The following is a 72089-nucleotide window of genomic DNA, read 5'->3' as shown; positions in this document are numbered from 1 at the left end:
GCCCTCGGGCTTTCATACTGGAGTGCAAGAGGAGGCTCTTTCAGAGCGCTTTACAGGTGCTATTTTTCTCGCTATAGCACCTGCAAAGCGCCTCAGTGTGAAATTAGCCTAAAGCCGCGTACACACGACCATTTTTAATGTCCTAGAAAAAATGACGTTTTTTTCGATGTGATTCTTGTCAAGCCTGCCTTGCATACACACGATCCTGAAAAAAAAAATGCTCGAGCTATTTTTTGGGTTCTAAAAAACGGCCACATTTTTTTTCGAACATGCTCTATTTTTTCACTACGTTTTTAACGTTGTAGTTTTTAAGGTTGTAAAAAATGGTCGTGTGTGGGCATTAACGACGTGAAAAAACGCGCATGTCCAGAAGCAAGTTATGAGACGGGAGCGCTCGTTCTGGTAAAACTACCGTTCATAATGGAGTAAGCACATTCATCATGCTGTAACAGGCAGAAAAGCGCGAATCATCTTTTACTAACACAAAATCAGCTAAAGCAGCCCAAAGGGTGGCGTCATCCGAATGGAACTTCCCCTTTATAGTGCCGTCGTACGTCACCACGTTTTGCTAGAGCATTTTTTTTTCACGATCGTGTGTAGGCAAGGCTGTTTTAATGATCGGGTTGACAAAAACGACCCTTAAAACGTCATTTTTTAGGACCTGAAAAACGGTCGTGTGTACGCGGCATTAGGCTAAGTTCATACTGACATTAAAAGGAGGCACTTGAGATCTGTTAAAAACACCCCTCAAACACCTATGCATACAATATAAAGTGCTGTTCACACTATCAAAACATGAAGCATTAGCATCGCATTGCTTCAAAATTGGACCTTTGTAAATGGTGTTTGTAACTCACACCAGGAACGTTATAGCAAGAGCAATAATTCTAGCTGTAGACCTCCTTTGTAACTCTAAACTGGTGAATTTTAAAAATTGCGTTTGAAAAAACAACTGCGCATACTGTGTGATATAGAAAATTGCAACGACTGCCATTCTAGGGTCTCTGCTAAAAAAAACTAAAACAATTATCGAATGCCGATCGACAGACCTTTTTTGATCATGCCCCTTTAACAGAAAGTGGACATTCAGACGGCTTCTGTGGGACCGCCTGTCGTACACACGGGCCGAATGTCAGGCGGTATCAGCCAGTTCAATAGAAAAGCAACACATCAAAGCACTCTTTACAGCAGTAGAAAGTTAACATCAATTCTTGAGGAAGGAAGTCTTAGGCCCCGTACACACGACCAAGTTTCTCGGCAGAATTCAACCAGAAACTCGATGGGAGACGTATTCTGCAGAGAAAACCGGTCGTGTGTACACTTTTCGCCGGGGAAACCGACGAGGATCTCGTCGGGCCAAAAAGTTGGCTCGCCGAGATCCTTGGCGGCTTCACAAGGAACTCGACGAGCAAAACAATGTGTTTTGCCCATCGAGTTTCTCGGACGTGTGTACGGTGCCTCAGAAAAAATCCTTAGAAAGAAAAAAGATGCCGCTGACCCTATTGAGTTGATCAGATATGCAATTGTTGTACTCCAGGCCCAAGTCCTTTGTTATATGAACACAATGACTTAAAACTCACAACCTGTTCTACCTACCTCCTTCTTGTTAATATATAATCCAACATGATTTATTGTCCTATTCTTTTGAAGATAATTATAATTTCTTTTGTTTTCTTTGTATTAAGATAGAACTTATTAACTAAACGCGACTCAGTCAGTCCTGTCTATACAATGCTTAAAGCGGTCCAAAGAAAAGCTTTGATTGGGGGAGGAGCCCAACCCCAGACAGCCTGACACCTACACAGGAATACATGGAACAGAGACCATTGTGACCAGCTCTTTCAACACACATGTAGTATAGTTCCAAATAAATGTAATAAACCAGAAATAGTCTTTAGGGCAAAAACAAGGAAACAGCCCTTCAAAAATGTAACATAAGGGGAAATATAACAAATAACAGGGTGAATGTGGACAGAAGGTCCATGCAGACCCTAATACAGTTGTAGTAATCCACCCTTGCAGAAGGACCACATTTTTTTTTTCTATTTTCATTCGATGGCTGGGTCTGTTCCTACCTGCCCCACAAATAACTCAGACACATTTTGAGATCGTATCACTTATGGCCCGTACACACGATCCAAAAATTGGACGACAGATCGTCCGACTTTTTTTGCTTAATAGTCGCAAGTAGAAATTGAATAGGTTACTAAAGTCACGAAAATTCTCTTACAACAGAAAAAAAAAATCGGAAGTGATGTCATGTGTTGTAATGTATTTGTATTGTATTTTTAGATGACAACTATACTGGCTAAATGTAAATCATACGATCTGGTATTGTATGAGGATAGGAAAAATATAAATCTCGCTACCTCAACCACCCTTCTTGCCGGACACAAGCATATGCAAGTGGGTGAACTATAGTGATATAAATATAAAGCTGGCTGCTATGTCAGGAGCGACCTAGATTGGCCACTAGGGTGCAGCATGCAGCCACCTCAGAATCCCACACCAATGATGGTGATGGTGATTTACAAGTAAAAACCAAAAACAAACGAAAAACACTTAAATCAAAAAGACATTAGCTAGATATGAACTTTGGCTATAAATGAGTTAATAGTCCAAAATATTAACAGCAGAAAGTCCATTAGATAGCAGATAGTATGTCAAACACCCTTGCATCTGTGCCACATTACAGATTGGTTGTGAACGTGTCCAAAGGAAAACGTGATATCTCCTCCACCAAACGTATAAATTGGCCTCTTACCGAATTCCCACGATCCCTTATTACTGGGGATCAAAAACAGCATGTAATAGGTCCCAATCTCGCAGTTTCGGATATGCAGTCCTGTTGGATCTCGTTCTTCAGGAAATTTCAGCAGTATCAATGCCCACCATGTAAAAACAGTGACAGCTCCGCATTAAATGTGTAGAATTTTTTAAAAAAAAAGTTAAAATTGCACTTACAATTATGCAGTTTAAAATTTGCCTTGAATCTAATGTGCCGGCCGGTACACAAAACTCTCAGGCACCCGTCCACTGGGGGAACGTCAGGAGATTTTTGGGTGACGACAGCGCGCCGCTCGCCCTACGTTCGTTTCGTAATATACGTACTTCTTCCAGGGGAAAATTTTCATGCTTGTCCGATATAATAATATCGGATGAATTGTCGTGATCCGCTCTCAAAAGCCCTGTTCTAACAATCCGATTATCGTACGATTCTTCCTCGGACGACAGTTTTCATACGATATTCCAATCGTGTGTATGGGCCATTAGCAAGTGCTTATCTCCACCAGCCTCTTCATGTTACTACTCTGCATTTTACTTAGATTCTGTCCTTGGGCATGCAAAAAAGCCACTATACTTCATTTTGAAAGGCCTTGCACATCATCATGACCCCTGGCTTGGCCTCAAAGCAGTACTACAGGCCACAGCAAGCTCCAATATGGAAAGTCATTCACTAAGTTGGGAACATGAAGTTCTAAGCTGTTCTCTCACTACCAGGACCCCCATCACCTGCCACCATCAACGCTTCCTCTGCCGGCTGGCTGGTTCTCCTTCTGACACACTTGCACTGCATAGGTGCATAATCTTATGAGTTGACTAGGTTACAGTCCATCACACTCTTCTCGTCACCCAGAGGGTTAAATGCATTTTCACGATCAATGCCAGTTCTTTGTTATAAAACATTACTACATATTGTTAAGCACATGGATTTTATATTTTTCAGCAAATAACACAGACACCTTATTCTTTGAACAAATTTTCTGTTTACTGAAACATTAGGTGATTTACAGTTGAGGTAGGGTAATTCAGTGCATAATAAAATTTTCATACACATGGCTGACAAAGCCTTGCGATTGGCTGTGCACAACATAGCGAAACATAGATTGGTATAAGTGTCTGCAATGGTGCAGCCCATACCTTTAACAGAAAGAAGTCTTTGCATCAAGTCCATATAAGTAGAGACCCTAAAGTACGGGTCCCATTGAAGAGGCGCACTGTAGAAAAAGCCAATTACACAACACACTAGTCCACACACTGAAGTTCCCACACAGGACACCATCACCACAAGACTTCTTTCCCTGTATATATGCCCTCTAGAGGTGGAAGTTACACACATACAGGGGAAATCATGTCACAGAACACATTAACCCCCTGCATGCATCAGCCAATATTAAAGGTACATAATACATTGTTACATAATTACAATTTAAAGTAGACCTCTTCCTATAGCCTGTGTAGTGTACATCTACACAATCACTTATACATGTGTGTGAATAGGTAATTGCCCACTGACACCCCCCCCCACCCACCCCTCATGTGGACCCAAACGATGCATCTTGGCCACCAGGCCCCAGGCTTTCCAAGCTCCTCCGTGAGCTTGGCACTGCTGGAGATCTGATCCAGATGGAATATGCGTTGGAGGAGATCAGTAATGTCCATTCCAAACCTCTTTTTGCTGAGGCTAAACCTGGAAATGCTCAGCTCTGTGCACAGTCGAGATCAGAGCTGCAAATCTGCTAAAACAGAGGCCAGGTGTTGAAGAAAATTGGTGCTCTCTGTCCTTGGTCTATTTCAGGTAGTCATAGGCGAGAGACCTGGGGGTCTAATAGATTTCACCACTCATACCAGAGGTAGAATAATAGTTTTAGGGCTGTCAGATTGGTTTAAATTTGAATTGATGCCCTGTAACATTTGTATATCCTTATTTCTTGTCGATTCTCATATACACACAATTTTTAGCCTTGCAAAATCTCTTATTTGTTCACTAGCCCAACTAAAGCCCTGTACACACGATCGGTTTGTCTGATAAAAATGGACCGATGGACCATTTTCATCGGACAAACCGATCGTGTGTGGGCCCCATCGGTTTGTTTTCCATCGGCGAAAAAAAATAGAACATATTTTAAAATTTTCCTATGGAAAAAAAAACGATAGAAAAAAAAAACGATCGTCTGTGTGGAAGTCCATCAGTCAAAAATCCGTGCATGCTCAGAATCAAGTCGACACATGCTCGGAAGCATTGAACTTAATTTTTCTCAGCACATCGTAGTGTTTTACGTCACCGCGTTGGACATGGTTGGATTTTTGACCGATGGTGTGTAGGCAAGACTGCCCATCGGATATCTGACGAAAAAATCCATCGGATTAGATTCCATCAGATATCCGATCGTGTGTACAGGGCTAATGTCTTCTCTTTTTTTAAAACACATTTCCAATGGCTCTGCTGTACATTACCTACATTCCAGGCCAGTCATTGAATTACAGCCAACGTACTGGAAAATGCTTATATCTAATAATCTAAAATATATGCACTACCGTGTTTCTCCAAAAATAAGCCTGGGTCTTATATTAATTTTGTCAACAAAAGACACAGTAGGGCTTATTTTTGGGGTAGGTCTTACAATGTAATGTGCCGTCTTCTCTCCCCCCACTCTCTCCTTGCCTGACAGGAATCCCCTGTGTGAACTGAGTTAAAATGCTTGTAAAATCCTATAATCCACTCTATTACAGTAGTATATAATGTACAATGTGTGTGTTTCTGTAATATAATTGTGCCAAATACCTGCGTTATAATGCCGCTCTGTGCTTCTGTGACCCGCCGGAGCTCTCTTGCCCGCAATTATATTACAGAAACACACACATTGTACATTATATACTACTGTAATAGAGTGTATTATAGGATTTTACAAGCATTTTAAACTAGGGCTTAATTTCAGGGGGGGGCATATATTGCAGCCCTCCTGGAAAATAACGCTAGGTATTATTTTCGGGGTAGGTCTTACTTTCGGCGAAACACGGTAGTTTAATGACCATACAACACTATTGTATACATCAAAACCTATTCATATTTGGCATCCTCATACTTGGGATAAATAGGAGAAAATTATTTAAAGAAAACATTTAGAGTAGTATTATCTATTTATACTCATAAATATTTGTCCATTTGTCTGTTTACTATAAAAAAAACTAAGTCAGGGTATTTTAAAAACAAAAACCAGTAAATGAAGACCCCATATGTGCTTCAAAACAGTTTGAAAATCATTTTGGTATACAGAGCAGAAGTTATTGAGAAAATTCCTGCTTATCAAAACTTTTAAAATTTGGTCTGATCATGAAGAATTTGATGTTCCCTGGGCATGACATGAACAGGGGCACAAGAATATTCCAAAACTTTAGAGTTTAGCATCATGCTTATTTTTTTTTGCTGGATTTCCACTTTTACTATTCACCAATTGAGTCATAGACTTTCAGCAATAGCAGGCTACATATTTTTTCAGTTCAAATTTCCTTTCATATAATTTGGCATTGGCAGGGATTACAGATATTAAGGGCCAGATTCACAAAAGAGATACGACGGCGTATCTCCTGATACGCCGTCGTATCTCCTGATACGCCGTCGTATCTCTGTTTTAGGGTCGTCCTAACTATGCGACTGATTCATAGAATCAGTTACGCATAGATAGCCCTAAGATCCGACAGGTGTAATTGAATTACACCGTCGGATCTTAGGATGCAATACTTCGGCCGCCGCTGGGGGGAGTTCGCGTCGTAAACCAGCGTCGGGTATGCAAATTAGTACTTTTTTTTTTTTGCGTTCATTACGTCGTTGCTAGTCTAGTTTCCCGTCGCAAAGTTAGTCGTCGTTTTACCTGCCCTATCTTTACACAGCCCATGTTAAAGTATGGCCGTAATTCCCGCGTCGAATTTCCAAAAAATTTTACTTGCATAAGACATCCGGGAATACGAAAGTACGCTACGCACGTCGCCGTTCGAAAAAATGACGTCACTTCGTGCAAAGCACGGCGGCAATTTCAAAACGGACCATGCGCAGTCGGTCAGGCGCGGGAGTGCGCCTAATTTAAATGGCACACGCCCCTTTGAATTACGCGGGCTTACGCCGGAGGCCGCCGGCGTAAGTTTTCACGCAAGTGCTTTGTGAATCAGGCACTTGCGATGAAAACTTGCGGCGGTGTAACGTATCTACGATACGTTACGCCGCCCCGATTCTACGTGAATCTGGCCCAAAATGCATTGAAATACATGAACATTATAGGACAATAAAAAGGCAAAAATATAATGAAAGGGTACGAAAAATTGAGCGAATAGCAGTATGAATGCTGCAAACTCCTGTAGTTTCTATTTCCTTAAAGCTATGACATACAAGATGTTTTCATTTTAAAAACATATCTATTCATTTCAATCTGAATTTATAAATGCTTAGCAAATATTGATAAAACGTTGTCACTATGCCATAGTAGTTTTTTCCTTTAAGTTTCAAGGTTAAATGCCCTGAACAAGTTGACCTATGAAAATTTTGTTCAGACAGAATGTCTGGTGCAGCTGTCCACAGCAAATTTATGTGTAGTGCGTAGGACAGAAAAGGATACATTCATTTAAAGGGGTTGTAAAGGAAAAAAAAAAATTCATAATAAGCATCATTTACCTGCAGACATTCCTCTTTTTACTTCCTCATTGTTCGTTTTTGCTCAGAAGTCGCTCTATTTCTTCTCTGTTCTGTTCACTTCCTGCTTGTCTGATTTTACCCACCACCGTGATGGGAGGATTTACTGCAGCGGTCAGTGACGTGCTCGCCCCCTCCTGGGAACTACATCTGTGTGGCAGGACGCTCTCTACGTGTTAGAGACTTCAAGGAAGAGTGAATTACTGGGTGTGCCGCAATTCATACTGGGAAATGTTGTTCTTACATGAACAAACGATGCAAACCAGGAAGTGAATGAGAGAACAGAAACTAGAATGCCGGAGGTGATATAGATGAAGGAATTTAATAGGTATTTACTTGTTTTTTAACAGAATCAATACACTATTCTGTCTGTCTACCTTGCAGACATTAATTTTAGGCAAAATTTTTTTTCCTTTATTGACCCTTTAATTTCTTTAATCCAATAACTTCTTTATTGATTTTACATACATACATACACAGAAACTACATTACTGTTCCGCTAACTCAACAAACAATCAAGATACAGATACCGACAAATAAAACCATCCACAAAAAAAGATAATACAAATTCCACCCCTCCACCCAACTCAAAAAATAAACCTCTCTCCCCTCTAAACCAACACTAGCTATAAACTCCCCTTCATATCCGGGCTAAAATCAACCAGCCAACTCCTCCAAATACTCTCGAACTTCCCTAGACAGTTTCGATGCATAAACACATAGGCCCGGATTCAGAAAGAATCGTGTATCTTTCTGCGGGCGTAGCGCATCTCATACGCGCTACGCCGCCGTAACTAAATCAGGCGAGTACCGTATTCAGAAACAATTTGCGTCCTTTGTTACGGCGGCGTAGCGTATATGGGCCGGCGTAAGCCCGCGTAATTCAAAGTAGGTTGGCAGTGGGCGTGTTTTATTAAAATGAACCGTGACCCCATGCAAATGAGGGGCCGAACAAACGGCGCATGCTCACAGTCACGTCGCAAATACTCCCCAAGATACGTCGGCTCAATGCTTAGTCGACGTGAACGTAATTTACGCCCAGCCCCATTCACGTACGAGTTACGCAAACAACGTAAAATACGACGCTGTTCCGACCTCTATACCTTAACATGACTTACCCCTGCTTTATGAGGGGTAAAGTTACGCCGGACCGACGCCTTTCGTAAACGCCGCCTTAAAGCCTTAAATCCTGTCTGAATCCGGGCCCTACTGTATTTCTCTTATTTATCTTAATAAGATTTGCTCTACCTACCACCGTGAGTGGGAGATTACACCAGTTCTGAAATGTTTCCCTCTTTTAACACATTTTGCCTAATTTGTATTCCCCACTCCTCCACTTTTGGGGTGTGTACTGATATCCATTTTTGAGCTATTAACTTACGCGCCTGAAACAGAATTCTCAATATTGTAATATAGTCACCATTCGAGATCCCATATTTAATAAACACAAACCTGGATCTAGTGGTAACAACGTTCTTAACAAGCTGTTAATAGTATCTATTACCCCCGTGCCAGTATCGGTGAAGTTTGGGACATTTCCATAACATTTGAATAAGGTTCGCTGGCTGACCTCTGCATCGAGCACAGAGTGGGGAGTCCCTTCATTTCCATTTGAATCGTCTCTCAGGAGTGTGATACACCCTGTGTAAAATAAATAGTTTTGTTATATAATAATAGTTTGTGTGGTAGATAAAGATACATCGGGAACTGTGGATAAGGCCTTTGACCATTGGTCATCTGATATTGGACCCAATTTACATACTCATTGAGCCCTTGATGGTATAACTACTGAATCTTGAAATTTAAGATATAGTACCCCATAAAATTGTGATATAAGTCCTTTCTTGTATACCTTAAGCCTCATACACACGACTGAGGAACTCGACGGGCGAAACACATCGTTTTCCTCGTCGAGTTCCTTGTTAGGCTGTCCAGGAACTCGACAAGCCAATTTTCTCCATTCCCGTCAAGGAAATAGAGAACATGCTCTCTTTTTGGCTCGTCGAGTTTCTCGACAGTTTCCTCGACGAAAATATACACACGACCGGTTTCTTGCTGGTTTTTGCAGAGAAACTCGGTCGTGTGTACGAGGCTTCAGAGTCTAATAGAGACAGGGCCGATCCGCCCTATAGGCTCACTTTGCAAGCCGCTTTGGGCCCCACAAAGCTGCGGAGGGCCCCCCCCCAATACCATTGATTATAACTGTTATATTATAATGATATTTTATTATTGAGGACAATACCATTGTATAATCTATTTATGTTTTTCACATGTAAATGATTTGGATACATGATTTGTTATATTATGTGCCATTATTGCATGTACTGTCTGCCATGTACCTACTCAATCATGGCAAACAAATAAATACTTGTTTATGTTTCATATTGACATCTTCAATTAGCCACAATATACACACCTCATTTAAATTCCCAAGTCCCGACCTTCTTTCTTTATGTACCTGAACAGGGATGGAGATGCATGTTATCATGCGTCTCATTTAAAGTCCCAAAAAAAACTTTTACTGTCTCCCAGATCATAGCTCTATAACCATTGATAGATAGCAGCCCTGAAACTCTTTGTAAAAATCACATTTACCAGAAAACTGCCCAAATATAATGACATTATTCTTTATTCATGATCCAGCCAAGAGTGAGTAGGCCTACATCATATTTCATTAACATTTGGGAAAATCACAGTACAGGCCACTCATGATCAAATCAGGGCAGAAATAATTAGGCATCTACCATATATACTCGAGTATAAGCCGACCCGAATATAAGCCAAGGCACCTAATTTTACCACAAAAAAATAGGAAAACTTATTGACTCGAGTATAAGCCTAGGGTGAGAATGTAGCAGCTACTGTAAGCGGAAAAGAGGGTCAACAATGCCAATTTTCAGCCTCACTGTGCCCATTGCATGCCTCACTGCGCCCATTGCACGCCTCACTGCGCCCGTTGCCCGCCTCACTGCGCCCGTTGCACGCCTCACTGCGCCCGTTGCACGCCTCACTGTGCCATACCTGATGAGAGCCATGTCATGCTTTGCCAAGACTCACTGTGCCATACCTGATGAGAGCCGTGTCATGCTTTGCCAAGACTCACTGTGCCATACCTGATGAGAGCCGTGTCATGTTTGCCAAGCCTCACCGTGCCATATCTGATGAGAGTCGTGTCATGCTTTGCCAAGTCTCACTGTGCCATACCCGATGAGAGCTGTGTCATGCTTTGCTGTCAGAAGAAGGCGGTCATCCAGTGTACAAAAACCGCACCTCCTCTTCGTCCGTGATAGGCGGAACACTAAGTTTCCCAGCAGCCAGCAGTGAGTCATTATTCCACCTATCACGGACATCCTCTCATCCTCGTCCGGACGAGGACGAGAGGATGTCCGTGATAGGCGGAACACTGAACACTGACTCACTGCTGGGAAACTGAGTGTTCCCCTATCACAGACGAGAATGAGGAGGAGGCGCGGCTTTTGTACACTGGATAGCCGCCGTCTGAAGGCAATGCATTAAACGGCTCCCATCGGTTATGCAGACAAAGACGAGTATAAGCCAAGGTGGGCATTTTCAGCACAAAAAAATGCGCTGAAAAACTTGGCTTATACTCGAGTATATACGGTACATAAGGTTTAAAGATTGTGTCCAAGGGAGGCCAAATGTATGTGTTTACCTCTAGGCAGGGCCGTCTTTAATATGGTTTGGGCCCTGGGCAAACATTTTTTTTGGGCCCCCCTCTAGCTTATTTTGGGCCTGGCTGGTTCACATGTATGTTTTGGCGGCCCTCATTTGTGCAGGTACAGCAGACCATTGATTTGAATGGGCTGCCATGCCTTTGTTTCCTGCAGAAAAAAGGTGCATTCAGCATTTTAAAAATACAGTTGCCTTTAAATCCATTCTGCTTTTGCACCATGCTACTTACCTGCAGTTCTTGCACACACAAACGCACTGTGTTTTTAAAAGCGTGACCTAAACGTCTAAAAATGCAGCAAGTTTGACAGTTCGGGAACTGCAGATAAGTCACAGCAGACAGCAGAATGGACAGACAGTGCAGTATTTCAGTGCTTCATGGGCATAGGGGTGCCGTGTGAGCAGCCTATTACATGAGGCATGCTCTTTTCTTTGCAGGAAACGCAGGCATGGCGGCCCATTCAAATGAATGGGCTGCTGTGCCTGCGCAAATGTGGGCCGCCAAAACACATACATGTGAACCAGCCAGGCCTAAAATAAGCCCATCAAGCAGTTAAATACAGGTCTGGTCTGTGATTTAAAGAGTTCCTCTATTTTACACATGGCATGGCATGGGGTCCCATGGTGCTAAAGCAGAATGGACAGACGGTGCTGTGACCCCATGTCATGCCATGTGTAAAATAGAGTAACTTTTAAAAACACTGACCAGACCTGCAGTGAATCATCAAATATTATAAAGACTTTGGGCACACTCTACAGAAAACTTCTATTTACAATATAGATTAGCAAACAGTGACATACCTTGAGGAGCAGGACATGAAGAAGTCAGCCTCGGGAAGAGCAAACTGGGGATGTTATAAAATCACATTCTAATTCACTTTTATATACAAGCAGCACCCAGTGGCAGGAAGGGAGAAGTGCATGTCTAAAGGGAAGCCAGGGGTGCTGTACATTTTAAAACACTGGGAAAGAGAAGCAGTACTGTCACTGGCTGCGTGCCACTGATGATTTTCAGCCTGATTTGTGGGCAGCACAGGGGCTTTAGGAATTATGGGGCCACTTACACAGCTTCAGGCATGGGCCCCCTGGAGCAGAGAACCGGGGGGGGGGGTGCTGCCACCTGAAATTGAGAAGCAGGGGGGGGCTGCCGAGATTTTTAGAATTTAGAATTTAGATTTTTAAATTACAAAAAAAAGGGGGTTGCCATCCGGGACCTCTGGGCCCTTTAATAAAAAATAAAAAAAAAATATATAAAAAATAAACATTTATTAAAAAAAAGGGGGGGTTGCCATCCAGGGCCCTGGGGACCTCTGGGCCCTTTAATAAAAAATAAAAATAAAAAAAATATAAACAAAAATAAAAAAAATAAACATTTATAAAAAAAATAAAAAAGGGTGTTTGCCACATGGGGCCCTGGGGACCTCTGAGCTCTTTAATAAAAATAAATATATATATATATATATATATATATATATATATATATATATATATATATATATATATATAAAAAAAGAAATAAAAAGAAAAAAAAGAAATAAAATAATAATAAAAAAAAGGGGGGTTGCCATCCGGGGCCCTGGGACCTTTAATAAAAAAAATATATATTAAAAAAATTTTTTTTTATTTAAAAATAAATAAAAAAAAGGAGGTTTGCCATCTGGGGCCCTGGGGACCTCCGGACCCCTAAAAAAAAAAAAAAAAAAAAAAAAATTTTTCAAAGGAGGTTGCTTTGGGCCCCCAACAGTGACAGGGCCCTGGGCAGCTTCCCCATTTGCCCTGCGGTAAAGACGGCCCTGCCTCTAGGGTTTGTTTGGATCTGTATTCAAATTGCACAAGCCATACTGTATTAATGTTCTCTGAAACAAATGTTTGTATTTGAATTCTTCAAAGATTTAGAAAAGCCATGAACTCCCATACCGTACAATTACTACATTTTACAAAAGTCTGGTTGTGCAGAGACCAAATGTTAGACTCTACATGTGCCATAATTGTTTGGCCTTTGCACCGTATAGTGGAACAACAGCCACGTCTCTTAATTTCACATTCTCAATTCATAACTTAGTTATGAGTTTTTGAAGTTTCTGATCACACAAATCCTACCTGCACCAATTAGGTAAGATGCAGTGGCCAGCCCATGTCATCCCATTGGACGGGTTGGGAGGGTGGTAACTCATCTCTAAAGTATAAAGGGGAGGAATGCAATGACATTTTTTTCATATTGAAGGGACCTGATCCATACTATAAAGGTAAAATCTCTGTATGTCCAATCCAATGGGAGCAGGAGAAATGCTTTTTTCTGTACATTTTCCCTTTTATTTTTAATACTGTGTGTATGTATGTCTTTGTTTGTAACTTTTTTTGTACCTCTCTTTTTCTGTGCATTATCTGCCTAGGAATACAAATATACATATTTATATTAATACATTTTCTATAAATCTATACAATTATGCATTTTTTTGATTGCTGTAAAAAACACAAATCTGAAGAGACTGTAAATGAGTGTTTGTATAATGCAAAGGTAGCCATGTGCTGGGCTGCTTGTCCTCCATGTGTTTAATTGCCATGCATGTAGTTTTTTTAACCCTCTCCTGTTTGGACTTAAAGAGGAAGTAAACCCTGATGGGTTTTATTGTAAATATCTCCTAAACCGTGGAGGTTTAGGAGATATTTCGAGCACCTACAGGTACGCCTTTAATATAGGCTTACCTGTAGGTAAAAGTGGTTGTACAGGGTGTACAATCACTTTAACCACTTACTGACCACCCGCCGTCATTATACGTCGGCTGTTTGAAGAGGAATACCGTTGTTATGATAGCAGCTATACTGCTAACCATAACATAACCTTAACCCCGTTATCCTCTTCTTCAGCGAGCGGTCTGCTACAAGATAAAAGTGGTCTCTGCAGCTCTCCGGTGCCCCCCGCCGCTTAACGGGGCCATTGGCAGCGGCAAAGGCAATCACGTCTGTCCCCTTGCTGTGTATGGAGACGAGTGAGGGGAAGATGACCCAAACCGTCTCCATATCACTACAGGGCGAAAGCAACGTCAAAACGTCACTTCCGCCCAATGCTCTTAAAGGGACATTTTTTGTTTTTTAGAATGACATCATTTATTTTTTATTTTTTTGCATTTTAGTCCAAATATGACATCTGAGTTTTTTTTTGACTAAACATGTCACACTTTAATACTGCGCACATTTCTGGAATGGCAACAAACTATGGTACCTAAAAATCTCCATAGGCGACGCTTTTAAAAAAAAAGATAACGGTTACCAGGTTAGAGTTAGAGGAGGTCTAGAGCTAGAATTATTGCTCTCACTCTGACGGTCGCTGCAATACCTCACATTTCTGGTTTAAACAACGTTTACATATGCAGGCGCGAATTACGTAAGCGTTTTCTTTGCTGCGCGAGCTCTTTTATTTTATATTTTTTTACATTGTGTTTTAAAAAATTGATTCAAAAAGGAGGGGGGAAGAAAGGGAAGTCAGGAAAGAGAAAAGAGGGAAATGGGGAGAGAGGAGAAAGAGAGAAAGAATAAGGGAAAGAAGGTTAGAAACACGAGGATAGCACTCACATGGGCCACATCTGTAAATATATAAAGAAGGAAACAATACCTAGCAGGTAGACATTGATGATCAGACTTTCAGGCCAAGGAAGTATGTTTTTAAAAAAAATTATTTAATGGCATATAAATTTACAAACAATAATACAATATAATTTACAGCAATTGACCACTGTACGTTCCTCAGAAGTCGCCAACGCACGTTTCGCTGTGGGGCTTCTTCAGGACGAAGACGAGAAGTACATGATTAGCAGAAAGACAGAAAATTATATGACGAATGGTCCTCCAGCGGATGCATCCAGAAGGCACATACGGCACAAGTAGAAAAGTTCAAGGTCAATAATGAGCTTGAGTAAAAGTTTTCATGAACCACGATCTTGAATTAACCAAGAGAGATCAAAGCAAAGATCCGTAGGCTTGAAAATAAGCGCCGCAGGAAAGATTGAAATAAACTATCATATATGATCCTGGGCCTGCTGGGACAACAGCAAGACAGCGCACACAAATAACCCTATCAGAAAGGGCTTTGATTAGCAGCACCCACAGAAGATTTGGGGTTTTATAGAAGCCGCACAGCTGGATAAGGCACCGCGTCTGTGTCCCAGGGTGTACACAGGGTAACACAGGGCCTGAAAGTCTGGTCATCAATGTCTACCTGCTAGGTATTGTTTCCTTCTTTATGTGTTTTAAAAAAAACATTTTGATCACTTTTATTGCTGTCACAAGGAATGTAAATATCCCTTGTGACAGTAATAGGTGGTGACAGGTACTCTTCATGGAGGGATCGGGGGTCTAAAAGACCTCCAATCCCTCCTTTGCACTTTAAAGTTTACAGATCCCCGAAAACAGAGACTGCAGCCATATATTACAGGAGATGGTCAGACTGCAGATACAGTACAGGAGATGGTCAGAGACTGCAGAGACAGAATATGAGATGGCCAGAGACTGCAGAGACAGAACAGGAGATGGTCAGAGACTGCAGAGACAGAACAGGAGATGGTCAGAGACTGCAGAGACAGTACAGGAGATGGTCAGAGACTGCAGAGACAGTACAGGAGATGGTCAGAGACTGTAGATATAGTACAGGAGATGGTCAGAGACTGCAGAGACAGTACAGGAGATGGTCAGAGACTGCAGATATAGTACAGGAGATGGTCAGAGACTACAGAGACAGTACAGGAGATGGTCAGAGACTGCAGCTATAGTACAGGAGATGGTCAGAGACTGCAGCTATAGTACAGGAGATGGTCAGAGACTGCAGATATAGTACAGGAGATTCATATTAAAGTGATCCCTCCACCATTAGAAATGGCTACTCTCACCTTAAGGTATGGACCCCTGTTTTACCAGGCAGTCATGCAAGCAGAGATCAAAACACCAGGTTGATACGATGGGCCAGATCTATAAAGAACTGCCTATCTTTAGGCAGGCGTAGTGTATCTCAGATACACTACGCCGCCGTAACTTATAGCGGCAGGTTCCTTATCCAGAAAGAATTTGCGCCGTAAGTAACAGCGGCGTAGTGTAAATGTGTCGGCGTAAGCGTGCAAAATTCAAATGTCTGAGATGTGGGCGTGTTTTATGTTAAATCATCGTGACCCCACGTAAATGACGTTTTTTTTTGAACGGCGCATGCGCCGTCCGTGGAGGAATCCTAGTGCGCATGCTCGAAATTACGTCGCAAATAGTTAATGCTTTCGACGTGAACGTAATTTACGCAAAGCCCTATTCGCGAATGTTTTACGCAAACGACGGAAAATTTGACGCTGTCCCGACGTCCATACTTAACATTGCGTACACCTCATAGAGCCAGGGGTAACATTACGCTGAAAAAAGCCTTACGTAAAAAAATTGCGCCGGGGGACGTACGTTTGAGAATCGGCGTATCTAGCTAATTTGCATACTCTACGCGGAAATCAATGGAAGCGCCACCTAGCGGCCAGCGTAAATATGCACCTAAGATCCGACGGCGTACTAAGACTTACGTCGGTAGGATCTAGACCACATTCAGGCGTATCTTGTTTTGTGGATACAAAACAAAGATACGACGGCGCATCGTAGAACTTATGCGGTGTATCAATAGATACGCCCACGTAACTCTTTGTAGATCTGGCCCATCGTATCAACCTGGTGTTTTGATCTCTGCTTGTATGACTGCCTGGTAAAACAGGGGTCCATACCAAGGTGAGAGTAGCCATTTTTAATGGTGGAGGGATCACTTTACTTTGAAGCTAAAAGTCACCGGTGAATAATTTTGGAAGTTGTTGTTACACAATTTTTGGATTTTTTTTTTCACTTTATTGGACTTTATGCATTCACTCATGTATAATTTATTATCCTGCAATTGATTCAGTTGATTTTTGCGCTGCACTTATTTCCTATATATTTTGTATCTTTGTGGATTTTGTGAATATCCTTTTAGTGGTCACGTTGCATTAGTAGGGGAGGGAAACCGTTTATTTATACACCTAACTTTTTTGCGCTGATTGCATTTTCGTTTTTTCTATAGTACAGGAGATGGTCAGAGACTGCAGATATAGTACAGGAGATGGTCAGAGACTGCAGATATAGTACACAAGATGGTCAGAGACTGCAGATATAGTACAGGAGATGGTCAGAGACTGCAGATATAGTACAGGAGAAGGTAAGAGACTGCAGACATAGTACAGGGGACGGTTAGGGATTGCAGACATGATTGATTTGGGAGATGGTCAGAGACTGCATTTAAAGCTGAACTTAGTGTAAAGGTATATAGTATTGCTGGGTTGCTCCACTCCATTTAAACCATCTCTGCAAGATCAAGTCAGTAATTTTCCTTTGAAAGTACAACCAAGTGACAGAAGAAAGCATCACATCCAATTTCCAAAATACAAATTTTCTTGCAAACACTGAACTGCTCAAGATTAGTGGAGGACAGTAACCAGTTAATGGGTCTGTGAACCTTTTAGCTTGATCCAGCAGTAAGCCCTGGTTCACACTGCTGCGTTTTGACATGCGATTTGACATGTCAAATCGGCAGCACTTGCCGACTATTGCCAGCAATGACACCGCCCTAATCAGCGCTGCACCGATTTCAAAAAGTAGTTTCTGTACAACTTTTTGAGATTTACATTGACATCTGTGCATAAACCTGGACTGCCAGCGGGAGTGAAATTGTGCGAGTTCAACTGAACTCGCTCTGCTTCACTCCCGCAGCCCAGTGTGAACCTGGGCTTAATCCTTAGAAAAAAAAAACCCATCAAACAATCTGTGCAGCACACACAGAGCTCTTGGCTAAATAGCTGATTATAAGCTGAAATGGTTAACAGCCATGTATTCCTGGTCTTATAGATTGCTGCTGCAGTCTTCCAGAGATCTTATCAGTGTGATCAGACAATGTGCAGGTCAGGTTAGGCAGACCTGTTACTCTGCTCCCGATGATCCTGTTTTTTCCATTCAGCCAGAGTTGTGTGTCCTGCAGAACTTGCATTGTTGTAGTCATGCCTTCTTGCATCTCCCTCCTGGCGTCCCCATTCAGCCCCGCTCCAGCACTTACAGTCAAATGTGAGCGGGGGAGGGCTAAACTACCTGCTGATTGGCTATGGATGGATGGGAGGAGGAGCAGGTCCTCCCTTGAGTTGTACTCCTCTAAGCAGCGATATTGGCTGTGGGTTCCCTACTACAAGAAATAAACAGTCCACTGCCCATAGAACACATAGTAAGTGTCCTTACTCCCACCTGCATTATCCTCCTGAACACCACAAACCTGGCTGCCGCACGACAGCCACATGCTCCTCTGGCTCTCCGCTGCTAGAATTCATTTCCTCAGCCAGCCCCGCCTCCTGTTCACAGCTCCTAGCTGACAGCGCCCCCAGGGCAGCCAGCCTACCGGGAAATTTACCGCTATCCTGGTAGGCAAGTCTGGCCCTGCCCTTACCATTAACCCCATTAATGGAGACCACACCAAGTTAGAGTAAATATTGTCCATAGCAGCCTCTTTATTAACAAACTCAACCTAAATTAACATAACTGAATAAAACATCTGTTAAACCAAAAAACCCATCATTCATTACGTGTGTTGGTCTTTGCAGGAAACCCCAAACTACCATATGATTTAATAATACACTGCGGTACATTTTCTATCCTAATAAACCTCCAGCTGACATACTAGCTTAGAGACAAACAACTTACGGCAGTGCACCCTGTGACAAAACCCACTGTCACTGTGTGTTTTGGAAGGGACTGTCCGCGTGCCTCCAACCGACAGACTATGGGCCACAAGATACTGGAGACCCGAGACATGCTGGCACTGAGACGGGAGGGGTTACCCCGGCAGACAGACCTGGAACCTTAAGACTACTTTTCCAACATCCTCGAGTTGACCCGTTCGGGGACCCACCGTGGCTGTTGGACTGTTTCCCAGGGGAAGTATTGTCATGGACCTTGGAATGCAGAAGTGTTCCTCCTTGAAATCTGTTACACAGTGGGGGATCTTCTGCCCTGTCTTAAGGCTCCAGACGGCTCCATTGTTCTGTGTCTGGCTATTGTGTACATTGATTGCCCCCTGGGGCTTCTGTCTCATTACACATAACAGTCCTTCTAATCAAGCTATCGGACCAATCCCTGCTGACTCATTTTCAAGTCCTCATTTGCATGACTATGAGGACCTGAAGGAGAACTACATGTACTTTACAATTGACCAATAGGAAAGCGGTTGTTGGGGGAGGGATGTTCCAAATTCTGTATAAAAGTGAAAAACTAAATTCCAACGAAACCACCGTTAACTGGAATACAACCAGCGGGACCCATACCACCTATGGGTCCTGAACTCTTCCTTATCAGAGGTTTCTTAATTCACCCAAAAAAGACCAATACTCGCCACAGCACCCAAGGGGAAAACCTTACCCTTGTGTGTCCCTCCACACCCTCAACGCTCTCTGGATAGTAGCGCCAAGTATCCACTTTCAGCTCTAAATAACCAGCCCCCCATTCCTAACCACAAATCTGCTAACGTTTCTGTTAACCTTTTTTCGGGCCTTATTGAGCCACTCCACTGATCTAGCCAATCGCCAAGTCGTCCGAGCAATGATGTCAGACCATACAATCAGCATCTCCGGAAAGGCCAATGCGAGCCACAGGAAATCAAATTTGATATCCCGTGTAATGTCCAACATTGTCTCCGACGTGTAACACCAAAACGTCCGGCCGCCTATCCAGACGTGCAAAGCGATGCACTTCTGGGACCGTCCTGCTCATGGGCATTCCCGGTACGCCCAACCACTGGACACAGGCTTTCTGCCTAGAAATGCCCCATCAGGCCTAACAACTGCTTTTTTTTGCCACCCAATAAACATATGAGTGGCCCAATATCCAGACCAGGCCCTGCACGCCACCTGAAAGAGAAGAAAAAACATACCACACATAAAAACCAATATGCATGCAGAAACATGCATACCCACAAAAACATGCTAAATAAGCTCCCCCTACCCCATTACTCTGACAACAGGTGAGGACGAACGTATAACTTGAACCAACGCGATTCCCACCTACAAATGCACTTGAGCACCTCTTCATCTAACCCCCATCTGGCAGCCTCAGTAGCCACCCCAATTCGAATAGAATGCGAGGAAAATTCCTTTTCCCCCAAACCCAATGCCCTTAAGCATTTGCGAAAGGGTTGGACCCCCTGTTAGATTTGTACTGCCATGCAGAGCTCTGTGAAAGAGATTTACCCTTATTTCCTGCCATACTGGCACACTTTACCAGACAGGAAATATAATAAGGAAAAATATGACCACTTGACTAGATATGGTATAAGTATTTCACTTTTAGAATTAATGATAATTTTCAGTGGGAGCTGATATTGTCAAAAGAGAACTGTTAAAAGGGAATATGTAGTTGAAGCAACGGTCAGTGGTTTCTTTAAGCTGCCCAGCAGAGCGTTTCCTCATTGGAGGGATGTACTAAACTGCATATTGGGATGATGGGATTATTGGCTGCAATGCTCAACACTCTTACTAGGTGTCAGTGTACTTTTTACACACATGCACAATATTACCAAAAGTATTGGGACACCTGCCTTTACACACACATGAATTTTAAGGGCATCCCAGTTCATTAGGGTTCAATATTGAGTTGGCCTACCCTTTGCAGCTATAACAACTTCAACTCTTCTGGGAAGGCTGTCCACAAGGTTTAGGAGTGTCTATGGGAATGTTTGACCATTCTTCCAGAAGCATATTTGTGAGGTCAGGCACTGATGTTGGACTAGAAGGCATTGTAGTCTCCGCTCCAATTCATCCCAAAGGTGTTCTATTGGGTTGAGGTCAGGACTCTGTGCAGGTCAGTCAAGTTCCTCCACTCCAAACTCGCTCATTCATGTCTTTATGGACCTTGCTTTGTACACTGGCCAAATCATTTGGTGGTAGGGGGATTATGTAGTGGGGTTGTTTTTCAGGGGTTGGGCTTGGCCCCTAAGGTAGCTACTTTGCAAGCTGGGATAGTCTATTTAAGTGAAGGGAACTCTTAAGGCATCAGCATACCAAGACATTTTGGACAATTTTATGCTTCCAACTTTGTGAGAACAGTTTGGGGATGGCCCCTTCCTGTTCCAACATAACTGCACACCAGTGCACAAAGCAAGGTCCATAAAGACATGGATGAGCGAGTTTAGGGTGGAGGAACTTGACTGGCCTGCAAAGAGTCCTGACTTATACCCGATAGAACACCTTTGGGATAAATTAGAGTGGAGACTGCAAGGCCTTCTCGTCCAACATCAGTGCCTGACATCACAAATGTGCTTCTGTAAGAATGGTCAAACATTCCCATAGACACACTCCTAAACCTTGTGGACAGCCTTCCCAGAACAGTTGAAGCTGTTATAGCTGCAAAGGGTGGGCCAACTCAATATTGAACCCTACGGACTAATAGGTGGATTCAGAAAGACTTAGGCTGGCGTATCAGTAGATACGCCAGCCTAAGTCTGAATGTGCGCCGGCGCTAATTTAAGCGTATTCTGGAAACCAGATACGCTTAAATTAGGCTCAGATACGAGCGGCGTAAGTGTCTTACACCGTCGTATCCTAAAGTGTCATTTTTAGGCTGACCACTAGGTGGCGCTTCCATTGCGGTCGGCGTAGAATATGTAAATCACTAGATACGCCTATTCACGAACGTACGCCCGGCCGACGCAGTACAGATACGCCGTTTAGGTAACGCATTATCAGGCCTAAAGTTATTCCATCAAATAGCTGGAATAGTAATGTTAAGTATGGCCATCGTTCCCGCGTAGAAATTCGTAAATTTTACGTCGTTTGCGTAAGTCTTCCGTGAATAGGGATTTACGTCATTTACGTCCACGTCGAAACCAATAGGACCGTGCGGCGTACTTTGCCGCAATGCACACTGGGATATGTAGGCGGACAGCGCATGCGCCATTCGCAAAATACGTCAAACATGTACGGTCACCCCCCATTACCATAAAACACGCCCCCTCAGCTAAATTTGAATTATGCGCCATTATGCCCGCCCGATTTACGCTACGCCGCCGTAACTTAGCAGGCAAGTACTTTGTAAATCATGTACTTGCCTCGCTAACGCCGCAAAGATAAGCCTGCCTACCTGAATCTAGCTATAAGACTGGGATGCCATTAAAGTTCATGTGCGTGTAAAGGCAGGCGTCCCAATACTTTTAGTAATATAGGGCCAGATTCACAGAAGAGATACGACGGCGTATCTCCTGATACGCCGTCGTATCTCTGTGATCCGCCCGTCCTAACTATGCGGCTGATTCATAGAATCAGTTACGCATAGCTAGCCCTAAGATCCGACAGGTGTAATTGACTTACACTGTCGGATCTTAAGGATGCAATTCTATGCCGGCCGCTAGGTGGCGAGGCCATTGCGGTCGGCGTAGAATATGAAAATGACTAGTTACGGTGATCCCCGAACGTCCGCGCTGCCCGTCGATCTAACTTTACGTAGTTTCCGTCGAGTTACGCCGCGTAAAATTAGGGCTGAGCCCTAGGTGTTCTAAGCCATGTTAAGTATGGCCGTCGTTCCTCGAAATTTAAAAAATCACGTCGTTTGCGTAAGTCGTCCGTGAATGGTGCTGGACGCCATTTACGTTAACGTCTAAACAAATGACGTCCGTGCGACGTCATTTAGCGCAATGCACGTCGGGTAATTTACCCGACGGAGCATGCGCAGTACGTTCGGCGCGGGAACGCGCCTAATTTAAATGGTGCCAGCCCCATTTGAATTAGGCGGGCTTGCGCCGAGCGGATTTACGTCACACCGCCGCAAGTTTACAGGTAAGAGCTTTGTGAATCAGGCACTTACGCTGTAAACCTGCGGCGGTGTAACGTAAATGGGATACGTTACGCTGTCGTGGAGCAACGTAAATGTATCTGAATCTGGCCCATAGTGTATATGGTAATGACTCTGTTGTTACTCAAAATATGTTATTCTTTTCTGCAGTGCTTGATACAATGTTGCAAGAAGTAGTTGCTAATGTTTTATTCACCTACTGATATACAGCTGTACAATAGAATCGTAAATTGAACAGTAATAATGGCAAAATTACTTAGGTTATTTCTAGGACTAGATTACTGATTTCATACCCCATGTATGTGTAAAGCACCTCATTTTACCTGTTTTATTAGAAACCACGGAAAGAAAATGATGCATTTCTGATAAGAATAAGATTGTTATTTATCTTCATGGAAATTATGGCTGAAATATCATAGTTACACAGGCAAAGGAAAATATTTGAACTTTTCCTAATGTAAGCATGATTGGAATAGCATGGATACACATCTCACATAAAAATGTTGACCTTTAATCGATAAGAATATGAGTATCATTTTCAACATGCAAAAAGGAAAAGGTATCGCTCGCAAACCACTTCCATCCCAATATATACAACAAAAAACAGGAAATCGCCCTGGGGCTTTAAATGCGGTGAATGTGCCAACAGTTAATGTTTCAGTTGACATTATTAATGGACACCGGGAGATCTTTGGTGACACACACCCCCATTCTGGCCATGTCTGCCCCCCCGTTTGTGCTCTGTTGGGTTGGTTATTCCTTTGCCTCCTCAGCTCCTGAGTCGGACGCTCATTACTGCCACTTCTGGGTATTCAGCATTTGGTAGTCTGATCCAGCCTTTGGTGAGTATAGGGCCATGCGTTTTGGACCCTCTTGACTAATTGTCACGATACCATCTCTGTGTTGATACTTATTTATTATAGGGCTGTTACTGATTAAAATTTTCGTGTTCGATTAATCTATGTTTTTTTTAATCGATTAATCGACTTAGTTTCGATTAAATATAACGCACATACAGATCCAACTACTTTTAGCTGATCTCCTTGCAGGCGGATTCCCAGTGCAGCTACCAACCACTGGAAAAATGGATAGCAGGATACAAAAAACACACAAAGGCAGCGCTCGATGGAAATAGCATTAAAACTTTTATAGTCTTCAAGTAGGTAACAAAATAATATTGCACTGGAGATAAAATCGATGTAGCTACATAAACTGTAAAAATGGTGCGAGTAATACCAAACGGTAGCAAAAGCAGTCATAAAAACATGTAGCTAAGTATGATACTGGTATAAAAATGTGTACAACAATGCCACTGCTGAATCCAGATGAGGGGTTAACATCAGTCCGTCGGCATGTAGATGTCCCGTGAAGGGAACTATCACAACTCCCAGTGGATAGCTGTAGAATCCCAGGTTGATAGAGGAAAGTGATAGAGGGAAGTGATCGAGGGAAGTGTAACAGCCCTTGCGTGTGGCAGATAGTAAGGTCCCGCTGGTATGCAGATATGAAGGCACAGCAAAGGAGCTCTTCAGATGGACACGGCAAGCCCCGCCGATGTCCGTGATGTCACCGGATCTCCGACAGAACTCCCTGAAGACCCGGAAGCCGGTGGAGAGGGCCGCCACGTGCAGATTTACATCGACAGAATGGCACAGCTGGGCAAATGGACGTATATATACACCCCCTTTCATTTGCCGGTCGTGTGGTCGCACGTGTCGCGAGCTCCGTGACCGTCCCAGCGGGGCCTGCGGACTCAATGTCCACCTGTGTCCCGTGATCGGGTCACAGAGCTGAGGAACGGGAGATGTTAGTGTAAACAAAACATCTCCCCGTTTTTCCTAGTGACATGTCACTGATCGTCACACGACAACCCACGCCCCCTAACAGTTAGAAGCACTCTCTAGGTCACACTTAACCCCTGAAGCGCCCCCTACAGGTTAACCCCTTCACTGCCAGTGTCATTTTTACAGTAATCGGTGCATTTTTATAGCACTGATCGCTGTAAAAATGACGATGGTCCCAAAATGGTGTCAAAAGTGTCCGATGGGTCCGCCATAAAGTCGCAGTCACGATAAAAATCGCAGATAACCGCCATTACTAGTAAAAAAATAAAAAATAATAAAAATGGCATAAAACTATCCCCTATTTTGTAGACGCTATAACTTTTGCGCAAACCAATCAATAAACGCTTATTGCGATTTTTTTTTTACCAAAAATATGTAGAAGAATACGTATCGGCCTAAACTGAGGAAAAAATATGTTTTTTTATATATTTTTGGGGGATATTTATTATAGCAAAATGTAAAAAATATTGCATTTTTATTCAAAACTGTCGCTCTATTTTTGTTTATAGCGCAAACAATTAAAACCGCAGAGGTGATCAAATACCACCAAAACAAAGCTCTATTTGTGGGAAAAAAGGACGTCAATTTTTTTTGGGAGCCACGTCGCACAACCACGCAATTGTCAGTTAAAGCGTCACAGTGCCGAATCGCAAAAAGTGGCCTGGTCTTTGGCCAGCCAAATGGTCCGGGGCTTAAGTGGTTAAACATTCCAACAAGAAACATATTTAACTTATTATTGATAAGAATATGGACATAATTAATTTTCCACATGGGGATATCATGACTACTCATTCCAAGGAGCATATTTAAACGAGAAGTTCAGAATTTTTTTCTTAAACAATGAAAATTGTTGTCTGAATTGCTATGGTTCTTTTTTTTGGGTTACATTAATAATAAATAGATAAAAAATAACACCTCTCACAAATTAAACCGTAAAAAGGTTTCAACCATGTGACTTAAAGCGGAGGTTCACCCTATTAGGTCACTTTGTTTAATATAATACTCCCCCCGCTGTACCTGACGATTTGGCGGTTCAAAAAAAATATAAAAATCTACATACCCCCTTTGCAGCATCTCGAGCAGGCACATCCGGGTTGTAGGGGTTCGGGAATGGGCGTGTCGGTTAGCTCCGCAAAGGATTTTGGGAGCCAACACGTGTGTCTCTGGACGGTGACGAGACACAGCAGCCAGAGGAGCAATCTCGCGATATTTCGAACGTCACCTGACTGCACCCGGTCATGTGACGGTCATTTATATGCTAGGCACAGCGGGGAGTGTCCTTTTCAGGACGCTGCCGGCCGTTGTCCTAGCAACTCTGCAGTGTTGACGGCGCGCCTCGCCGTCACACTGCGCATGCGCGGGATAGAGCGGTGAATGCTGGGACAGCATTCACCGCATCCCGGAAGATACTGCAGGAGGGCTTCAGAGTGCCCTGACTAAAGATGGCAATGTCCATGAGAATATTTTATAACTCATCTTTCGGAGGGATATCGCCATGCCTGCGGCTATGAGGATTAGACTGGTGAGTACTAATTACTTTGTACCACCAGCGTTTCAAAATGCTCTTTAAAAAAAACTGTTTTGCCGCGGAACTCCCGCTTTAAATGTCAACAATTTAAAAAGACCATTTCACCATAACAGGCAAAGTCTTACATTCATACTGTATAAAAATACATGAGAACTGCTTAGAAAGCCCACTGTTTTTTGAGCTAACAAAGTACATACATGTAAATATTCTCTTATCTTTGTGCAGAGGTTCCTGTGGCATCCAGATCAATGGGACGACGCTTTGTGGTGAGGATTTCTAGCTCCCTTGTGCTCACATTGATTTTTGCATCTGGATACCTGTACTTAAAAAATGAAGAATGGCTCGTTAATAGGTTGATGGTGTTTCGGGAACTTTTAAGCAACCAGGAAATCCCACATCCTGTAAAGAACCTGACCTATCCGGGCTTCCAACACCCTCTGGCCCCCCCTTACCCTTACCCGTACAAGTTCCTCATCAACCAGGAAAAAAAGTGCAAAGACCGGAACCCCTTTCTAGTCATAATGGTAACTGGTAGGTCTGGTGATATCGATAGTAGGCATGCCATTCGAGAAACCTGGGGCAATGAGAGTAATTACGATGTTGAAGTGGTGAGGATCTTTTTGGTTGGTCTTCCAATACTCTTTGTGAAAAGAACCCAGAGGAAGCTGGAAGAGGAAAGTGAAGCCTTTGGGGATATTGTCCAACAAGACTTCATGGACACTTACTATAACCTCACTTTAAAAACCTTAATGGGCATGGAATGGGTTGTTAAATTCTGCCCCACAGCCAGCTATGTGTTGAAAATCGATGATGACATGTTCCTCAATGTAGACTACCTTGTCCACCAGCTTCTTCGCCCCGAGCTTCCAGTCCATACCAACTATTTCACAGGGCAGATAGTGAAAAATACAGGACCCGTGAGGGGTAAAGCATACAAATGGTATGTCCCTAAGGATGTCTACCCCAATGACACCTACCCACCCTACTGTGCGGGAACTGGTTATGTCTTTTCTGCAGACATGGCCAAAAAAATCTATGATATATCACAAGTGATTCGCGTCATCTCCATAGAAGACTCTTTTATGGGAATTTGCCTTTATGAACTCCATATTCCACCCACTGCGCCCCCTCCAGGTATATTCAATGGTCACCGGATACAGTATAATCGTTGTCGATTTAACAAGCTCATTTTGGTTCACCATTATAAGGCTACTGAGCTGAGGACAGTATGGGCAGATTTTTGGACTAACAAAACTTCAGGGTGCTGATAAAAGGCATTTAAATATTTTACAACAGGGGTTGACAAATTTGCTTGGAATCTAGGAGCCAGCTAAAAAAGTTAGGAGCCAGAAAACGCACCCCGTCCCGGCGAGCTTGCGCGCAGAAGCGAACACGTACGTGAGTAGCGCCCGCATATGTAAACGGTGTTCAAACCACACATGTGAGGTATCGCCGCGATTGGTAGAGCGAGAGCAATAATTCTAGCCCTAGACCTCCTCTGTAACTCAAAACATGCAACCTGTAGAGTTTTTTAAACGTTGCCTATGGAGATTTTAAAGGGTAAAAGTTTGTCGCCATTCCACGAGCGGACGTAATTTTGAAGCGTGACATGTTGGGTATCAATTTACTCGGCGTAACATTATCTTTCATAGTATTAAAAAAATGGGGATAACTTTACTGTTGTCTTATTTTTTAATTAAAAAAAAGTGTATTTTTTTCCCAAAAAAAGTGCGCTTGCAAGACCGCTGCGCAAATACGGCGTGACAGAAAGTATTGCAACGATCGCCATTTTATTCTCTAGGGTGTTGGGATAAAAAGTATATATAATGTTTGGGGGTTCTAATTAGAGGGAAGAAGATGGCAGTGAAAATAGTGAAAAATTACATTAGAATTGCTGTTTAACTTGTACTGCTTAACTTGTAATACCAACGGCCACCACCAGATGGCGCCAGCTTACACATCTGGTGGTAATACCTTGTAATACCAACGGCTCACCACCAGATGGAGCCAGCTCACAAAAAAAAAAAAATTAAAAAAAAAAAAAAAAAATTTTTTTTATTTATTTTTTTTGCCCCCCCTTCCAAGCCAAGTCGCCAGGACCCTATTTCTAGTCGCCATGGCGACCTGGCGCCCGGGATTTGTCGAGCCCTGTTTTACAACACAGGGACATGAGCGTGCTGGACTTTACGGGAACACATTTTGGTGCACTGAGTAGCACCCAACTGTTAGGATTTCCTCTCTAGACGTACTTAAGATATTTAAAGAGACCCTGCCTGTAAAAAAAACATATACTTATCTGTCTAGGAGGTATATGGCCACTACATCACTGCTGTGTCCTGTAGGGATGCAGAGCCACAGTAGGGAACCATTACTCAGTGTCAGGTTACCCAGAAGTTCAAGAGAACAAAGATTTATTTCACTGTCTAACAAAAAGGTAAGTATAAACCTTATTTTTTTAACAGGCTGGGTTTCTTTAACCACTTCAATACCGGACACTTTTACCCCCTTCCTGCCCAGGCCAATTTTCAGCTTTCAGAGCTGTCACACTTTGAATGAGAATTGCGTGGTCATGCAACACTGTACCCATATAAATTTTTTATAATTTTCTTGCTTTTTTGACAAAATAATCACTCTTTATAAATTGAGACCAAAATGTGTACTGTTACATTTCTTTAGTAAAAATAACCCAGATCGGTGTAATGTTATTTGGTCTGTTATTTGGTCTGTAAGAAAGTTATACAGTCACCAAAGTATGGTATATATCAGGGGTAGGCAACCCCCCGCACTGGTGCCGCAAGCGTCACTCCAAGCGTCACTTTTGCCGACACTCGACTCACTCCCCATCAGCAGAGCACTGCAGGGAAGTGTCAGTGAGACACTAATGCATTCCAATTTCAGAATTTCCTGTGCCCCCACACATTGTAAAAGATGAGAAACATTGTTTGGTTCTCTAACTTTGCTGTAGCTGCGATCGTCAGCTTTTGTGATGGGGAAGAGATTGGGTGCAGTTGTGCTGGGGGGGGGGGCGGTCCCTGTTTCCAGGAGGAGGAGGACTGTCATTGGCCACTGCTAAAGCCAATCACAGTCCTGCTAGCCCCGTCCACCATCTGGAGAAAGATGACTCGCTTGGTTTGTGATGGATTAAACTAAAATTCCTATTTTGTGTTAAGCTAATTCTTTTATTAGAACCACTGAAATGTTTTCTCTTTTTATATTCTTTTATATTTTTTATATTGTTTTTATATTCATTATCTATATATGCATTTGTGAAAAGTATATATCACAATAGTATTTGTTTTCCTTAAAGAGTTTATATCAGATATGATATTAAGTTTTAAAGTTACAACTCAGCATTGGAAATGGAGGACAAAGGGCTGTTCAGCTGCCATTCCCCCCCCCCCCCCCTTGCTCCAGATGTGTTCAAACCCCCCTTCCTCCTTGCTTCACTTATGTCCATAAATGACTTTGAAGAGAAAAAACCCTTGCAGAGCTGACCAAGAACCCCTGTACAATGGCCTTTACACAAGGCTGAAATGTGTTGTGAGAATCCCCATACCTTATATGGACGGACTTACAAGAGGATGTGTCCCATGTGCAAAGAACAGACGTCACAGGGGGGGCGTGTAAATGGGAGTGAATTGTATGAAACTGACCAATGAGAATGCATATGTTTTGTGATGTCATATTGTTAATAAAGGAAGCCGTGCGGGCTACAGCCCCCTCTCTTCGCACAGGAATCCAAGCAGACTGGTCTAATTTCTTGTAATTTGGGCAGCAGGCAAAGTGTAGTTGTTCACCCTGAGAAATTGTGTCAGGCCTTCAATTTATATCAGGTTGCCACTACCAATCTCAGAAAGAAAGGATTTCACTGTGATTGAGAAAACCAAAATCAGGTGACAGTTTTTGGAATTACTGTTGAGCTTCTGGGAACTTTGTTGAAATTATTCCTGAAACTTTGTGTCACTTACTACCAAACCCCTCTGCACACTGTGGGCCAGATTCACAAAAGGGATACGACGGCGTTTCTCCTGATACGCCGTCGTATCCCTGTTTCTATCTATGCGACTGATTCATAGAATCAGTTACGCATAGATATCCCTAAGATCCGACAGGTGTAATCGTTTTACACTGTCGGATCTTAGGATGCAGTACCGCGGCCGCCGCTGGGGGGAGTTTGCGTCGTAAACCAGCGTCGGGTATGCAAATTAGGAGTTACGGCGATCCACAAAGCTTTTTCCCGTCGTTACGTCACCGCGAGTGTTAGTTTTCCGTCGCAAAGATAGGGCACCTTTTACAAAGTGGAAAATTACTCCACCATGTAAAAGTATACCCGTCTTTCCCGAGTCGCTTTTGAATTTTTTTTGAATTTTTTCTTTTTCCCGGCGCAAGTCTTTTTTTCACGTCGCGATTCACAAAACGTCGGCGCGTCGTAATTTCGTGCAAAGCACGTTGGGAAATTTGCGTCGGGAGCATGCGCAGTACGTCCGGCGCGGGAGAGCGCCTAATTTAAATGGTACCCGCCCCCATTTGAATTGGCCCGCCTTGCGCCGGATGGATTTACGATACACCGCCGCAAATTTCCAGGTAAGTGCTTTGTGGATCGGGCACTTAGACAGAAAATTTGCGGCGGTGTAACGTAAATCGGTTACGTTACGCTGCGCCCGGGCTACGTGAATCTGGCCCTGTGTCACTTACTAGTGAACCCCTGCACAATGGATACCACACCCAACTTTTGCTGCTGCGCTTTGCACCACACTTTTCCTCAGCTGCAGGGGCCCAATTTATGACGCTGCACACAGGCCCACTGCTTTCAGAAAATACCCCTGACCTGAGCTCATCATTGAGCATCTATTCCTGGATGCTTGTATGTGACATCACAGGTCCTCTATAAGTTTCCCAAACACGGCCGGGAAAAATCTCTAACTCACATCTAAATCCTTATTCATAGCAAAGAAACATTAACCCGAAAATTCTCACCGTCCCTGCAGCACTTTAACCACTTAACCCCCGGACCATATTGCTGCCCAAAGACCAGAGTACTTTTTGCGATTCGGGACTGCGTTGCTTTAACAGACAATTGCGCGGTCGTGGCTCCCAAACAAAATTGGCGTCCTTTTTTTCCCACAAATAGAGCTTTCTTTTGGTGGTATTTGATCACCTCTGCGGTTTTTAGTTTTTGCGCTATAAACAAAAATAGAGAGACAATTTTGAAAAAAATTAATATTTTTTACATTTTGCTATAATAAATATCCCCCAAAAATATATAAAAAAACATTTTTTTTCCTCAGTTTAGGCCGATACGTTTTCTTCTACATATTTTTCGTAAAAAAAAAAATCGCAATAAGCGTTTATTGATTGGTTTGCGCAAAAGTTATAGCGTTTACAAAATAGGGGGTATTTTTATGTCATTTTTATTATATTTTTTTTACTAGTAATGGCGGCGATCAGCGATTTTTTTTCGGTATTGCGACATTATGGCGGACACTTCGGACACTTTTGACACATTTTTGGGACCATTTGCATTTTTATAGCGATCAGTGCTATAAAAATGCATTGGATTACTATAAAAATGCCACTGGCAGTGAAGGGGTTAACACTAGGGGGCGGGGAAGGGGTTAAGTATGCCTGGGTGTGTTCTTACTGTGGGGGGGGGGTGGCCTCACTAGGGGAAACACTGATCCTCGGTTCATACATTGTATGAACCGAAGATCAGCATTTCCCCTGCTGACAGGACCGGGAGCTGTGTGTTTACACACACAGCTCCCGGTCCCCGCTCTGTAACGAGCGATCGCGTGTGCCCGGCGGCGATCGCGCCCGCCGGGCACACGCACGGGAGTCGGGGGCGAGCGGGGGGCGCGCGCGTGCGCGCCCCTAGTGTCGGCTGGGAGAGAGGACGTTATACTACGTGCTCTGGCCCAGCCGAGCCAACTTGCCGACGTATAACGGCGGTGGGCGGTCGGCTAGTGGTTAAGGGCTGTTCCCATTGTTTCCTCCCCTTGCTATATTTGAATGAACATGTGGCTCCTCCCCTTTATCATAATAGTGACTCCCCTGTCTTAATTGACTATTATGGACCCTATGCCTAGGATTACCCCATCTCACCGAATACACTTCATAACGCTTTGGGGCAATTTTGGGGTGTTGAGATCCTATTTTGATATTATTCGCCGCCGCCCAACAATAATCTGGCAATGTGACCCCCCTTTTTACATAAAAAACATTTAAGGGTCGGTCTCCCTGCCTGGGCCCTTCTCTGAGTATAAGGCGATGGAACCCCACATTGCTGCATAACATTACTCTGAACAGACTTAATACTTTCATCGCCTGAGGAGTAATCCCTAGCGATGGATTCATCAGATGTCTCCACTGATTCAATACCAGAATCATTTTCTAATGCGCTTACAGCATTTCCATTTAAATGTTCAACCTTGATTTCTATCATATTACTATTACTTGCATTAACCATAGCATATGGTTTTCCTGCATCTTGCTTAATCTGTATCTTTATTGCGCACTGGGCATTTGCTGAGGGTGTCACCACTACTGTACTTTTGGCTAATTCTTTAATACGCTCATTAGCCGACTTTCTCTGTTTTAAATATGCAATGCAATTATCTTTTTGCCTACAAGACTTCTCTAACATACTAACCCTCTTTTCCAATACACACTTCTCATTTATTAATTGTTCCATACGTTTACATGCATCTGCATCACACTGTTCAGCTATATTCATTATATTGCCAAAGATATCCATAATTTCATGTCTTATAGCATTCTTTTGTACAGTATTAAAACCATTCTCGTTAAGTAGTTTTCCAAGAAGGTTCATTGTTATGTTAATCTGCAATTAGCTTCACTGAAAACCTGTTTGACCAGTTGCTTAGACAATACACACCTGAATCAACACAAGCGAACATAAAAGAAAAATGCTCTCAAGCTATTTAAACTTGAGTTCCGAGCATACCAACTAATGCTCTTTCAAACCAGTAGACTATCACTGATTTCTAGCCCTCAGATTGCAGGCCACATTAAACTTCTCTAGGAAAAGCACATGGGTAATAAAAATTACAAACTTAAAAAAAAAAAAAAAAAAACTAAAAAAAAAAAAAAAATCATAAAATAAAAATATTTCTCCCACTTTTTCCGCAAAGATGTGTGGATCTTCTCTAGGAACAGAAAGCTTCTTTCACATTCATATGGGTAAAAATGAAATGAAAAAATAAAAAACTTCAAATTTAAAAAAAAATTTAAAATAAAATAAAAATCTATATTTCTCCCACTTTTTCCGCAAAGATGTGTGGATCTTCTCTAGGAACAGAAAGCTCTTTTCACATTCACATGGGTAAAAATGAAATAAAAAAAAAAAACTTAAAATTAAAAAAATTAAAAATAAAAAAAAATCTATATTTCTCCCACTTTTTCCGCAAAGATGTGTGGTTTATCCTGTCAATCTACAGGCTATATCGCATATCCAGGGGTGATAAATCCCCTTTACTCACCAGTATGCTTGACTGGTTACAGGCCTAACACACACGAACATTACAACAACACAAAAAAAACAAAAAAAAATGTTTAACATACAAACATATCGGCCAAAAAAATCTCACCAGTTCATGTACGTCTACCATCCTGTTGAAATTTTACAGAACTCTCTCGATCATCCAAGCAGGGTTTCAAGATTCGCAAGCCAGCGCCAATTTCTCATCCACGCTAGAGACGATTTCAGTTCTGGGTTATTTGAGGACTTTAGCTTAATGGACTCAAAACAAAAATACGTTAGGATTTGTGAACTGGGGGCCAGATCCACAAACGTCGTATCTCTGTTTCTAACTATGTTTCTAACTATGCGACTGATTCATAGAATCAGTTACACATAGCTAGCCCTAAGATCCGACAGGTGTAATTGAATTACACTGTCGGATCTTAAGGATACAATTCTAGGCCGGCTGCTAGGTGGCGAGGCCATTGCCGCCGGCGTAGAATATGCAAATGAAGATTTACAGCGATCCCCGAACGTCCCGAACGGCCCGTCGATCTAAATCTACGTAGTTTCCGTCGGGTTACGTCGCGTAAAACTAGGGCTGAGTCCTATTTGACTAAGCCATGGTAAGTATGGCCGTCGTTCCCGCGTCAAAATTTAAACCTCAACGTCGTTTGCGTAAGACGTCCGTAAATGGCGCTGGACGCCATTTACGTTAACGTCTAAGCAAATGACGTCGGTGCGACATCAGTTAGCGCAATGCACGTCGGGTAATTTACCCAACGGAGCATGTGCAGTACGTCCGGCGTGGGAGCGCGCCTAATTTAAATGGGACTCGCCCCATTAGATTGGGCACGCCTTGCGCCGGATGGATTTAAGTTACACCGCTGCAAATTTCCAGGTAAGTGCTTTGTGGATCGGGCACTAACTTGGGAAATTTGCGGCGGTGTAACTTAAATCGGGAAAGTTAAGTTGCGCCGCCTGGCTGTGGATCTGGCCCTCTATGTCCAAAGATCTAGGGTGCCAAATATAAGAAATAAACTTGCAATAATTACTACTAATCATATGTGTACTGTAACCTATAATATATATGTATAACTATTGCATCTGTATTATTGTATATGAGCCATTTGCTTGCGAGTATATAAATGACCAAGCATGTGCTTAGGCCTAAAGCCAAAATGTTAGTTAGAGACAGACACATTTGAGTCAAACAGTTATATTTATTCTAACAGAAAATGCCTATTGCATAAAGGACAATACTCTAACAAAAATGTCTGAATTTACTATAACACTGGCAAATAAGATGGAATTATACTCAACACTCAACAGCTGTGTAACCTCATGGCCAAGCTCCGGATGGTAAAGAGAGAGGAGAAGGCTTCGGCCTTTGCCACATGACTGGGCCCCAAACTACAAGCCAGGCTTCCATAAGGCCCAGTCCATGTGGTTTCAGCCTAGGCCTTCCCCCCGCTGAGCTCTTCACTCAACCTTGCATCGATGATAATAGAGACCTCTGAATTGCCAACACTCCTTTTTACAAACCTCACTCATTCACACTACCTCCCATCTGCCAACCCCCTATGCCTTCTGTGCCAATAGTTGCACTTCCAAGACCTCTCTATGGGGGAGGTATTGCAGTCCATTGTCACAAAACTTCTTTGAAGCTTATAGCACAGGTTGGGAAACAAGCCCTTTTGCTATGCAAACTGCCTGGGGCCAAATTTCTCTGTAACTTCACTGCACATGTCAGTACGGTTACCCTTGGTTGTAAAAACAAATATTAGCAATACATCAGGCTGCCCCCAACACAGTGTTTCCTCCAGTGTTTGCAGTGTTTCATTCATATCTGTATGAGTGAGATAAACACTTTAGCTACTGTTCTTCTATTGTTTTATTCAAAAAACACCCATTTAGGGCAAAAAAGTATATTTTGCAGTGTTTCCTCCAGTATTTGCAGTGTTTCCTCCATATTTTATATATTTTATGTTATTTTAGGTTTTTTCCCTATCCACATTTGTTTGCAGAGTACTTGCCATGCTCTTACCAACATTTTGCTGTCAAGTTCGGGTCCCGAACCCAGACTTTTTTCCGAAGTTCAGCCGAACCCGTCGAACCCGAACATCCAGGTGTCCGCTCAACTCTACTCCTGAGCTACTCAAATGTTACATATTTATGTGTGAAAATATGTTACAATGCTGTTAGTTTCCTTAAAAGACATTATAGGGTTAAAATCTTGGCCAGGATTTAAGAGTGAAAACAGATGTCTTCAAACCCCACCTAAACAGCTGTTATCCCTCCCTTGTACGCACTCCTAAACTCCCTCCTCCTGGCCCATCCCATCGAGTGAAGAAGATGGCCCCCAAAAGACTTTGAAACATGTGCCACGATGCCAAAAACAGACGTCACAGGGGCGTGTAATAAGGAACTATATATGGACTAAGCCAATGAAATGTGTTCACGTGTATGATGTCATGTTGTTGATAAAAGGAGCCGCACAGGCTCCACCCAGTCTCTCTGCTGAACATTGGAAAGGTGAAGATGTAGACTTTTTTCTCTCTGGTCTGCATGTTTCACTATTATGATTTGGGTCAAACGGCAGAAATGGGTTTCGCCCTGAGGTTGTATCAGGGGTCAATCCTTATCACCAGCAGCAGGCCCGTAAAGTGATCTGTCATCGGTTGTGTCCAATGGACACCGCGTGTGACAGATCGGTTCGGAGAGCACTGCCATCCTGCCACCACCACCAGCTCCTCCTGCCAACATCACCTCCTCCCAGGGCCGCCATCAGGAATTAAGGGTTCCCCTTACACAGCTTCAGACATGGGCCCCCTTGAGCAGAGAACTGGGGGGGGGGGTGCTGCCGCCTGAAATTGAGAAGCCGGGGGGGCCTTTACAAAAAAATAAGAAATAAAGAAAAATATATTTAAAAAAAGGGGGGTAGCCATCCGGGGCCCTGGGGACCTCTGGGCCCTTTAATAAAAAGAAATAAAAAATATATCTAAAGAATATATGTACGTTGCCCTTTAAGCCCAGACATGGGGTCGCAGGCACGTGCACGCAACCCGGTCCAAAGCTCCGTGACCCGATCGCCGCTGGAGTCCCGCGATCGGTCCCTGGAGCTGAAGACTGGGGAGAGCTGTGTGTAAATACAGCTTCCCCATTCTTCACTGTGGCGCTGTGATCGATCGTGTGTTCCCTTATATAGGGACGTCACACCGACAGCCACACCCCCTACAGTTAGAAACAGACATGAGGTCACACATAACCCCATCAGCGCCCCCTTGTGGTTAACTCCCAAACTGCAATTGTCATTTTCACAGTAAACGATGCATTTTAAATGCATTTTTTGCTGTGAAAATGACAATGGTCCCAAAAATTTGTCAAAATTGTTCGAAGTGTCTGCCATAATGTCGCAGTCACGAAAAAAATCGCTAATTGCCGCCATTAGTAGTAAAAAAAAAAAAAATTATAAAATGCAATACAACTATCCCCTGTTTTGTAAACACTATAAATTTTGCGCAAACCAACCGATAAACGTTTATTTTTTTTTACCAAAAATAGGTAGAAGAATACGTATCGGCCTAAACTGAGGAACATTTTTTTATATATATATATATTTTTGGGGAATATTTATTATAGCAAAAAGTTAAAAATATTGAATTTTTTTCAAAATTGTCGCTCTATTTTTGTTTATAGCGCAAAAAATAAAAACCGCAGAGGTGATCAAATACCACCAAAAGAAAGTTCTATTTGTGGGAAAAAAAGGACGCCAATTTTGTTTGGGAGCCACGTCGCACGACTGCACAATTGTCAGTTAAAGCGACGCAGTGCCGAATCGCAAAAACTGGCCGGGTCCTTTAGCTGCCTAAAGGTCCGGGTCGTAAGTGGTTAAAGGGGGTTGCCATTCGGGCCCCTGGGGACCTCCGGGCCCCTTACAGGTGTACTGCCTGTACCCCCCTGATGGCGGCCCTGCCTCCTCCTGTCACCACCAGCTATTGCCACCGTCACCTCCTACCACCACCAGCTCCTCCTGCCACCACCATCCCCTGCCACCACCAGCTCCTCCTGTCACCACCACCAACTTCTCCTGCCACCACCACCAATTACTCCTGCCACCTCCTGATACCACCACCATCAGCTCCTCCTGTCACCACCAGCTATTGTCACCATCACCTCATACCACCACCAGCTCCTCCTGCCACCACCAGACCCTGCCCCCACCAGCTCCTCATGCCCCACCAGCTCCTGCCCCCACCAGATCCTCATGCCCCACCAGCTCCTCCTGCCCCCACCAGCTCCTGCCATCACCACCTCCTCCTACCCCCACCACCAGCTCCTCCTACCCCCACCACCAGCTCCTCCTGCCACCTCCAGCTCTTCCTGCCACCACCACCTCCAGCTCCTCCTGCCATCATCACCTCCTCCCGTCACCACCAGCAATTGCCACCATCACCTCCTACCACCACCGGATTCTCCTGCCACCACCACCTCCTCCTACCCCCACCAGCAGCTCCTCATGCCACCTCCTGATACCACCAGCTCCCCCTGCCACCACCACCAGCTCCTCCTGCCACCTCCTGATGCCACCAGCTCCTCCTGCCATCACCACCAGCTCCTCCTGCCATCACCACCAGCTCCTCCTGCCACCACCACCAGCTCCTCCTGCCACTACCACCAGATCCTCCTGCCACCACCACCAGCTCCACCTGCCACCTCCTGATACCACCAGCTCCTGCTATCATCACCAGCTCCTGGCACAAGCTCCTCCTGCCACAAGCTGCCATCAGCTCCTCCTGCCCACACCAGCTCCTTCCACCAGCTCCTCCTGCCACCACCAGCTCCTGCCCCAACCAGCTCCTGCCACCAACAGCAGCTCCTTCTGCCACCTCCTGATACCACCAGTTCCTGCCCCATCACCTCCTGCCAGCACCAGCTCCTGCACCCATCACCTCCTGCCACCACCAGCTCCTGCCCCCACCAGCTCCTGCCATCATCACCAGCTCCTGCCACAAGCTCCTCCTGTCACCACCTGCCATCATCACCAGCTCCTGCCACCAGCTCCTCCTGCCCCCACCGTCAGCTCCTCTTGCCCCCACCGCCAGCCAGCTCCTGCCACCATCACCACCAGCTCCTTTTACCACCCTCAGGCACCAGCTCCTCTTGCCACCACCGCCAGCTCCTGCCACCAGCTCCTCCTTCCCCCACCGCCAGCTCCTGCCACCAGCTCCTCCTGCCCCCACCGCCAGCTCCTGCCACCAGCTCCTCCTGTCCCCATCGGCAGCTCCTGCTACCAGCTCCTGCCCCCGCCAGGTCTTGCCACCTTCTGCCCCTGCCAGCTCGTGCCACCATCACCAGCTCCTCCTGCCACCATCAGGCACCAGCTCCTCTTAACACCATCAGGTACCAGCTCCTTAATGCAAAGAAGTCTGAGAATGCAGGCTTGCCCTGAGCTGGTCCATTTATGCTGTGTGTGGATGACTGGGCAGCTGCTGGGCTGGGCTGTCACTGAATTGCCTGGGCAGACCACAGCCACCGCCGCCACCAGGGGCGTAACTAGAAATCACAGGGCCCCATAGCAAAATGTTGTATGGGGCCCCCCCCCCCCCCAGAAAAAAAAATCACGCCCACCAAAATGCCCCACATCCTTTATTTGATATCATTATAACTAAAGAGGACCTGTCATGGCTCTATACATGTATAGAAGTATAAAGAGGACCTGTCATGGCATTATACGTGTATATAGAAGTATAATGAGGACCTGTCATGGCTCTATACATGTATGTAGGAGTATAAAGAGGACCTGTCATGGCTCTATCCTAGTGATTAGGAACAGAGATCTCTCTCCTCCTCCAGTCAGTCCCACCCCCCAGTTAGAAACACCTCCCAGGAAACACATGTAATCCCTTCCCTGACAGTGACATTTACACATTAATCAGTGCATTTTAATCACAGATCGCTGTATAAATGTGAATGGTCCCAAAAATGTGTCAAAAGTTTCTGACCTGTCCACCGCAATGTCGCAGTCTCACAAAAAAAAAAAAACAGATCACTGCCATTACTAGTAAAAAAAAATAATAATAATAAAAATGCTTGAAGTGCATAATTTCTATTATTACATTGTTATATAAAATAGTTCAACTCACCATATTGCAGAATCAGTAGGAGCCCCGAGCGTGTCACTTGCCAACGTCACCTGCCTTCAGATGCTGATTGTCACTTGCCGCGTCACCAGATGCGGGGTGTCACCTGCCACACATTGCAGATTGTTACTTGCCACGATGTCACACATTGAGGATTGTCACTTGCCACGCAATGCAGATTGTCACTTGCCACGACGCCACCTGCCACATGTAGCAGATTGTCACTTGCCACATCACCTGCCACGCATTGCGGATTGCCACTTGCTGTGTCCCAGAGTAAAGGCAGGCAGCAGAGAGATAATGTAATCTCTCTGCTGCCCGCACAGTGGGGACAGAACTACAATGATGCAGATGATGTCATCTCTCTGCTCCCCCGCCCGCTGATTGGCAAGCAAGCCCGCTCACCCGCTGACTGTTCTCCTGTTCTGCCCGCAACGCCCAGGTGAATGGAGCGTGCTGGCAGAACAGGTGGAGCGGGCTGGCTGGCGGGTGGGCGTCAATTTGCCTCACAGTGGAGCGCGGAGCGGGCAGAACGGGCTGGCAACAATTTGTCTCAGTGCAGCGGGGAGTGGAGCGGGCTGGCGGAAATTTGCCCCTCAGTGCAGGCAGGGCCGGTGCTAGGCAATTTGGCGCCCTAGGCAAGACCAGCTACGTGCGCCCCCCCCCCCCAAAGAAAATGTCCCTGCATCCATCATATGTAATGTGCACCAGTAAATTTAAGGGGGTGGGGTGGTATGAAGATTACAGGGGGTGGTAGGAAGATAGGAAGATGACAGGGGTGGGTGGTAGGGAGCTGACAAGTGTGGGTGGTAGGAAGCTGACAAGGGTGGGTGGTAGGAAGATGACAGGGGTGGGTGGTAGGGAGCTGACAAGGGTGGGTGGTAGGAAGCTGACAAGGGTGGGTGGTAGGAAGATGACAGGGGTGGGTGGTAGGGAGCTGACAAGGGTGGGTGGTAGGAAGCTGACAAGGGTGGGTGGCAGGAAGAAGACAGGGAGGATGGAGATGACAGGGGTGGGTGGTAGGGACGTGACGGGGAGGATGGAGAGGACAGGGGTGGGTGGTAGGGAGGTGACGGGGAGGATGGAGATGACAGGGGTGGGTGGTAGGGAGGTGACGGGGAGGATGGAGATGACAGGGGTGGGTGGTAGGGAGGATGGAGATGACAGGGGTGGGTGGTAGGGAGGTGACGGGGAGGATGGAGATGACAGGGGTGGGTGGTAGGGAGGTGACTGAGAGGATGGAGAGGACAGGGGTGGGTGGTAGGGAGGTGACGGGGAGGATGGAGATGACAGGGGTGGGTGGTAGGGAGGTGACGGGGAGGATGGAGATGACAGGGGTGGGTGGTAGGGAGGTGACGGGGAGGATGGAGATGACAGGGGTGGGTGGCAGGGAGGTGACTGGGAGGATGGAGATGACAGGGGTGGGTGGTAGGGAGGTGACGGGGAGGATGGAGATGACAGGGGTGGGTGGTAGGGAGGTGACGGAGAGGATGGAGATGACAGGGGTGGGTGGTTGGGAGGTGACGGAGAGGATGGAGATGACAGGGGTGGGTGGTAGGGAGGTGACGGGGAGGATGGAGATGACAGGGGTGGGTGGCAGGGAGGTGACGGGGAGGATGGAGATGACAGGGGTGGGTGGTAGGGAGGTGACGGGGAGGATGGAGATGACAGGGGTGGGTGGTAGGGAGGTGACGGGGAGGATGGAGATGACAGGGGTGGGTGGCAGGGAGGTGACTGGGAGGATGGAGATGACAGGGGTGGGTGGTAGGGAGGTGACGGAGAGGATGGAGATGACAGGGGTGGGTGGTAGGGAGGTGACCGAGAGGATGGAGATGACAGGGGTGGGTGGTAGGGAGGTGACGGAGAGGATGGAAATGACAGGGGTGGGTGGTAGGGAGGTGACGGAGAGCATGGAGATGACAGGGGTGGGTGGTAGGGAGGTGACAGGGAGGATGGAGATGACAGGGGTGGGTGGTAGGGAGGTGACGGAGAGGATGGAGATGACAGGGGTGGGTGGTAGGGAGGTGACGGGGAGGATGGAGATGACAGGGGTGGGTGGCAGGGAGGTGACTGGGAGGATGGAGATGACAGGGGTGGGTGGCAGGGAGGTGACTGGGAGGATGGAGATGACAGGGGTGATAAAATGTATTACAGGCCTCAGAGGTAGGATCATCGTGCTCCTCGTCATCCCCCTGTTCCTGGCATCCCACTGGGATGCCAGGAACAGGGGGATGACGAGAAGCATGATAATGACAGGAGACAGTAGGTGGCATCACCATTGCAAGCCAAGCCAGCCCCCCCCCCCCCATTATCATCAAAAAAACATCAGGTCCCCCTCACTTAGCCTGTGCTGTGACTCACGTCGGTCATCTCTCACGATGCTCCCCCACTGGGTTCTGGCGCGCTGATACATGTCCCGCCCTCCTCCTCCTCTAGACCAGCTTGTGTGACAGACAGCACACTGGCTCTATCACACGAGCTAGTCTTCTCTAGGAGGAGGAGGGCGGGACATTTATCACAGCGCGGCGCGCTCTTTTTTAAATCCTCTGCAGTCCGCACTCAGCAAAGCCGTACAAAAGAGCCGCATGCGGCTCCGGAGCCGCACTAGACACTCGGCGGCGGCGCGGCGCGGCGGTGAGAAAAAAAAAAAACTCGGTCATTTCCTTGCCCTGCTCACCGGGCCCCACTCGGCTGCGGGCCCCATAGCGCCCGCGTGGGTTGCTATGGCGGTAGTTCCGCCACTGGCCGCCACCATGAAGGCAAAATTGCTCCATTACGCCTGCCCAGCTCGGAGCTCCTGGTGACTACAGTATTTTTAAAGCCTGGCACGCCTGGCTGGATGCGCCATGACATCACTCGCATCGCCGGCGCCGCCACGCCACCAGTAGCACGCTGCATGCCACACAGTCAGCCTCTGTCAAATCCCCCCCCCTGGGCCCGGGCGGAATACAGGATCAGAATCTGATCCATTTGGCGGCTTAGCTCGGCAATCGGGAAGCTCGCCGGAACTGCGCATGCGCAGTTTAAAGCCGACCCGGTCACGCCTATTTTTTGCGTGCACTTTTGTCCTATCACAGACTATTATGTACAGCAAGAAAGTGCCTTTTTTTTACGGGTTGTCCGTAAAAATACGTACGGTTGGCAACACTGGGCCTAGTCATTACTGCTCACCTCCACCATCACAGGAGTGAGCTTTTTCTCTTATTCAAACCCCCTCACATTCTCTTTCTCCCCCCTGATGTAGTAGCTCTGAGCTCAGTGTTGAAAGCTCACTCCTGTGATGGTGGAGGTAAGCAGTGATGACTAGGGATTACCTTGCATGGCTTAGTCAGAGCCCAGACTTAAACCCCATTGAAAATTTGTGGAATGACTTGAAGACTGCAGTCCACAAACGATCACCATCAAATGTAACTGGACTTGAGCAGTTCTGCAAAGAAGAGTGGATAAATATTGCAAAGTCTAGATGTGCAAACAGTGGTGGTTCGTCCATAGAGGGCACTGAAGCGCCGCCCCCTCTGGCTCTCCTCGCCACTGAAAATAACATAGATTCATGCATTGCACGAATCTATGTTATTATCGCCGCTGCCGCTGTTATTCAGATGGTCGGCGCTCATGTCCGGCCATCTGAATAACGCCAGCTGGTTGGCTGTACGGAAATGTCTATCAAAGCCAACGGCTCTGATAGGCTTTCCCAAAACAGCCCTCGGGTCCCGGAAGCTTTTCTCGGAGCGCACAGACTGTACGCCCCTTGGATAAGATGACAGGCGTCTCAGCCAATCAGGTTGTCCGGTTCCGGCTACCGGTAACCTGATTGGCTGAGACTCCTGTCAGTCATCGAGGGCGGGAAAAGACATCGTGGGACGTGGATGCCTGACTCCAGTAAAGGTAAGTGCCGGGCGGGGGGGGGGGGATAAAGCAATTTACAGGGCGCAGTGGGGACAATTGGCACAGCGGCCACCATTGGCACAGCGGCGACCATTAAAGGGCACAGTGGTGACAATGGATGGCACAGTGGCTGCATTTAATGGCATGGCACAGTGGTGACAATGGATGGCACAGTGGCTGCGTTTAATGGCATGGCACAGTGGTGACAATGGATGGCACAGTGGCTGCGTTTAATGGCATGGCACAGTGGTGACAATGGATTGGACAGTGGCTGCGTTTAATGGCATGGCACAGTGGTGACAATGGATGGCACAGTGGCTGCGTTTAATGGCATGGCACAGTGGTGCGAATTGATGGCACAGTGACTGCATTTGATGGCATGGCACAGTGACTGCGTTTAATGGCATGGCACAGTGGTGCGAATTGATGGCACAGTGGCTGCATTTGATGGCATGGCACAGTGGTGCAAATTGATGGCACAGTGGCTGCGTTTGATGGCATGGAACAGTGGCTGCGTTTGGTCACAGTGAGACTGCAATTTTTTTTTTCCTTTGCGCCCCCTCCAAAAATTTTGAGCACTAGCCGCCACTGTGTGCAAAGTTAGTAGAGACCTATCCCAATGGACTAAAGGCTGAAATTAAAGCAAAAAGTGGTTCAACAAAATACTGACACAAGGGGGTGATCCTTTTTCCAAATGAGTGATTCTGTTTTTGTTTTTTTCCTAACATGATGGTGTTCTATCTCTCACTTGGATGCATGGGCATCCGCTCCATAGGGCAAAGGGGGGCAATTGACCCCCCCCTGGAAAATCGAGAAGGTGTTGAAAAGTCTAGCGGCCGCGGGCTGTCTGAGCGGTCTCGGCCTGCATGTCACATCGAGCAGAGTGAAGCCGCCTCCCCCTCCGGTGTTTATGTGTACACAGGGGGAGGGAACCTGCTGTGCTGATGGCTGATCTGAGGTACTGAATGGGATGGGAGAGGGGGGTCTGTCTGTGCTGAAGGGGGGTCTGTGCTGAATGGAGGGGTCTCTGCGGAATGGGGGGGGGGGTCTGTGCTGAAGGGGGGGTCCATCTGTGCTGAATGGAGGGGTATGTGCAGAATGGGGGGGGGTCTGTGCTGAAGGGGGGTCCATCTGTGCTGAATGGAGGGGTCTATGCTAAAGGGGGGTCTGTACATTCTCTAAGCTATATTTATATGGGCATGGAATGAAGCTGAATTATCTCAAGAGCTATTTCACACTGCCAGCTGACCGCGTTATCGGTAAATCGCCACTAAAAACTGTGCTTTACCATTGTTTTAGCTGTGCTATTCGGCCACTAGCGGGGCGCTTTTAACCCCCGTTAGCGTTTTAAGAAAGGGTTAAATGCGTGTATCACCGCTGCTGAAGCGCCCCCCTCTGAAAAAATTTCAGCGGACGCCCATGCTTGGATGTTATAAGTTGCACTAGTAAATAAAGCTGGATAAAACAAAAACGGTGTCTGTCTTCATTTCCAGCTGCAAAGCAACAAATTGTGATTATTTTAAAGGGGGGTAATTCTTTTTTATACCCACTGTATGTAATTGGAGATTACAGTGGAAGGGGGCAGGTGCCAGGAAGCTGGAACTGCAGACTATAACTTTGGATTGATGGTGTCAGGTAAGCAGAAGCACAACAACAAGGTCACTCCAACTTCACCCATACCAGTAGATAAAGATGCATATACTTACCTATTCTAATTTTGCTCCAGTCATGTGATCTAGTTTTCCTTTTGTAGCTGCAGGGGAGAAGAGGGAGTGCTGACAACAGATGGCTCCCATTACATCAGGTGACAACAGATGGGCCATAGTAAGCCAATTGGTGATGTTACCAGTCTTGTTGTGCGCAGTCTTTTCATCCCTGTAGGTGGCCCCTGACTAACACAATGAAGATCATGTAACCGGACCGAAGCAGCATGAAAATAGTTAAAGTGATACTAAAGCTTTGTTTAACCGCTTCCCTCCCGCAGGACGACTATATACGTCCTGTCTTTGAAGAGGAATACCGTTGTTATGGTAGCAGCTAGCTACCATAACCCCAGTATCCTCTTCAAGAGCTGGCGGTTCCCTTTCAGATAAAAGTGGTCTCTGCGGCGTATTCACCGCAAAATCACTTTTATCAGCGGCGGGAGAGGCCCCCCTCCCACCGCGCTCAGGTGCCCTTTGTCTCTTACCGTGGCCCTCGGTAACGGTGGAGGCGATCCAGACCTGTCCCTTCTGTGACATGGAGACGAGTGAGGGGGAAGATGGCCCCCACCCGGCTCCAAGTCATTGTAGGGCGGAAGCGACGTCAAAACGTCACTTCCGCCCAGGGCCGTTTGAAGGAATTTGGGGGCCCCGAGCAAAATGGACATGGAGGCCCCCCAACCCCCCCTACATGCACAATCCCCCTATGTTCTTTTTATGTCCCCCGGGCCCCCCTCCCTATCGGGTCCCTACCGCGCGGCAGGAGATTCAGTTTCTTGTTCCTGGCCACTCTAAAAGGAAGTGAGCACGGGGTCCGGACTGACAGGAGGAAGGAAGAGGAGCGCGGCAAGGGCCCTGCCTGGGGCCCCAGGCCAGCTTGGGGCCCCAAGCAATTGCTTGGTTTGCCTGCCTTGTAGCAACGGGCCTGCTTCCGCCCATAGCTCTTAAGCTACGATTAAGCATCACATGATGTGAAACATGTCAGCCACCTTTTTCCTGTTGTTCACTTCATTTTGACTGCATCGTTTTGGTTGTTTTTTTGGATTTCATTTGTACAATAAGGACATCGTTTTAAACCACTTTTTGGTTCAGTGGGACAGAAGCAAAGCCGAGGGATCAGCAGTTTTTAGAGCGGTATCATCTCTCACTCCATTGCTCTTAAAGGGACATTTTTTTTTTCAAATTACAATTTTTTTTTTATTGCATTTTAGTGTAAATATGAGATCTGAGGTCTTTTGGACCCCAGATCTCATATTTAAGAGGACCTCTAATGTTTTTTTCAATTACAAGGAATGTTTACATTTCTTGTAATAGGAATAAAAGTGACACAATTTTTTTTTTGAGAAAACAGTGAAAAAATAAAAAATAAAGGGTAAAATAAATAAGAAAATAATAAATAAAATGTAAACGCGCCCCGTTCCCCAGTGCTCACGTGCAGAAGTGAACGCATACGTAAGTAGCACCCACATATGAAAATGGTGTTCAAACCACACATGTGAGGTATCGCCGCGATCGTTAGAACGAGAGAAATAATTCCAGACCTAGACCTCCTCTGTAACTCAAAACATGCAACCTATAGAATTTTTTAAATGTCGCCTATGCATTTCATGAATCTATCTATTGTCGCCGCTGCCGCTCCATATTCACGTGTCCGGCCCCTTGTCGGGCGCTAGGCATCTGAATTACAGCAACATTTTTTTTTTTAAGCGACTGATTAGAGCCGTCGGCTCTAATAGGCGTCCTGATTAGAGCCATATGCTCTAATAGGCTTCCAAATTGGTATACAGCGGGCGCAATACTGAGCTTCTCAGTGTTGTGTTAGGGAAGCAAATAAATCGCTTCCCTAACACTGACCCGTCTCTCAGCCAATCAGGTGCTCGGGTCTGGTTACCCTGTCACCTGATTGGCTGAAGCGTCAGGCGCTGTGATTGGATGCAGGCATCCAATCATAGCAGAGGATGGGAAGAAGATGGGAGAAGACATGAGGACTCAGAGCGTGGAGGACAGAGCCGAGATGGCACAGTAGCGGCAATTGATGGGGCACACTGGCGGCATTTGATGGGGCACACTGGCAGCAATTGATGGGGAACACTGGCAGCAATTGATGGGGCACACTGGCAGGAATTGATGGGGCACACTGGCAGGAATTGATGGGGCACACTGGCAGCAATTGATGGGGCACATTGGCAGCAATTAATGGGCACACTGGCAGCAATTGATGGGCCACACTGGCAGCAATTGATGAGCACAGTGGTAGCAATTGATGGGCACACTGGCAGCAATTGATGGGGCACACTGGCAGAATTTAATGGACACACTGGCAGCAATTGATAGGGCACACTGGCAGCAATTGATCGGCACAGTGGTGGCAGTTGATGGGGCACACTGGCAGCAATTGATGGGGCACACTGACAGCAATAGATGGGCACAGTGGCGGTAATTGATGGGCACACTGGCACAAATTGATGGGTACAGTAGCTGCATTTGATGGCACGGTGGCGGCAATTTATGGGTACAATGGCTGCGTTTGATGGGCACCGTGGCTGCGCTTAATGTTTTTTTTTTTCAGTTTGTTTGCGCCCCCCAAAAAAATTGAGCACCAGCCGCCACTGAGAGTCTTTTTTTGGCCTTTTTTCAGGTGGGAGCATTTACAGCAGGGGTAGTACTCTATAATGTCCACTAGATGGTAGGTGCGTTTCACTTTTGAATTAAAACTTCTAGTCTCAGAATAAAACCATTTCAATGCATTTAGGCTGCTATCCAGTATATCTTGTGGTTTTTACTTTTGTCAGTGGAATACATAATTAGGTGTTTTGATTTTGAGAACAAAACAAAATGTGATTCCCAGCATGCTTACCAGCAAGTCAGTAGGGCTGAGCGATCCCACCAGAAAGCTGTCATCTGTACTGTGCCAATTACAAGCAGATTAGGCATTCCCTGATGTAATGTGGAATTCTAATGGGGCACTTGATGTAAGGAGACACTCTGATGGGGAAACAATTATGGAGACACCTGATATAAGGGAACAAATTAACAGAGACAGCTGATGTAATGGGGGGGGGGGGACGGGGACACTGATGGAGACACCTGATGTATGGGTGGAGACGCCTGATGTAAGAGAAGACACTGATGAAGACACCTAATGTAAGGTGAGGCACTGATGGAGACACCTGATGTATGGGTGGAGACGCCTGATGTAAGAGGAGACACTGATGAAGACACCTAATGTAAGGTGAGGCATTGATGGAGACACCTGATGTAAAGTGAAATATTGAAGGGAAGACACCTGATGTGAGGGGGACACTGATGGAGACATCTGATGTAAGGGCAACACACTGATGGAGAGTTGGAGACACCTGATGTAAGCAGAGCCACTGAGGGAGACAACTGATGTATGGAGACACCTGATTTAAGCAGAGCCACTGAGGGAGACAACTGATGTATGGAGACACCTGATGTAAGGGACACACTGAGGGAGACACCTGATGTAAGGGGACACAGTAATGGAGACACCTGATGTAAGGGGACACAGTAATGGAGACACCTGATGTAAGGGGACACAGTAATGGAGACACCTGATGTAAGGGGACACAGTAATGGAGACACCTGATGTAAGGGGACACAGTAATGGAGACACCTGATGTAAGGGGACACAGTAATGGAGACACCTGATGTAAGGGGACACAGTAATGGAGACACCTGATGTAAGGGACACACTGAGGGAGACACCTGATGTAAGGGGACACAGTAATGGAGACACCTGATGTAAGGGGACACAGTAATGGAGACACCTGATGTAATGGGAGCCACTGATGGAGACACCTGATGTAAGGAGACACAGTGATGAAGACACCTGATGTAAGGAGACACAGTGATGGTGACACCTGATGTAAGGGCACACACTGATGGAGACACCACAGGTAAGCTGTATTAAAAAATCATATTTTCTTGATCATATGGTTCAAATGCCTGGAAGCAGAAGATGCCTGTCTGTCCAAAATGGTCCTGCTGCTAGAGGTCCTGGACTCAGGGGGCCAAATTCAGAAAGGAGATACGACGGCGTATCTCCGAATATGCCGTCGTATCTCTGAGTGTGAGGCGTCGTATCTATGCGACTGATTCATAGAATCAGTTACGCATAGATTTCCCTATGATCTGACCGGCGTAAGTGTCTTACACCGTCGTATCTTAGGCTGCATATTTACGCTGGCAGCTAGGTGGCGCTTCCGTATAGTTACGCAATGAATATGCTAATTAGGTACATACGCCGATTCAGAAACGTACGTCCGGCCGGCGCATTTTTTTACATTGTTTACGATAGGCTTTTTCCGGCGTAAAGTTACTCCTGCTATATGAGGCGTAGCCAATGTTAAGTATGGAAGTCGTTCCCGCGTCGAGTTTTGAAAATTTTACGTTGTTTGCATAAGTCGTTCACGAATAGGGCTGTACGTAAGTTACGTTCACGTCTAAAGCAATGACGATTTGCGGCGTAATTTCGAGCATGCGCCATTCGTAAAATACGTCAAATACGCGGGGTCACCATTCATTTAAATAAAACACGTCCACATCATCCCCATTTGAATTAGGCGGGCTTACGCCGACACACATACGTTACGCCGCCGTAACATAGGGCGCAAGTCCTTTCTGAATACGGAACTTGCGCCCAAATTTACGGCGGCGTAACGTATCTGCAATACGTTACGCCCGCCGATAGATAGACAATCCTATCTGAATCCGGGCCAGGGATTCTCACAGATGACAAAGATTTGGAAGCAATGTCTGTAATGGTGTACCAGAGGTGATTCTGCAGCTCAAGATATTATGGAGTGGGAACTCGCAGAGAGGCTGGGAAGGCATCAGGGTTATCACTACGGAGGCTGTTGCTACTTGAAACTACTGCTTCTCCCAGAAAGGTACAGGTTTTGTAGTGTAAGTAAAATGTTTTGGTTTGGCTGGAAGCCAAGCCTGTGTTTTAATTTGGGTCGGGTGAGTGATCCATGGAGGCTGGTATGACTCAGCAGGCAGCATCTCTGGTACCTCCCCCTACTTCTGGAACTTGCTGGAAACTTCCAGAAGAATGAGAGGGAGGTTAGGAGGAGCTGCCTGGAGTATTCCTGAGGGCCCTGACCAATCCCCAATAGATGAAATACTAAAATACTCAGAGTCAGCCCTGCTGGGCAGGATAGTTCAGGTGGAAGTTGGAGATGGAGTGCTAGAAGGCTGTCAGTGGGTCCCTGGGGGTAGCCCCCTAGTCTGGGGGGTGACCTCAGGCCTGGAAGCTTGGGTGCAGGAGGGATCCTCTGATATCCCAAGGAGGAATCCTGTCCAGTGGCACAGGAGCAGGTGTAAGGACAGCAGGAGCTAGTGAGCACGTCTGGGAGATCTCCAAGGAGAAGACAGCCAGGTGGGCTGGTGAGTGATACAGATGGGGATTACTGAGAGGCAACCTGAGAGGACTGGGTGACAGCAGTCTGGGTGGACTGTGGAAGATTAGCCAGGAGGGCTAGAGAGAGGGGCAGCTACAGACAGGTGGGCTGGCAGTGCCTGAAGAGGTGGTGCTGGGATCAGTAGCCACAGATAGACAGTTGGGCACTAGGACTTTGCTACACAACCAAGGGGCCTGCGGCCCCTGCCTGTAAAGGGCATTTGCTAAAATCTGACAGAGCTTTATTGTCAGATCACCTAACAGTGTGCCAGCTGGTTCTGGGAATTTTTGTGCTTCAAGCAAATGTTGTGCTGGGGAAGCTGAGGAGTATGTAAATAGATTGTACAGAAGAAGTGGTCCCTGAAGAGTCCTGCTAAAGTCAAGTGGGCATCCCATAATACCCCTATCCCCATCCAAGTTCAATACCCCCAATAAAAACACAAAAACAAAGCAGCAAGGACTGTTTTTTGACTCAAGAGTGCTGTGGAAAATTCTGTGTGCCTGGCTATGCAGGGTGGGGGATCCCTTTTCACAAGCGGCTCCTGCGGGGGTAGCGCTAAAGCCCTTTTTGCCTGTGCTGAGGTCTATGGATGGAGTCTTAGCATGCAAGTCAGCAAGGGCCTTCTGTGTTCCTTACCCCTCTTTCCCATGTGATGTCTGTGAAGAATAAAATTGCTTTAAAAAGTGGTTGTAAGCCCTCACATATACACAGTGAAGTGAATAGCCTCAGAGGATACACCAAGATTAAACAAATCCTCCTACATAAGTTTTACTTGTTTATCTGCAATCTTCTCTTGTCTACATCCCTTCAAAAGAGCACAGTTGTGATAAACTCCTTGGATCAGAGAGGAGGGGATGGAGAGCTGCAGTTACAGTTATTATACACTGTGTGAGAGCTGATTGAAGGAAAAGGACACACTCCCCTCCAAACACCACACAGGAACGAAGGAACATGTGTTCTGAATAGACAAGCTGTGTGCTGATTTATCTCATGTGTTGGGAAAACCTGTCAGAAGTGCTGATAACAGTGGAACAAAGCACCAGAGAGAAACAACACTTAGAGCTTTGGAGAGAGACAAGTAAACATTACATATATATGTGCTTTGTTCAGATTTCACGACTGAGGTTTACAGCCACTTTAAAGGGTCACTAAAATATTTTTTTTTTAGCTAAATAGCTTCCTTTACCTTACTGCAGTCCTGTTTTCATGTCCTCATTGTTCGTTTTTGCTATGATGTTGCTGTAATCCTTCTCTGTTCTGAACAGTCTGTTTCCTGATGAAAAAAGTCATGGGAGCTTTCTCTCTGTGGCACTAATCAAGGAGGTGTGATTACTGTGTGTCTTAAACCCCTCAGAACCAATCACTTTCGTTTTACAAACCATCACTGCCCTCTATTGGCTCTGTGTCTCTGTACTTCACAGAAGCATGAAACTAGATGCATAAACAAAACTGAAACTACAGGTAAATTATATGATTGATTTTTATCTATTTTTAATCATTTTTAAAAGGAATCAGTTAACTATTATGTCTCTATACCCTGCAAACAGTCATTTCAGCAAAAACATTTTTTTCCTTTACAACTCCTTTAAGGTGACTGGTGCCCAATTGTTGCATATCCCCCACCTTTACGCCATGGACTCATGTCAGATGTACTCACCAAGGCCAAGATGCTGAGAGTGGCTACCCTTGCAGCTAAGCACACTCCACCACTGGGGGTGATACAGAGAGTAGAGGGCACAAAGTGGCACGAGTCGCCAGCAAGCTTGGAAGAACTCGAGTGATGAAGGAAGCTGGAACACCGTGCAGTGGTCGGCAGGACACCAGTCTAAAGTGAGAGGCCCGGCTGGGGCTCAAACCCAGCAAATCTGGAGGAAGAGACTGTAGAGAAGTCCTTTGAGAGAAGTCGGGGGTCAAACACAGGTGATCGAGTAGAAGCAAGTCCTTTAGAAATTGCCGGGGGTCAAAACACAGGAGGCGGCAGAGAAGTCCTTTAGGTGAGCTGGGGGTCAACCAAAGGAGGCAGGCAGAGAAGTCCATTAGGTAATCCAGGGGTCAAGTACAGGAGGTAGGCAGAGAAGTGTTTTAGGTAAGCCGGGGGTCAAACACAGGAGACGATCAGAGCAGATCAAGGTCAATCCGGGTCACAATGGGTAATCACAAGATAGCAGGGTACTAAGGCAGGGACACAGGAAGCTGAAGTCTTTTATAGGCCAGCAAGGGGACTTACGTAATGTGCCCTTTAGTGTACATGCGCCTGCGCCAGTCTGCCATATCGCGCACCCGCATGCGCGCCATTCTACCGCTCATGCGCTCAGGAAAAATACGATACCGACAAGTTCGGCTTTTATTACTTCTCTGACAACTCAGCTCTGGGCAGATGCTAGCCCACCCTGTCTCTGGGGGTACTCCACCTGCCTCCAGGGGTGCTACACATACCTACAGCAGCTTTGATAAGAATTCCACTGGAGAGAAACATATCCAAGAAGGTATTGTTCATATACAAATGTATGTATTTGTTCAACTAGCTAAAAATTTGTATGTACTGGTATATAGCAGGGGTGACCAACCTTTTGAAGAGCGAGGGCCACTTAAAGCGGTTGTAAACCGCATAAACTTTTTTTTTTTTCCCCAAACCTGCAATGCAAAAGGCATAATAGGCTAGTATGCACCGCATACTAGCCTATTATGAAATACTTACCTCGGAACAAGGTGTGTACCACTTACCTGGTCCACGCCGAGCAGGATGTCATCTTGCTCCGGCGTGTCGTCCGGGTATCGCCGCTCCAGCGCTGTGATTGGCTGGTGCGGCGATGACGTCACTCCCGCGCGTGCGCGCGGGAGATTTAAAATCGGCAGGGTCCGGCGGATGCCGGTCCTTCAGCCGTGGATTCCCCCTGCGCTTGCGCCGCCCGCATTGCGGGGGGAATATCTCCTAAACCGTGCAGGTTTAGGAGATATTCTCCTTACCTACAGGTAAGCCTTGTTATAGGCTTACCTGTAGGTAAAAGTCCAAATAGTGGGTTTACAACCACTTTAAGCAACTTGGTAACCAGTCGTGAGCCACAATGAGCAGAGCGGGCAGATGACAGGTCACAGCTACTCTATAGGCCTTCCGATCCACCCTGATAGAAGGGGACGAATTCCCTTCTGTTTTTCAGATTGGTGGTAGGTGGGCGTAAACGGACACCTGTCGCTCTATAGAGATGAATTGAGGGTCCCATTTGGTCGGGGGTAATCGTTTGAAAAGGGCCTAAGACTGTGCTGTGGTTTACCCACACCGCGGGCGCAGCGTAGTGCACCTGTGTCTATCCTGCGGGTTAACTGAAATCTGCCATAGACTCCGCCTGTGGCCAAAGCCAGCGCTGTAGAGGAAGCACCGGCTTATGGGGCTCTGCTCCGCAAGCACTTTCTTCCTCTACGACCAGCTTCATTTACAACACTGATGCTCTGGGATGGTGGGTCTGCAACCAGCAACCCGCCATTCCAGATCAGGAGGTTGTGGGCCACATCAGAGGGCTCCGCGGGCCACATGTGGCCCCCGAGCCGCTGGTTGGCCACCCCTGGTCTATAGTGCAACAGCCCAACAGCTCTTGCAGAAGATGCAGATAAAAATATAAACTAATAAACTGCAAACACATTTGGCATAAAGTTTTTAACAAACATCATTTGACGTTTTTGCTGAGTAATGCAACATCTGTGAAGCTTACTAACTGTGTACACAACACACAAATAGCACAATCCTTTTACCCATAAAATATGCAATAAAGAGTGTGTCAAAAGTGAGAATTTGACAGAAAGTACAAACCTCATCACAGACCTTTTTTTAGAGCTGAAAATACCCCCCTTGGCTTATACTCGAGTCAGTGTACCTGAAGGGCTGCGAGCGTCCATTGTTTAAAAGTCACAGCTTCCCCCTGGTCCCTTCCGTGATAGGAGTTTCCCAGCAGACACTGGGTTCAGTGTTCCACCTATCACGGATGTCCTCTCATCCTCAGACTCAGTTTCCCAGCAGACACTGTGTTCAGTGTTCCCCCATTACGGACATTCTCTTGTCCGAGGATGAAAAGATGTCCGTGACTGGCGGAACACTGAACACAGTGTCTGCTGGGAAACTGAGTCTGAGGATGAGAAGACGTCCGTGATAGGCTGCTGGGAAACACCTATCACGGAACGGGACCAGGAGGAGACTGCGACTTTAAAACAATGAATAGACGCCCGCAACCTGTCAAGAATTTCAGGCACACTGACTCGGGCACAGGGAGGCTGCAATGGGAACAGTGAGGTTGGGCACAGTGAGGTGGCAATGGGCCCAGTTAGGTGGCAATGGGCACAGTGAGGTTGGGCACATTGAGTTTCGGCACAGTGAGGTGGCAATAGGCATAGTGAGGTGGCAATGGGCACAGTGAGGTTGGGCACAGTGAGGTGGCAATGGACACAATGAGGTGGCAATGGGCACAGTGAGGTGGCAATGGGCACAGTGAGGTTGGGCACAGTAAGGGTTGCAATGGGTAGTGTGAGGTTGCAATGGGCACAGTGAGGTTGGGCACAGTGAGGTTCCAATGGGCACAGTGAGGCGTGAAAATGGGCATTGTTGACCCTCTTTTCCACTTGCAGTAGCTGCTGCATTCTCACCCTAGGCTTATACTTGAGTCAGAGGGCCAGATTCATGTAGATCAGCGGATCTTTAGATCCGCTAGATCTACGTGTTTTACGATCCGCCGGTGCAATTTAGCGAGGCTAGTGCAGTATTCATCAAGCACTTACCTCGCAATTTGCACCGTCGGATCGTAACTCCCCTAGGCGGAATGCAAATTCCGCGGCTAGGGGGAGTGTACAATTCAAATCAGGCGCGTTCCCGCGCCGATTTAACTGCACATGCGCCGCCGGCGAAATATCCCAGTGCGCATGCTCCAAATGACGTCGCTAGGACGGTATTCCCGATCGACTTACGCAAATGACGTAAAAATTTGAATCTCGGCGCGGGAACGACGGCCATACTTAACATTAGCTACCCCTCATATAGCAGGGGTAGCTATCCGCCGGAAAAAGCCGAACGCAAACGACGTTAAAAAAAAACGACGGGCGGGCGTACGGACTTGAATCGGCGGTTCTCCTCATTTGCATATGCGACGCGTAAAAAAAAAACGACGACACTTGGCAGCCGGCGGGAGATTGCAGCCTAAGATTCGACTGGTGTAAGTCACTTACACCAGTCGGATCTAAGGGAGATCTATGCGGAACTGATTCTTATGAATCAGTCGCATAGATCCGACCGTGGGATCTCACAGATCCGACCGTCGGCTCTCACAGATACGACGGCGGATCAGGAGATCCGCCGTCGTATCTCTTGATGAATCTGGCCCAATAAGTTTTCCCATTTTTTTGGGGTAAAATTATGTACCTCGGCTTATACTTGGGTCGGCTTATACTCGAGTATATACGTACTCTGTTCACCAAAACATCCAAGGAACAGCTAAAACAACAAAAAAAACACCACTGCTTACCAGATACCACAAACATGAGGGATCACTCAGGCAAAGACGGCGTGTCCACAGATACGTCCGATATTCGGATCCTTCCTCCTACGGCTGCTATTCCAAAGCTGCAATATGCTTCGTTGGAACCTTAACAGAGTGGGTTCACTCGTGGAGTGTGTTATAGAGAGTAAAAAAGAGGCTTCATGGTGCAGTACTAAAATCAGGGTTTTTTATTTACAAACTGATACAATACTCAAGTATCGTATCAGTGGCTTGACACACAAGGCATAGTTGCCGACATTTGAAAAAAATTTCCAGGGACACTTTGCAGCACAGCTATTAATTAATTACCACACTCACTTCCCCGAAGCTCCAACCACTCCGCAAAATCTTCGCCTACTTATCAGATTATAGGGTCTACTCAATAAAGAGAGAATTACAGGAAATTGAAATGTGAATTTCAAACTTAAGACCAATGTAGCAGAGTTGGAATAATTCTCCCATTCAGCTGCACTACTTCTGCTTAAAGTTTAAAATTCTCATCACAATTCCCTGCAATTCTCTCTTGGTACATAGTACAGGAGATGCAGAGGCTGCGGGCATGGTACAGGAGATGCAGGGGCTGCGGGCATGGTACAGGAGATGCAGAGGCTGCGGGCATGGTACAGGAGATGCAGAGGCTGCGGGCATAGTACAGGAGATGCAGAGGCTGCGGGCATGGTACAGGAGATGCAGAGGCTGCGGACATGGTACAGGAGATGCAGGGGCTGTATGTGCTATGTGCGTCAGTACACACACACACACACGTATGTGTGTGCATGTATGCATGTATATTTTACACCCCCTTACATTACACAGCACCCTGCATCACTGGACCCCTTTACATTACACAGCACCCTGCATCACTGGACCCCTTTACATTACACAGCACCCTGCACCTCTGGACCCCTTTACATTACACAGCACCTTGCACCTCTGGACCCCTTTACATTACACAGCACCATTGGTCCAGAGTGTGTTGCCAATGAGCCAGCATTGTGATTTCCCTAGACGAGTCACAAGCGCATGTCAGCGAGAGCGCCGTGCAGGGCCGATCCTAGGGTCACATGCGCCTGGGTGCAGAAATATTTCTGGCGCCCCCTACAAGGGCGTGGTCATCTTACTAACTCCTCCCCCTTTACAAATGTTTCTATGGCAACAGTTCGAACACAGGGATGCTCCCCTAAGGAGTTATCGTTACCCTGGGATCCTCCCATGAATGAAAATACAGGAAGAGAAGCATAGTACTCTAATTGGACCCGGAGAGGGGTCTCTCTAATGGACACAGAGAGGGCTTCTGTTAGAGAGTCTGTTTAGAAAGAGCCCCCAGACATAATACAGGAGATGGTCAGAGACTTCTAACATGATACAGGAGATGATCAGAGACTGCAGCCATGGTACAAGAGATCAATGCAGCCCATAAAATGCAGCCCACCAGTGCTCACCAAATGCAGCCTACCAGTACCCAACAATTGCAGCCTTATAATTGATCACCAATTTCAGCCTACCAGTGCCCACCAAATGCAGCCTCGTCAATGCCCATCAAATGCAGCCTATCAGTGCCCATCAAATGCAGGCTACCAGTGCCCACCAAATGCAGCCTACCAGTACCCAACAATTGCAGCCTTATAATTGATCACCAATTTCAGCCTACCAGTGCCCCTGGATCACACAGAAGAGCAGTATCCTGCTGTCACATAGCTTGGATTTAATTTGCCCGGGCAGCTACTGAAACAAAGGCCAACTTGCGTCTCCTATGGTACACATCACACTGATTATACTAACTATACTTCTTTGTCAATAACGCTACCCTCCGCGTCGCTAAAGAAGCCCAGATCTTACCAATCTCCTGGTCCGACCATGCTCCGGTGGTTGTGACCTTAGATTTTGGCTCCCGTAATCGCAGGCCTTGCCATTGGCAGCTGAACAATTTCTTGCTCCAGTATGGCCCCTCTAACCTGGAATTAGAATCTGCGCTGCAACATTACTTTCTTGAAAATGATACCCCCGATATCTCCCCTGCCACTCTCTGGGAAGCCCAGAAGGCGGTCCTCCGGGGGCACTGCATGGCGATTTCCTCGGCCATGAAAAGGGATGTGAGAGCATTCAAGCTGCAAGCTGAAAGGGACCTTAGAGCCCTGGAGCTCCAACTACAAATCTCGCCATTCCTGTCCCTTCTTAAGAGATTGTGTGCTTGCGAACGACACTTTCGACCCTATACAGCGATCCTGACATCCCGCATGACCCCCCAACCTGACCGACCGTTTGCACTAGTACCTGTAACGCAGCGGAATCCCCCGGCTCCAGGCGTCGGACCTCCTTCTCTCAATGCCTCTAGAGGTGGAGGAACTGATGGACGCCATCAAGACCCCTGGGCCGGACTGCCTCCCCTATGAGTACTACAAGGCGTTCCTCCCAACCCCCCTACCGCATATGTGTAAACTGGTTAATGCCTTCCTCCAGTCAACCCCTATTCCCTTGGATATGCAAAGGTCGTTCCTCACGTTGATCCTCAAACCTGACCAGGACCCCTCACTGTGTGCAAGCTATAGCCCGATAGCGCTCCTGAATTCGGACCTGGAAATTTTCACCACGCTCCTCTTGATGCGTTTGAACACGATACTACCCTCCTTGGTCGACAAGGACCGGGTGGACTTTGTTCCCCTCCGCCAAGCGGGGGATAACACAAGATGGGTTATTGACCTGATAGGTGTGGCAAACAGGGATGGCCTAGAAGCATTAGCTCTGAAATGACTTTTATACAAAATGATTGTTTCCTCCATGTGGTTTCTGTATTTTGAGACATGCTATGCAATTTTTATGTTTAATAAATATGTATCTCCCCTATCACCCACACAATGTCTGCAGCCTCATTTAAAGTCCCAAAATTTTTTCCTTTTTTCAAATATTGAACCAGGGATGGAGGTGCACTGCATATGTGCCTCATTTAAAGTCCCAAACTCCCCCCCTCCTACGTCCCAGGTTAAAACTCCCTTTGCAAGTCTCTCTCCTTTCCGATAGCCAACGGGACTCGTCAGGGATGCCCGCTATCGCCGCTACTGTTTGCGCAATGCGTGGAGCCCCTGGCGGCATCCATTCGTAGAAACCCGGATAGACATAGAGTACCCCGCACAGTCCTGCCGGCATCTCGCACCGACGGGGGTCTAGGGTTCCCTGACCTACTTAAAAATTACCAGGCGGTTCAGCTGCACGCTATCACCTCCTGGTTTCCCCAACGCTCCTATAATAAGTGGACTGAAATTGAAAAAATATGTCTCGCACCCACACACCCAAACAACCAGCTCTGGAACGCGAATGAGGCCTATGCTTTACCTTAGGACGCTCTGGCGTAGACTGTCTCAGGCACATGGCCTGAGCTCAGAAAGATCTCTTTTGACCTCTTTCCTGTATAACCCCAGGATGCCTGATGGTCTAACTTATCAGATGTCTTCGCCCTGGGCGACACGAGACTTGTTCCATTTTGGCCACCTGGTAGACCCTATTACACGCAAGCTACTCTCATTCTCTGATCTACAAAAGAAATTCGATCTGCCTCGCCAGGTGTTTTATGGTTATTTGCAGATACGACACTATGCACAATCTTTTGCCCCGAATCTCCAATTTTCGGAGCCAACCCCCTTCGAAAGGCTGGTATTAGAGGGCTCTGCTCGCCGAGGTCTGATATCAGACACATACCAGCTGCTAAACTCCTGCTCCTTCCCCACTCAGGGTAAGCATATGTACATGCTCCGCTGGGAGAAGGTGCTGGGGGAGGAGATCCCAGTGGCAACGTGGCAGATAAGCTGGTCTCAGGCGGCAAAAAGCTCCTTCTGCACGCTTTACAAGGAGAACGCCTACAAAATTCTCTATTTTTGGTACCTGACACCAGATGTACTACACGCTGTTTATCCCTCCAGCTCAGATAGGTGTTGGCACTGTCAGGGAGCCAAGGGGACCCTATACCATATTTACTGGACCTGCCCCAAGATAGTACCATTTTGGACGGAAACACAGTTGTTGCTAACCCGTCTTATGGGGTTAACGGTCCCCAAGACCCTGACAATTATTTTTACTGGGGGTGTCACCTCTGCAAATTCCAAAGTGCTCCAAAAAATTACTTAGACATGTTTTGACGGCTGCGGCTGCGAGGTGCCTGGTTGCTCTCCACTGGAAGCGACAATCCCCTCCCTCACAGGAGGATCTGTATTCACGGATAAAAGATATAGAGCTGAGGGAAAAATGACAGCCAGGCTGCAGGATAGACTGGAGATGCATGATAAGGTCTGGGAGGAGTGGCACCGTCGTGAGGACCCGCCCTGAGCATTTTTGTCCAATTCTATAAAAAAACGAAGTCAGGGTATTTTAAAAACACAAACCACTAAATGAAGACCTTGTATGTGCTACAAAACAGTTTAAAATTAATTTTGATATACAGGAAATAGACAAAAAAAACTACAGAAGCCTTTTGTCACATTCATACTGCTATTAGTTCAGCGCTAAAAAAAAAGAGGAGCGAGCGGCCGTGGCCGGCACTTTTATTGTGAAAGTAGCCTTAAGCCCCATACACACTATGGCCCGGATTCACATACATCGGCGCATATTTATGCCGCCGTAGCGTATCTTTTTTACACTACGCCGGCGCAGCGTTGAGAGGCAAGCATGGAATTCAACAAAGAAAATGCTCCCAACGTTGTGCCGGCGTAACGTAAATTCGTAGGCGTAAGCCGGCGCAGGTGGAAGTGGGTGTGACCCCATGCAAATCATGGTCCGAGCGTGGAGCAGTGTTTTACACCCGGCGTATCATAAACGGCGCATGCACAGTGACGCGGACGTATGACCGCACCCCTGTGCGCATGCTCACAACTACGACGGCGCAACTTCCTGGGATACGCCGGCCCACCGGCTTACGCCGAGCGCATAAATACGCCCGTCCAGCACAAAAGTACATCCTGCTTGTTTCCCCCCCTGAAGGTACTTTTGCTGAGCGATGGCAGCTGCAAATGTTGGCAAGGAGAGGAGGAAGAGGAACTTTTCGAAGGAGGAGAGGGATGTCCTGATTTTGGCAATAGCCAAATTTGATAAGTACCTCCATGGTGACCACAGTGCCAGGACCAGCAGGGCACATAAAAGGGAGATCCTGGAGGAGATCACCCTGGAGGTCAATGCCATTGGGAATGAGACCATGACCCCCGACGATATAAGTAAAAAGATTAATGACATGAGACGTCGGGTCCGGGACAAGCTGGCCCTTATGAGGAGGCACGCCAGGGGCACGGGAGGAGGACCAGCCTCTGCTCTGCGGTTGATGGATGAGGAGGAGGTCATCGCCCAATGTCTGGAGAGGGAGCAGGTGGAGGGCATGGAGGGCTTTGACTCTGGTGACCAGGCCTTGAGGACAGGTAAGTGTGTTTTATCTCCTATCCGGGAGGGGCTCCCCGTACAGACGGCCCCAAGCCTCTCCTGCCCCCAGGAAGGCTACGTGCAAGCCAAGGTGTGTTCCTGAAGCCCTCCCGGAAAATCTTGCGAGGGAACAGGCCCGCCAGACCCGCCATATGGGTGCTTTGGCAGGGGACCTGCGCCGTGTGGCAGACAGCCTGGCCTCCTCGGCCCAAATAACTGACAGCCTGCAGGATGTGAGTGGTAACTGCGCTGCTCTGGTCACCTGCATTGGGGAGCTGCAGGCCACAACATCAGGCCTCGTGGCAGAGGTAAAGAGCCTGGCAGTGGCTGTACAGGCCAATACTGCTGCCATCGAGGCGGAGGGGAGGCATACGAGGCGCCACCAGCGGCACACCACCACCCGCCAGCTGCGGATGCAGGCGTAGACTAATGCGGTCCTCACCCGCATTGCCCTGGCGTTGGAGGGCAGGCAGCCAGCACCTGCCAGGAGTGGCAGACCTGGGGATGATCCTCCTCCTGATGCCCCACCCCCCCACCCGAGGCTCCCCCCAGACAACTGAGGAGCCAGTCCCGTGGCACCATGCGTGGCCCACGACAGGGCAAATGAGTGCCTTTTTTTTCTTTTCTTTGCTCAGGTTATGAGCTTTTTGTTTTTGTTTGCTCAGGTTATGAGCTTTTTGTTTTTGTTTGCTCAGGTTATGAGCTTTTTGTTTTTGTAGTGACTGCGCACGGTCAGTAGTGCAGGCTACAGTGTGACTGGTGTGTGAATGTGGGTGACATGCCTGCCAGCAAGGTGTGTCACCCTGGGTCGTCAGGGAGAGGTTAACCCAACGACCATGTGAATGTGGTATGAATGGACAGCAACACCATTGGGGCCTTGGCGTGGCGTTGCTGCTCCCAAGTCCTGCATTGTGGACTTGGGCTAAACCAATGTGAAGTGGGTGTGGTGTGTGTGAGCACAGGACCCCAGATGGCAAGTCACTTTTTTTTTATTTTTTAGAAAAAAATAATTTTTGATATTTTTTTATTTCTTTTTTTATTCTTTTCAGTTCCTTTTTTTATATATATGTTTCTTTATTTCTTCTTTCTCAATTTGCGGCAGCACCCCCCCCCCCCTCAGGCCCATGCCTGAAGCTGTGTAAGGGGCCCCATAATTCCTGATGGCGGCCCTGTCTGGCATGTTGGCATACAGGTGTTGTCCTGCAAGTGTGGTTGCTCAGCTCGTCCGTAACGGTGCTGCTGCAGCTGTTGTCCAGCTGACCTGTGCACGACCTGTGCACCTGTGCTGAGTTACACCTGCTTTATGTGGAATAACTTTAGGCCGGACGTTGAACTTACGCGCACCGCGCGTAGCCTGCGCCGGGCGCACGTACGTTTGTGAATCGCCGTATCTCCCTCATTTGCATATTTGAATACAAAATCAATGGGAGCGACAAATGCGCCCAGCGTAAATATGCGCCTACGATATGCCGGCGTAGGAAAGTTATGTCGGTCGTAGGAAGCCTATTTTCAGGCGTATCTAGTTTTGTGGGCACGGCGCACAGATACAACGGCGCACAGTTACACTTACGCGGTGTATATCGAGATACGTCGGCGTAAGTGCTACGTGAATCCGGGCCTATCAGTTTTCCTGCAGGTTTTTTTCTTCAGGTTTACCAAAACCATGTAGTGCAAGGGCCTGCCTGATTGCATACAAATTTAAACTCTTATGCAGCGTACACACAATAATTTTTTTGGCATGAAAAAAACTATGTTTTTCGGCATGTAGAAAAAACTTTGTTTTTTCCAACTTCATCATTAAAACGACGTTGCCCACACACGATCGTTTTTAAAAAATGCTCTAGCAAAGTGCGGTGACGTACAACACGTATGACGGCACTATAAAGGGGAAGTTCCATGCAGATGACGCCACCCTTGGGGCTGCTTTAGCTGATTTCCTGTTAGTAAAAGACGATTCACGCTTTTTTGTCTGTTACAGAGTGATGAATGTGCTTACTCCATTACGAATGGTAGTTTTACCAGAACGAGCGCTCCCGTCTCATAACTTGCTTCTGAGCATGCACGGCTTTTTAACGTTGTTTTAGCCCACACACGATCATTTTTTACAACCCGAAAAACGACATTGTTTAAAACGTTGTTAAAAAATGCAGCATGTTCAACATTTTTTTTGTCGTTTTTTTAGAACCCGAAAAATGATGTGAAGCCCACCCACGATGATTTTAAATTATTTTTTTTTTAAAACGTCGTTTTTTTAATGCCGAAAAATGATCGTGTGTACGCGGCATTAAGGTTTGACTTCATATTAGATGGTTTTGGTAAACCCGAAGAGAAAAACCTGCAGGAAAACTGATAGTGTGTATGGGGCTTTCGAGTGTAGCATTATGTTTTTTTGTTTTTTATTGTGCTGGATTTCCACTTTAACCATTCACCAATTCAACACAATGAATACGGCAAAAGTCTTCTGTCGTTTTTTTCTTCTTTCTATTTCCTTAAAGCGATTACATATGAGATAATGTTTTCATTTTAAAACATATCTATTGACTTCAATCTAAATTTATAGATGCTTAGCAAATATCAATAAAAGTTTTTTCCTCCATATTTCAAGGTTAAATGCCCTGAAAAAGTTGACCTGTGTATATTTTGTTCAGACAGAATGTCTTTGGCAGTTGTCCACAGCAAATAACACATTTTATTCAGAAGAAGTTAAAGGGGTTGTAAAGGTACATTTTTTTCCCCCTAAATAGCTCCCTTTACCTTAGTGCAGTCCTCCTTCACTTACCTCATCCTTCCATTTTGCTTTTAAATGTCCTTATTTCTTCTGAGAAATCCTCACTTCCTGTTCTTCTGTCTGTAACTACACACAGTAATGTGACACTTTCTCCCTGGTGTGGAGAAAGCCTTTTGAGGGAGGAGGGGGCGAGCAAGAGTGTCAGGACACTCTCTACTTTGCAGATAAAGAAAGGAGCTGTGTGTTAGTGGGCGTCCTGACACTCCTGCTCGCCCCCCTCCCCCCTCAAGAGGCTTTCTCCACACCAGGGAGAAAGCCTTGCATTACTGTGTGGAGTTACAGACAGAAGAACAGGAAGTGAGCATTTCTCAGAAGAAATAAGGACTTTTAAAAGCAAAATCGAAGGATGAGGTAAGTGAAGGAGGACTGCACTAAGGTATAGGAAGCTATTTAGGGAAAAAAATGTTTTCCTTTACAACCCCTTTAAGTCTTTGGGTTAGACATGCCAGAACAAAGATAATTTACATTAGTATTTACCCACTTCAGTCCCGGAAGATTAGGCCAGAGCCCTGTTTATAATTTGGCACTGGCACTGATTTAACTGGTAATTGAGCGGTCATGCAATGTTGTACCCAAACAAAATTTGCGTACTTTTTTTAACACAAATAGAGCTTTCTTTTGATGGTATTTGATTGCCTCTGCAATTTTTATTTTTTTGTGATATAAACGGAAAAAGACAGAATATTTTGAAAAACAAATTATATTTTCTAATTTTTGTTATAAGAAAAATACAAATAAACTCAATTTTAGTCATACATTTAGGCCAAATGTATTCAGCCACATGTCTTTGTTAAAAAAAAAAATTAATAAGCGCATATTTATTCGTTTGTGCAAAAGTTCTAGCGTCTCCAAATTTTCTGGAATTTACGCAGCTTTAAATTTATGACTGCCTATCTACTGTAATTTCTGGAGGTGCTAAAATGGCAGGGCAGTACAACCCCTCCCCCAAATGACCCAATTTTGGAAAGTAGACACCCCAAGGAAATTGCTGAGAGGCATGTTGAGCCCATTGATTATTTTATTTTTTTGTAATATAAATTACACAAAGTTGTCACTAAATTATATATTGCTTACACATGCCATGGGCATATGTGAAATTACACCCCAAAATACATTCTGCTGCTTCTCCTGAGTACAGGGATACCACATGTGTGAGACTGTTTGGGAGCCTAGCCACATACGGGACCCCGAAAACCAAGCACTTCCTTCAAGATTTCTAAGGGCGTAAATTTTTGATTTCACTCCCAGGGCCGTCTTACTGAGCGGGCACCCCTGGGCACAGCCCGGGGGCCCCACATTCACCTGGGGCCCCATGACAGCCGGGCAAATATCCGCCGGGAGAGTGTCAGTTGGTTGTGCTCAAGGTGCACAGAAATTAGGACGCCGGGCCGGCTGCTCTGTAGGAGGAAAGAAGTGAAGGAGCTTGGTAGGGTGCAATTCTTCCTGGCCATTCATGTGTGTGCTGCGGATGTTTCACGAGCGTAGGAAGGTGTTTCTGGTGCTGCTGTGGAGAGCCTTAGTTAGCTGGTATTTTCGGCGGTGAAAAGTTCAGAAACGCCTTCCGTCGCTCGCAGAACATCCGCAGCACACCCGGGAATGGCCAGAAAAACATAGCTTCTTCTCCTTTCCTCCCCCTCGTATCATGGCTGCTGAGCCGCTGAGCCGCCCCATCCTCACTGCTCAATGTGCAGTGACAAGCGGCTCGGGAGGTGTGGCTGTCCTCCTGGAATGAATCCCCACGCTGCTCCATCCTGCACCCTCCAGCATGACAAACATCCCTTCACCCGCCCCTCTCTCCCTGCATGTGTGCCGCTACTTCTGTGAAGGGGATGAGGGGGCGGGAATATTAAGGAGCCAAAGACCACAATGAAAGAAGTCACTGACCATTCAAGTAAGTGAGTACTGTGACCAGACCCCCTACTCCCCCCTCCTTCTCCCCCTTCTCTCCCCCCTTCCTTCTCCCCCCTCCTTCTCTCCCCCTCCTCCCCCCTCCTTCTCTCCCCCTCCTCCCCCCTCCTTCTCTCCCATTCCTTCTTGGTTTGGTTAGGGCGAATATAGAAAGTGTGCTGGTTATATTTTCTGATTACACCTGTAGAAGCTGATGAGTTGGTGATTACAGTACAATGCATTTAATTGAGACTGTTTGTCATGCACTCTGTGATTCAGTGGACTTATTACTGATGTGCATTTGCTGAGAGGCAACTACCCACACATATAATACCGTTGCAGCATGTGTATGTGTAAAACAAGTAGTGTACACCCAGAGCTGGAAGTATAAACTTCTTTCTTCCCTAAATTATACCTCCCAACTGTCCATGATTTGAAGGGATTATCCCTCTTTCTGAACAATGTCCCTCTGTCCCTGTTTACTCCTCGTTTGGTCTAATGTATATACAGTACTTGTTTTAAAATACATCAAAAGGTGTTTTACAGTGCTAATCCTTCATCTCATTTCTAAACTTTTGCTTTTGTAAATTTCAAAAGCCTGTATAGGGGAATAACAGGGATAAAAAAATGCACTGTGACCAGACCCCTACTCCCCCCCTCCTTCTCTTCCCCCTCCTTCTCTCCCCCCTTCCTTCTCTTCCCCCTCCTTCTCTCCCCCCTTCCTTCTCCCCCTCCTTCTCCCCCTTCCTTCTTTCCCCTCCTTCTCTCCCCCTCCTTCTCTTCCCCTTCCTTCTCTCCCCCTTCCTTCTTTCCCCCTTCCTTCTCTCCCCCTTCCTTCTCTCCCCCCTTCCTTCTACCCCTCCTTCCTTCTCTCCCCCCTTCCTTCTCTCCCCCCTTCCTTCTCTCCCCCTTCCTTCTCCCCTTTCCTTCTCTCCCCCTTCCTTCTCCCCTCTTCCTTCTCTCCCTCCTTCCTTCTCTCCCCCTTTCTTCTCCCCCTCCTTCCTTCTCTCCCCCTTCCTTCTCTCCCCTCCTTCCTTATCCCCCTCCTTCCTTCTCTCCCCCTTCCTTCTCCCCCTCTTTCCTTCTCTCCCCCTCCGCCTTCTTTCTCCCCCACCTCCTCTCCCCCTCCTTCTCTCCCCCCTTCCTTCTCCTCCCCCCATCCTTCTCCCCCTCCTTATTCCCCCCTTCACCCACCTCTTCCTTCTCTCCCCCTCTCCCCTTCCTTCTCCCTTCTCCCCCTTCCTTCTCTCCCCCTCCCCCCTCTCTCCCCCTCCCCCCTTCTTCTCTCCCCCTCCCCCTCTCTCCCCCTCCTTCTCTCCCTCCTTCCTTCTTTCTCCCCTCTTCCTTCTTCCTCCCCATCCTTATCCCCCTCCTTCACCCACCCTTCCTTCCCCCCCCCCCACATTCTCCTCCCCATCCTTTTCCCCCTTTCTTCTCCCCCTTTCTTCTCCCCTCTTCCTTATCCCCCCCCTTTACCCATCCCTTCCTTCTCCCCCCTCTTCTCCCCCACCTTCTCTCCACCTTCTCCCCCCACCTTCTCTCCCCCTTTCCCCCTCCTTCTTCCTCCCCCCTTCCTTCTTCCTCCCCCTTCCTTCTCCACCCTCCTTATTTCCCCCTTCACCCACCCCTTCCTTCTCCCCCTTCTTTCTCCCCCCTTCCTTCTCCCCCTCTCCTTCCCATTGGCCAAAAAAAGGAGAACAAAAGAGGATCATGGGACATGTAGTCCCAAGGACTGGCAAGCCCCAGCAATCCAAAGAGGTAAACTGCAGCCCCCAGCATGCCCAGCTAAAGGGGAGGGAGAGAGAGCCAGGATATAGGTGGCAAGTGACACGCTGAATTTGGTGACGGGATGGATGGCAAGTGGCACGCAGAATCTGGTGACGGGATGGATGGTAAGTGACACGCTCAATCTGGTGACAGGTGACGATGGCAAGTGACACACTGAATCTGGTGGCAGGTGACAATGGCAAGTGACATGCTGAATTTGGTTCCAGGTGACGGTGGCAAATGACACGCTGAATCTGGTGACGGGACGGTGGTAAGTGACATGCTGTAAAGTAGAAATATTGTACTTCCATTCTTGAGAGTAGGTGCGTAAATTGGGGCAACCTTGTAGGGGCCCCATAGCATTACTTTGCCCAGGGACCCATGATGCTATTAAGATGGCCCTGTTCACTCCTTACTATCTATCACAGTTTCGAAAGCCATAAAATGCCAAGATAACACAAAACTCCCCCAAATCACCCCATTTTGGAAAGTAGACACCCCAAGCTATTTGAAAATTATTATTTTTTTTGCACAAAGTTGTCACTAAATGATATATTGCTCAAACATTCCATGGACATAATGGGCCAGATCCACGAAAGGATTACGCCGGCGTATATCTTGATACGCCGCGTAATTTCAAATTTTGCGCGTCATATCTTTTTTTTTTGTATCTACAAAACAAGATACGACGGCATCTCGGATGGATCCGACAGGCGTACGTCTTAGTATGCCTTCGGATCTTAGATGCAATTTTTCGGCGGCAGCTAGGTGGCGTTTCCGTCGATTATGCAAATTAGCTATTTACGGCGATCCACGAACGTACGTCCGGCGCATTTTTTTTACGTTGTTTGCATTCGGCTTTTTAAGGCATATAGTTAAACCTGCTATTATGAGGCGTACTCAATGTTAAGTATGGCCGTCGTTCCCGCCTCGCATTTTGAATTTTTTACGTCGTTTGCGTAAGTCGTTCGCGAATAGGGATTTGCGTAGAATGACGTCACCGTCTTAACCATTGGCTTGTTCCGGTTTCATTTCGAGCATGCGCACTGGGATACCCCCACGGACGACGTATTTACATAAAACACGGCCACAATCACATCGTTTTGAATTCCACGCCCTTACGCCGCCAAAGATACACTACGTCGCCGTAACTTATGGCGCGCATTCTTTGTGGATTTGAAAAAAAAAATAAGTTACGGCGGCGTAGTGTATCTTAGATACGCTGCGCCCGGCGGAGAGATGCGCCGCTGTACGTGGATCTGGCCCACTGTATGTGAAATTACACCCCAAAATGCATTCTGTTGCTTCTCCTGAGTACAGGGATACCACATGTGTGAAACTTTTTGGGAGTCTAGTACAGGACCCCGAAAACCAAGCACCGCCTTCAGCATTTCTAAGGGCGCAAAATGGTGATTTTACTTCCTCACTACCTATCACAGTTTTGGAGGCCATGAAATGTCAAGATAGCACAAAACCCCCCCAAATGACCCCATTTTGGAAAGAAGACACTTCAAGCTATTTGCTGAGAGGCATGTTGAGTCCATGGAATATTTTATATTTTGCCCCAAGTTTCGGGAAAATAATAAAACATTTGTTTACACAAAGTTGTCACTAAATGATATATTGCTCACAAATGCCATGGGCATATCTGAAATTACACCCCAAAATACATTTTGTTGCTTCTCCTGAGTATAGGGTTTCCACATGTGTGAGACTTTTTGGCAGTCTAACCGCGTACAGGACTCCGAAAACCAGTCACCGCCTTCAGGCTTTCTAACGGCATAAATTTTTGATTTAATGAAATACCCATATAGAACAAAACCCCCCCTAAATGACCCAATTTTGGAAAGTAGACAACCCAAGCTATTTGCTGGGGGGCATGTTGAGTATTTTTTAGATCTCGCTTTTTGTCACAAAGTTTTGAAAAAAGAAAAAAAAGAAAACAATTTTATTTCCTTTCTTCATTTTCAAAAACAAATGAGAGCTGAAAAATACTCACTATGCCTCTTAGCAAATACCTTGGGGTGTCTACTTTTCAAAATGGGGTCATTTGGGGGGGGGGGGGTTGTGCTATCTGGACATTTCAGGGCCTCCGTAACTTTGATAGGTAGTGAGGAAGTGAAATCACCATTTTACGATCTTAGAAAGCCTGAAGGCGGTGATTGGTTTTCGGTGATCTTATGCCAAGTACATGGATACTTTTACAGGTTACCACATTAGATTTACAGAGGAGGTCTACTGCTAAAATTACTGCCCTTGATCTGACCTTTGCGGTGATACATCACATGCATGGTACAATTGCTGTTTACATATGACACCAGACCGACACTTGCGTTCGCCCTTTGCACATGAGCACGGGGGAGACAGGAGTGCTTTTTTTACTTTTATTTATTTATTTTTCTTTGTAAAAAGCATTCTAGAGGCTAATTAGCTGCTAGGATTGCTTTTACATGAAAGCCGACTGCTGGCTGAAAAGAATGCTACCAAGATGATACCTAAGCCTGCAGGCATCATTTTGGTATAATCACTCAAAGTCCAGTAACATACCAGTACGTTGCTGGTCCTTGTTAGGCATACATCGCAATGTTCTTTTTTTCATGCAGCCTGTGGGCTGAACGAAAAAAATAGATTGATAGGTGGGTATGCCCACCATTAGAATACCGCCCTTCATCCACCCACTTATTGATGGGCATATTGATGGGCATACATGCACCATTTTTTTTTAACTGTGGTGGTGAAATCACCTGCTACTGCGCTAGAGTCGCTGAATTACATATCGTAGGAGCAAACGCTGTTGCTGTCAAGATAAATAAATCAGTGCTGCAGCTGAATGGCGTACCTGCTAAGCAAATGATTGTTAACAATAAAACAAAGTAACATCACAGTATAACAGTAAGACATACCATACCTGCAAAGCAAATTCAATAAAACATAGTAAAAATAAAAAATTTTATAACGCAATCTGGGCCTAAAAAATATATGCTGAAACATGGGGGCAATCCGCCCCTAATGTTAGGAGTAAATCGCTCCTCCACCCCTGCTCCCATGCTTTGGCATATATGCTCTTTTTTTTTAACTGTGGTGGTGAAATCACCTCCTACAGTGCTGGAGTCACAGCTTTACGTATCGTGGGAGCAAATGCTGTTGCTGTCAGAATAAATAAACCCGTGCTGCAGCTGAATGGCGTACCTGCTAAGCAAAATATGGTTAACAATAAAACAAAGTAACATTACAGTATAACAGTAAGACATACCATACCTGCAAAGCAAATACAATAAAACATAGTAAAAATAAAACATTACAGTTCTAAATAGAAAGAGAACAATAGATATAGAACAATAGTGATCGAACAATAGAGCGGACAATAGAGAACGAACATAAGAGAGAGAACAATAGAGAGAGAGAAGAAAAATAAAACCACAACTATTTTTATTTTTGTATTTTTTTTTGTGTTTTTGTGTGTGTTTATTTTTGCACTTTTATAAAGGGGGGGGGGGCAAACTTTCCCTCTATATATGAGTAAGGTGACCAGATTTTTAAAATTAAATCCGGGGACATCTTTTTTTTTATTGGCTAATGGTAAACCTATTTTAAAAGCATATTTTCCTCAAATTATATATGCAGTGTACAATATGTGGTATGTATTTATGGAATGATATGATATACAGTCATGACCAAAATTGTTGGCACCCCAGAAATTTT

General features: G+C 46.0%; 1 protein-coding gene across 1 annotated transcript; it reads left to right on the top strand.

The window, feature by feature from the left end:
* Positions 1-26634: 26634 nt before the first annotated feature.
* On the top strand, positions 26635-27684 carry LOC120930917 (beta-1,3-galactosyltransferase 2-like). The gene has a single exon (XM_040342054.1). It carries the CDS (start codon positions 26644-26646, stop codon positions 27661-27663), a length of 1020 nt encoding a protein of 339 aa, XP_040197988.1. The 5' UTR covers positions 26635-26643; the 3' UTR covers positions 27664-27684.
* The last annotated feature ends 44405 nt before the right edge of the window (positions 27685-72089 follow it).

The sequence above is a fragment of the Rana temporaria genome, chromosome 3, assembly GCF_905171775.1.
Source record: "Rana temporaria chromosome 3, aRanTem1.1, whole genome shotgun sequence".
In the NCBI taxonomy this organism is placed as follows: domain Eukaryota; kingdom Metazoa; phylum Chordata; class Amphibia; order Anura; family Ranidae; genus Rana; species Rana temporaria.
Note: the sequence above shows the minus strand (reverse complement) of the source record. Positions and strands in the feature narration are given on the sequence as shown.

What these genes read in the sequence shown, in the direction of transcription:
- LOC120930917 (XM_040342054.1), top strand. Translation starts at nt 26,644, where the DNA reads ATGGGACGACGCTTTGTGGTGAGGATTTCTAGCTCCCTTGTGCTCACA.